The sequence below is a fragment of the Amblyomma mixtum genome, chromosome 4 (genome assembly GCF_055824585.1).
Source record: "Amblyomma mixtum isolate Tamu chromosome 4, ASM5582458v1, whole genome shotgun sequence".
Classification (NCBI taxonomy): domain Eukaryota; kingdom Metazoa; phylum Arthropoda; class Arachnida; order Ixodida; family Ixodidae; genus Amblyomma; species Amblyomma mixtum.
In genome coordinates this window covers 162,662,993-162,734,153 of record NC_143015.1, presented here as the reverse complement: position 1 = coordinate 162,734,153, position 71,161 = coordinate 162,662,993, and the positions used below count along the sequence as shown (strand labels likewise).

Sequence of the window (71,161 nt, the reverse complement as noted above, 5' to 3'; positions counted from 1 at the left end):
GTGTTTGCACGGAGGTCGAAATGAGGCTAGTGCCGGGGCACGCCAGCTCCAGTGGAGGATGTCGCAACAAGCTGCAGACCGCCGCACTATAGCCGGATAAAACTCAAGAACGAAGCGGCTTTTCTCCGTCAAAGGACCCCCCCTTCCAGCCAATGGCGTCGGCCGATTCTCGTGAACCTGCAGTGTGACAATGCACGGAATGGTATAGTTGAAAGGGGATAAGTCTCTCCCCTGCATTAGTCGTGGACAGTCCCCCTCCTGCATTCTCGCGCTACTCATGCTAGCGGATTTATGAAATCGTCCGACGTCATTGGTTGGAAGGAGCTCCTTTGACGGGAGAAGCCGCTTTTTTCTCGACTTGCATCCGACTATAGCGTCGGTATAGATTTCTCCTTACAGGTATGTATACCCGTTCAAGGGAGGCTTTTGGGGTAAAGATAGGAGTGGCGGTAAAAATTGCCTCGAAATTTGCCCGGCGCGCTTCCTTCAGTGGCTGGACAAAGTTCACTTTCTTCGTGAACTGTGTGTGTGTACACACACACACACACACACACACACACACACACACACACACACACACACACACACACACGCACACGCACACGCACACACACACACACACACACACGCACGCACGCAAGCGCGGCTGCGTTTCGAGGCGTAGCGCAAAAGGCGCTGTGCGATGTCTGTTCACATTAAATATCCCCAGGTGATCGATATTATTCCACAGCCCTCCATTTCGGCACCTTTCATTCCCTCCTACCTCCCTTCCCAGACGGCGCGGTTGAGGTGTCCATCGAGTAGCGAGACAGACATGGACGTCCGGAAAGGGGGGCAAGGGGGAGCGGTTGCCCCCCCCCCCCCCCCTGGAATTACGGATATTATTTATGCACTAGTAGAAAACAACTACACAGCTTGATTAGCAGGCTTAGGTGATATTAACTGATCGGATTTTGCTTATTGAGTTCAATTCTTTGTTCATTAATAAATTCCAATGTTTGTTTGCTGCTTCTAATTTTTGTTTCATGTGCACAGTTTAGACCACAAAGAGTTCCTTTCTGGTGCTAACCCACCGCCTCCCCTATACCCAGCCATCGGGTGCCCCCCTGGAAAAAGTTCTGCGGACACCCTTGGAGACAGATATTGCACGTTTCGTCTCCGCAAAACCAGTTTTCCTCACTGGTGAACGGCCATGCGACGTACTCATGATCAAAGTAACCACGATCAGGTGTACCATCCATAAAAGATGAGACCCCTCGCAGATGGAAGTATACACAAGTTCTGCGACACAGCTGCCTCACCTTTGAAGGGGTGCAAAGATGCGGGGAAAGTCACCGTGGCTGTCGTCGTTCTCAACACTGCGGTTTGCCAAGACGCAGGCACTGCCAGCATTGTTGTCTCTGCCGGCGTGCGCAACTGGACTCGCCCGAGCTTGGCGCATGCACGCCTTTCATCAAACCGCCTTCCCCTTGACAAGCGGCGAACGAATAAGCGAGCCAACAACGAACGGTCCTGGAAACAATGGAACTCAAATAAAATTGTGTTTTCATGTTTTCGCCGGGGAAACTCTTTTGCTCGTATAGCCGGATACAATTCAAGAACGAATCAGAGGTTTTTCCCCGCTCAAAGGACCCCCCCTTTCCAGCCAATGGCATCGGCCGATTCTCATGACCCTGCTAGTGTGACAATGCAAGCAGCCGCCCGACAACGCAAGGAAGGGACTATCCCCTGTCGTCTGTCACTCTCTGCTTTGTCACACCCTAGCAGGATCATGAGAATTGGCCGACGCCACTGGCTGGAAGGGGGGTCCTTTGACGGGGAAAAGCCACTTTTTTCTTGACTTGTATCCGACTAAAGTGTGTGTCATAACCAACGCGGGCACTGTAAGATGAGTTGAGAAAAGTGTAGAGGGGGGGAAGAACGGAAGGAACACCGAAGGTGACCGAACTCGCGACCTTCGCAAGCCGTCTGCGGTGTGTGGGCGCGTGACTGCCGGTAAAAAAATTCAGGGGGCACTTTGGCTCTCTAAAGTGCTGCAAGGCGAAAGCGTTTCCTGGCGCACTGTTTGGTTTTATTTACTTATTTATTTTTATAGTTTATCTATTTTTGCTCCTTTTCTTGTTTTTGCTTTTTATTTTTATTTTCATGTCTTATTTTATTTTGTTTTTATTTTTGCATACTTTTTTAAATTTTTCCTTTCCTTCACTTTATTCCTTTTATTTTATTTATGAAACCTACGCATTCACTAGATGTGCCTTTATTCACGCTGGAACCTTGAGCCTTCGTGGCGGAGTGGTAGCGTCTCCTCTTCAAATGCCAAAGGCACTGGTTCGATTCCCACCCTCGGCGCAGTTTCTTTTTAAGCAGTGACGCCGAAAGGCGGACAAATCTGCCGACGCGTCCGTCGACACCCCTGCCGACGCGTCTGTCGACACCCCTGCCGACGCGTCTGTCGACACGGCTGCCGACGCGTCTGCTAACGACAGTATGAGGCATTAAAGGCTTTCGCCTTAAAAGTGCGCAAGTGAGGTGTAACTGAGTTTCCTGCGAGTGGTATTGTAGGGACGTTCATACTACAGGGTGTTTCGCCTAATATTGTTGGCAATTTTTATAAATGGGCTTTTTGAAACAGCCTTTGTATTTTGCTTCTTCTCCCATGATCGGAGATATGGAAGTGAGGTGTTCAGAGTTGACACAAAAACTGCACCGGTTAATTAAAATGGATGACGCTTGACTGAGTACAACTCCGCCCAATTATTTTAATCAGAAAAATTGGTTAGCTATCTGGCTCTCTCTGGCCATGTTGTCTGCCAGAAAAAACAACAAAAAACGCATTTATGGTCGAGAAAAACGGCCAACTAAGCCTGCCACTCGTATCTTTCCTTGCATCGACCAGGATCATAAAGTGGAACCAAGATAAATTTGCGCGAACAAATTCACTACTCTTTGCAGTTCTTCATTTGGCGATTAGTGAATGGGACGATCTTAATAAAGACATTGTTTAGAGCAAAATTTGGAGCTGCCCTTCACCATTAGCTGCAGCCAATACCCAAGAGCGTGGGGCGTGGCGTCTTCGCAGGCAATGAGGAAGCGCGGGAAATTGAAAAATCGCGTGGAATCAGATTAGGAATCGTTATATCATACCATTCTAGAAACATATATTCCAACATTAAAAAGCCGATTTCGTTTGCTGTTGCGATTGGCCAGCGGAGTAATACAGGACGCCGAAGACCATGGCCCGGTGTTATCAACTGCTGATTTTTAAGAGGATCCTGGTGTGGGTTAGTTGGTTCATGCTTAATAAACAGATTCACAGAGCGCTAGGGAACGAGAACAACAAGGAACACGAAAACACAGGACGGGCGCTGTCCTGTGTTTTCGTGTTCCTTGTTGTTCTCGTTCCCTAGCGCTGTGTGAATCTGTTTATTAATGCTGATTTTTGAAGCTGTAAGAGCTCCGTTTTTGGTGAGAGCGGTCTCTCACGCGGTATACACTATCGATACAGGCAAACCTCGATTTATTCCGAGTGTCGCTTTATAAAACGACGAGAAGCTCGCTAAAGCTAGGTTTACTGGCGAAGACGCACCCACGCCGAATCGCCCAATTAGCCACCAGACTGTTCTTGACGTTGCGTGCCCGCGGTGTTTTCTTCAAATCTTGAGTCCCCCGGCTGCAATGCCTCAGTGGCGCCGCTGGCGTTATATTAGTGGTTTCTGAAGAACGGCCCGAAAGTCATGGGTTCGATCCCGGCCGCGGCAGCCGAATTTCGATGGAGGCGAAATTCTAGAGGCCCGTGTGCTGTGCGATGTCAGTGCACGTTAAAGAACCCCAGGTGGTCGAAACTGTCCGGAGCCCTCCACTACGGTGTCCCTCATAGCCCGAGTCGCTTTGGGACGTTAAACCCCCATAAACCTATCTAATTTCTTGGTAGTCACCTCAACTGCATCGTGAGGCTGCTGAGGGAAGGCAAGAAGGTGGGAGTGAAAGAAGAAAGAATGAAAGAAGCTCTGTGGTGGAGGGGGCTCTGGAATAATTTCGACCACCTGGGGATCTTTAACGTGCACTCACATCGCACAGCACACGGGCGTCTTTTGCGTTTCGCCTCCATCGAAACGCGGCCTCCGCGGTCGGGTTCGAAACCGGGTACTCCGGCTCGGTAGCCGAGCGCCCTAATCACCGAGCCACCGCGGCGGGCACGTGGACTGAACCGACGGCCAGTCCGACGCACTCGACACGTGCTTCGCTGCGCGGCCGGAACCCGCCCAGATGGGTCGGGCTTTCCCCTTCACCCCCGCGGAGACCCGCTTCTTTTTCGCTCCTCGGAGGAGAGGAGGAGACACCGCACAGGGGTGCGCCAGATGTCGGGCTAACCAGCCCGACCCCACCGCGTTTACATGAACGGGTTTTCTGTCGGGCAGAGATCGTCCCTACCCCTAGCGTCGAGCAAGCAAACCACACGCATGCTAGAGGAGGAGGAACGCGCGGACGAAAAGTTCCCTTTCCCGACTGCTGCTCTTTCCGGTCGGTTGGTTCGCCCGTTCGCGTGCGCGCTCTCTTCGAAGCCGGCAGCGGCCCGGTTTGATTTACAATGGGTGTCTCCGTTGCTGCGTTGAGCTTCATGTTATGTTTGAATCAGCTCTATTTCATGGAGATTTTAGTTTCATGGATGAATGGGCACAACATGGTACTTGCCGTGGCGATGTACCGTCAAAACGTTCGCTTCCGAAGCCTCACGTCAGAATGGTCTCGTTCAAGACTGAGCGACGACTGGTCCGATCCGAACAGCTCCTAAAATCCGCGAATTACCCGGGAGGTCACACAAGGACGACTTTTTCAATATTTACAAGCGTAAACCTTTTCTTCATGTTCTTCCAGCAGGTGCGCAGCTGTTCCCATGTAAAATTATTACCCATACCGCGCATCTCCCGCTCCAATTCTTTATATACGTCTTGATTTCGCTGTCGCTCGCTGTCGAGTGCTTCGCTCAGGTGCGCGCTCCATCTTTCGACAGCAGCGCCATCTTGCGTCTGGCCGATTTCTCCGCCATGTTGGCTTGGGTGGCCACCGCTGCAGTACAGGCAGCGAGTACTCACCGCTCTGTTCAGCCTTATCCGAGTGCTGATTTTTGCATGATTTTAACCTGCAAAGTGTTGCACTGTATGCACTTTGCAACTGTGAACAAAATGGCCCGTGCTTCGGCGAGCAGCAACGCGGATGTTTCCCTGCAAGTTGTGCCGAAAATCGACAATGGAGGTGCGCTTCTACGCAAGTGTGCGAAATTCATTTAACGGCTTTCTGGTATCTATAAAGGAGACATTTATCAATGCGAGCACGAAACTTGCTGAGCGCTTCTATGTTGTAGTTATAATTGTAAAAGAAAAACCTATCCGTTCCGGGCTAACAGCAGTGTTGCTGTCAAGCGCTCAAGCGGTCTGCCCTGCGTTGCGCCGGTGACACGAACAGATTGAAACTGCGTTCGACCGCGTCTTTCACTGCATTTTCCCTCTGCACTGTCCTAAAAAACGGTACTTTCTGTAGTGCTACATGGAGAAGGCACCGCTGGAGCGCATAAGCGCACAGAATTCTGTTGCGGATTTTGGCTTTGCATAAATTTCTTGATTACTTCGTACTAACGGTAAAATAACTGGTGAAGCTTGCAAATTTAGGGTGGTCCACTCTTAGCGTGAACATGCGAGTGTGTTGTATCAGGCACGTATATGACGGTGCGTCTCTGTCGCTGACATGCGCGGTGCGAGCTGCCTGTTATCACTAGCGGGCTATATAATCGGCACGCTTCAATAAACACACGTTCTTTTTGTTCTGGACATCATGCTGTTGCCACGTTCTTTCCAACTCGGATACATGGTGTCAGAAGTGGCTAAGACGATCTAGCTACACCGACGGCGGACGAAGCATGGAACGGCTGGTCGCACCGGAACCGCTGCGTCTGGCAGGGAGTGTCTCGGCATCATGGAAGCGTTTCAAGCAGAAATTTGAGATTTTCCAGCAAGCGTCGGCAGTCAAGGACCAACCGAGAAGTGAGGCTTCGAAAGCTGCGCTCCTGCTGAGCATCGCCGGTGACGAGGCACTCGATGTGTTCAACAATTTTAAGTTCGAGTCGGGCGAGAACAAGGATGACTACAGCACCTTGATAGGAAAGTTCGACGCCTACTGCGCAGAGGTGAGCAACGAGGTGCATGAGCGGTACCTTTTTCGCACGAGGAACCAAGCGGAAGGAGAGCCATTCGAAAAATTTTTACGTGACCTGAAGAAGCAAGCTTCACAATGTAACTTTGGGACGTTACACGACTCAATGGTAAGAGACCAGATCGTCTTTGGTACCAACAGTCCTAGATTACGGGAGAAGATGCTTCAAGAGAAAGGATTGACGTTAGCAAAAGCGGAGGAGATGTGCAAAATTGCAGAATCAGTAACACAACAAAAAGAGGTGTGGCGTAAAGAAGAGAGTTGTGTGGATTTTGTTTCAAGGCGGCGCACAGACTTGCAGCATGCACAGAGTAAAGAGCCCAAATGCGACGGGGAGCAATGGCAGTGTAGAAAGTGTAATCGCAAGCACAAACCGAAGCAATGCCCAGCATTTGGTAAAAGGTGCTACGTGTGTGGTAGGTTTCACCACTTTGCTGTCTGCTGTAGGAAGTCAAAAGAAGTGAGCGAAGTCGACACACTTCCGGAGAACGACTTTGACGTACTAGACGTAGGAATTAAAAGTGGCACGAATGAGTGGACTGTAAATGCTGAAGTCGGCGGTCAGGAAATTGCCTTCAAAATAGACACAGGGGCGCAAGCGAGCCTCTTACCGTTTTCAGTCTATCGAAAACTGCCATCAGCGGGAGCACTAACTCCGACGAGTACAGTACTACGGGCTTATAACGGCGGCGTTATTACGTGCTTTGGGACAGTGTCGGCAACTGTACGCGTTGGAAATTCCCACGCGGTAGTGAAGCTTTTCATTGTGAAAAACGGTCGACAGCCTATACTCGGACTGGACGCCAGTGAAGCTTTGGGACTGGTTCAGCGTGCCGTGAATGTTATAAATACGCCTCCTAAACATGGTTCTCTCAAGAATTATAGGCATATTTTCGAAGGACTTGGTTGCTTGAAGCAGCCATATCACATGGTCCTGGAACCTGGAGCAGTACCGGTCGTGCAGCCAGCCCGCCGGGTGCCTTTGGCGCTGGAGGAGCCTCTCAAAAAGGAACTCGAAAGAATGGAACGAGCCAACATCATTGTGAAAGTGAATGAGCCTACTGACTGGGTAAGTCCACTGGTTGTCGTCAAGAAAAAAGATGGCGGTTTGCGAGTTTGTTTGGATCCCAGGCAGATCAATCGGCACATTAAGAGGCAGCATTTTCCCCTCCCGAGACGAGAAGACTTGGAAGCTAAGTTGGCGGGCGCGAAGTACTTCAGTTGCTTGGATGCTAACTCGGGGTACCACCAGATACCGCTAGACGAAGAAACATCAAAGATATGTACTTTCTCGTCACCTTTTGGGAGGTACCGATTTTTGCGGTTGCCGTTTGGAATATCATCTGCACCGGAAGTGTTTCACCAAACAATGACGCAAGTTCTAGACAGGCTGCCAGGCGTGCTAGTATATATTGATGACATTCTGGTGTGGGGCTCAACGAGACAAGAGCACGATGACAGACTAGTAGCTGTCCTGAAAGCGGTCGAAGAAGCGGGGTTGACTTTCAATGCGCAGAAGTGCAAGTTCAATGTGACCGAAGTAAAGTTCCTCGGTGACATAATAACCGGAAATGGCATATCTCCTGACGCACAGCTCGTTAAAACAATGATTGACATGCCAGAACCAACAAGCAAAGTGGAGGTTCAACGTATGCTGGGTGTCCTCAACTATTTTGGGAAATTCGTGCCGCGGCTGTCGGAAAGAACGGCGTTATTAAGGGATCTTATCAAATGTCGCTCCGATTTTCGATGGACTGAAAACCACGCTAGAGAGTGGAAAAGCGTAACGCAAGTTTTGACTACCGCTCCCGTGCTCGCAATCTTTGATGCTCGAAGGGACACAAAGATTACATGCGACGCTTCGCGGAACGGCGTAGGGGCGGCCCTTCTGCAACGTCATTCTGATGAATGGCGACCCGTGGCATACGCGTCCCGTGTTTTAACACAAGCAGAGCAGAGGTATGCTCAAATTGAAAAGGAGGCCCTTGGCATTTGCTTTGGTTGCGAAAAGTTCCATCAGTTTGTCTACTGCTAATAGAAACTGACCATAAGCCACTCTTATCAATTGCGGAAAAGGCAATCGATGACATGCCACCTCGACTGCAAAGATTTTTTCTGCGCTTGTTTATGTATGACTTCTGTTTGCAGTACATTCCCGGCAAGAACTTGGTTCTAGCAGATATGTTATCACGATCCTCGGCTGATGGCAACAGCAGCAGCCGCCAAGACACTGGCATGAATGAAGTGGAAATTCACGCAGTCGAATCCCTGGGTTATATGGTGACGCCAACGACGCAGCGCGAACTGCAGAGAGAAACGGCGTGCGACGACTGTCTGCAAGCCGTGGTGCAAAGTCTGTCAAGGGGCCAACCAGTGGAGGGTGAACTCAAGCCTTTTACACAAGACCTTTCTGTGGTTAATGGAATAGTTTTTAAAGGCTCCAAAGTGGTCGTACCAAAGAGCATGCGAAAGAAAATTCTGTCTAGAATTCATGCGGGACACCTTGGCATGCAAAAATGTAAAGAGAGGGCACGTCGTCTTGTTTTCTGGCCGGGCCTTAACAGTGAGATTGTTTCTCTGGCAGCTAGCTGTCCAACCTGCAGGAAATTCGCTTACGCGCACGCAAAAGAACCGCTCCTCATGCGGCCAACTCCCCGATGTGCATGGTACCGGGTGGGAGTGGACATCTTTTTCTTTGCTGCAGACTCGTACCTGGTTGCTTACGATGCATTTTCTAACTTCCCAGAGGTGCAGCAACTTCAGGACACTAGTGCAAGGGCTACAATTGCTGCACTCAGCGCTATCTTCGCAAGATATGGCGTGCCACTAGAAGTGTGCACGGACAATGGTCCTCAATTTTCGAGCCACGAGTTTGCCGTGTTTGCACAGAACTATGACTTTACACATGTGACTTCGAGTCCCCATTACCCTCAGTCAAATGGTTTGGCTGAAAAAGGTGTGCAGGTGGTCAAACGCATCTTGAAGAAAACCCAGGATTCCGGGGACGATTTCTGGCAAGGTCTGCTGGCCTATCGATCAACACCACTCGAAGACGGCCGATCCCCGGGGGAACTTTTGCAAGGGAGACGCCTGCGAGCCAACCTTCCCGACTTTGAAGAAGTGCCGCGCAGCAAGGTAGAGAAGCATCGCCAGAAAACGCAGGGCAAACCGTTGCCGAAGCTTTCTCGAGGCGACGTGGTAAGGCTGCGAGGAACTACAACGTGGGCCCGGAAGGCGAGGGTAGTAAGCGCTCCGGCTCCAAGGTCGTACCAGCTTCTAACGGAAGATGGAAGAATTCTGCGACGTAACCGGCGACATCTCGCAGAGAAGCGAGACCGGTATGCCGAGACGAGCAGTGACGACGGTGGCGACACAAGTGGGCCAATCGATAACCCCCGGGTACCGGCCTCGCCTTCGTCGCCTGGTACCTGCCTCGCATCGCAGGCCTCGGGAGGGCCACAAAGGACTGCTGGGGAAACACCGTGCGCGGCCAATACAGCGGGAAGCTCGCCTCCGGGTGCCGTGCAGCCACCAGCATTAAGGAGATCGTACCGGAACAGGAGGGCCCCGCAACGCCTTTGCTATGACGAGGAATTTAATCAGTGCGCTTAACTAATCCCTGTTGCTGCAACTGTTTTTGTTTGTTACCGCGAAAAGATGTATCAGGCACGTATATGACGGTGCGTCTCTGTCGCTGACATGCGCGGTGCGAGCTGCCTGTTATCACTAGCGGGCTATATAATCGGCACGCTTCAATAAACACACGTTCTTCTTGTTCTGGACATTATGCTGTTGCCACGTTCTTTCCAACTCGGATACAGTGTGTGACAGCGCTCTTCAGAGCGCCAGTGCATCCGTCGGCGCCGCGCGTCGAAGCAAAGTGTCGCAGGAACAGAGGAAACTGGATGTGGAGCTTCGCGTCGTCTGACATTTCGCTAAACTCGGAAAAGGATGTAGTAGAGAGGCACCTGGCCTTCGAACGCGATGTAATGTATACACTCGAAACTGGTGCACATGTTGTGACAGTTCCTGAGGGGTGTATCTGTTTGGTCCGTCTCGGGTGCGGCCTCTGATTAATGCCGAAAGAGCGAAAAAGTGCGTGCGTGTGGTCGGGTGGGCACTGCGTGCCTGTTGATTGCACGTCCCTAATAGGCACATTTTTTTTTAAACAATCGGCACTTTGCATTATGGCGTCAGTTGAAAATAGTATTTGGTCGAAGCATGAGGTGTCACGATGCAAGGCGGACACGTCAAAGCTGCGGCCTTGAGTTTTTTAAGTCCTGCTGGTTTATCGAATATTTACTGCAAGCAAACAGCTGTGGCATTTGCGCAATGCATCATGGCTTTCAAGTACTGTCAAAAAGCTATGTTTACAGTGCCGTTGTCGCTATCAGTCACCAGTGTCGGCAGTTATTTATTTATTCAGAACACCCTAAGGGCCCAGCAGGGCATTACATAGGGGGGGGGGACGGATGAAAAAGAAACAAGCGTGCACAAAAATATTTACAGAAGAGCTATAACAGAAATGTTTCACGCAACCCGCAGTGCTGCTGCATCATTTCCCCGAATTATTACTTATGTTTTGATTTTGCAAGGTTCAGAGACGACACATATCTTAGCGACATCAGCAGTAGGTGCTCGCGTGTAAGGTATGTGTAGCTGAAACAGCCCGCAAACGCACTGCCGCCGTGGCTCTCTGTGTTCTTCACACTGCTCCGCTTCAAGCCGCGTTCGCTTCCTGTAGTTGCTTAAACAGCAGACGACTGCGCGGTGGTTTCCAGAAGACCTCGTTCCAGCTTAAATCGCACATACACCCAAAATACAATAAGCACGGAGAACCGCAGAGAACGCACGGGACGCACGGATACCGCCTTTCCGAACCAGCTAGAAAGGAGGAAAGCAACATGGCGGTGTTCGGCGCACATCTGGAAAAAATATCTCCGAGTTCCTGATCAGCGCCAGCCAGACCAGAGAGAAGGAAAGAGAGGAGGCAGGAGAGGAGGCGCTAAGCCGATGCGGCAGCGTATACATGCTCCTTCCAGCCGGGTCGGGCAGAGTCAACCCACCCCCTGCAGTCGGGCTGGCGCAGCTCGACTCGACGGTCCCTTAGCTCGACCCCCTAGCGTATACATGAGCCCGACAACCGGTTCTCGGCCCGACAGCCCCCTTAACCCGACTTTTGTCGCGCTCATGTAAACGCCCAGAAGGTCGTCGACGCCGTCGCATATCGTGCGATGATGAAGAGCACATGTGCGTCTCACGGCAGCAGAAGCAGCAGCCGCACCCTCGCCCTCCCCGGTGGCGGCTCATTTCGCGCACCCCTCTCCGCTACTTGCGTCCCGCGAGGGGGGGCTCTCCGAGGTCCCCTTGAAACAATGTGCCGCTAGAACAAGGGTGCGAATCGGAAACAACTGTCGCTTACGCTACGGAGCGTACGTGGCGAAACTCTGCGAGAGCTAGCGTAACAGTTTCACCCCTTCCTTCACGGTACGGTCCAATACAGGACTGCTACCGCACCTCTTCTTGAGGTATAGCCCCCTACGCAGACACGCACGGACGGAGCGTCCGGGAGGCGTTTGGCTGGCGGAGTCTTGAAACCGCGCGTCCACCCCGCATGGCAACGAAAGCTGCGGCAGGCGCGGGCTGTGTGCATGGCGTGGTCGCCTGACCTCGGGCAGCGGTACGCGTGGCGGGCGACGTCAGGTGTGCCGCAAACTGGGCTCGCGCTAAAAAAAGGAGGGGGCAGGGGGGTAAAGACACCTGAGTATACCATCTAAGTCGAACCTCGTTACAACGAAACAGCTTATAACGAAATAGTTTGGGTTTGGGGTGGTTTAACGTCCCAAAGCGACTGAACTCAGGCTATGAGAGACGCCGTAGTGAAGGACTCCGGAAATTTCGACACCTTGGGTTTCTTTAACGCGCACTGACATCGCACAGTACACGGGCCTCTAACATTTAGCCTCCATCGAAATTCAGCCGCCGCAGCCGGGATCGAAACCGCGTCTTTCGGGTCAGCAGCCGAGCACCATAACCACTGAGCCACCACGGCGTCTTATAACGAAATAATGGATATAACGAAGGAATGACGACTCCCCTTGGAAGCTCGGTCAACACGGGCTATAACGACGCTACGACTATAACAAAGTAATGATAACCTATAATGATGTTCAACTGTATATCATCTTGAAAAACCAGCGCACACGGACAAACGACACAGGAGAAGGGTAGACATTGCAAGCACTGTAATGTATATCCAACGGATAACTGACAGCTGTTCCATGCATTGGCATGCAACTAATTGGTGCAGCAACTATCAACCGGGAGCACATGAACGTACCTCCCCAACCCTGTAAAAAAATAAAAGATGCGCCAGCAGTTTTTTCCAGTAAGCTCCCGTTACCAGATCCCTGTATAGAGCAAGTTCAGCATTAAAAGAATACCAAAGGGCAAAGGAGTCAAATGCACAGCTGGCTCAAAACAAAGCCAAAGCTGATGAAAATCTGCTCATTTTTCACGTGTACAGCAATGCACATCGATTAGTCCAAGGACATCCCAGCAATCATCTGATAGGGTTCATACTCACAGTCCATTCCTTTTATCGAGGTCACTGACATCTAAGCACTTTCAAGATGCAATGGCCAGTGACAGAGGTAGAACTCCATTCACCACACGTGAACCAAGGAAGAAAGGCGTGTGACATTTATTTGTCATTATCTTACAACCTCAAGACCAGGGCTCCCTGCTCGGAGGCATGACCGCAACGATTCAAACGTGGCGCCTGCAACAGCACGCATCACATGGAGGCTTGCATTCACTCTTCCCTCGCAATCACAGAGGCAAGCCATCCGAGAGAATAAATAAGCGATTTGGCCTTTATTACAGCTGGCTGTCTCTAGGCATAAGCGTCGGAGATGAGCGACACCAAACGCGCTACACAACATGATTGGAAAAGTCCACAAATCCACCGATCATTGCCTGCCTCAACAACGTGCCAAGCGTTGTAAATTTACAAAGAAATGAAAGAAACAAAACAATCACTCGCTCACACTTCTGCTATGCCAGCAATTCGTAGTTGAACTCAACTTGTATCTTGTCCGAAAATGTTGCATTGCATGGTCACAGGCTGTTTGGGCAATACGCATTGAATTTCTTAAAGGACGACCCATAAACGTTCAATTTCGCAGGCCTTACACCTCTTTTAGAGCTCACAGTTTCGGTTCATGGCATGTAGAGAGAGTCTGGATTTGGAATGCTCATATAAGAAAGTACACTCAAAATTTCTATTCATAACCTGCATTTTGCATTGCTAGCAGCTGAAAAAAAAAAATAAAAGGTCATTTCTCGGAAAACGTGTCACCAGAAGAGGTCTACTTCACCTTCAGCCTCTATGTACAAGAGAAGAAGCACATAGCGAGTAAATGCTAAACATTTGAACCAGCAGGCCAATGCGAACTGCTATGCATTGCACAATCTCATCTCTCTGTTAAACCCAAGTATACTCCATTTTACACAGCATGCAAGCTGACCTGTAGCCCCTCAGAACGAAGCGGAAACCATGATCACCACCTACAGAACGGCCGTCAAGTAGCCGTGTACCTGTGGCGGATCCTTCAGGAGAGATCAGTGGCCCACACTGATGACACAACATAGCAGTGCTGTACAGTGCACTTAATTAGTGCTATTCAAAACATGACGGAAAAGATAAAAACAAAAAGACTCGCTCTTCGTACCTCCTAGATTAGCAAATACAGGTCATAAACACTTAGCCAAATGCAGTGCCTGTCAGCTATGGAAATCAAGATGTAATTGAACACTTAAAGAACTGACAAACTATTGCAAGTCTATGTACACCTGCTTTTATGTAAGAAGTTAAATGGGTTCCACACAAGTTAATCTCTCTGTAGGGCAAAACCCTATCCAGTGAGGCGTGATTACATTGTTCGAGTGTAACACGAAAGCAAAATCGCATCCACACTAGGATGTGTTGTTTCCTCACCTAATATTGAGCTCCGACTTGTTGCTGTGCAGACCATCAGGACCGGTGCAATGCTATGACTCCTCTGAATTGATCCATTTCATTCCTATCACTCACTCAGTGCAGTTGCGGGGCAGTCACAGTGATAACAGCAGCACAGCAACGCTGCTCCCAATGACAAAGAATGAGAAAAAAAAAGAACTGAGCTGGAATACACAAGTAGAATAGAACTGTTATACTGCTCTGGCCCTGTTACATTTACTTTTTTTTAATTTATTTATTGCTCAAAGGCTGCACTAATTTTCAGGTATAAATTTACTGACTGGCATGCTTCAGCATAAGCAGATTCTCATGCCACACCTACCCACATTAGTACTGCCAGCCAAATGTCTAAAGTTATCAACGGTGCAGAATAAAAACGATTTAACAGCACCACCCTGGACCACATTGGAAATCTTCAGAAGTTTTCAGAGAACTTTAACTGATTTTTTTCTTTTTCCTCTTCTAAACTGATGAATTTTTCCAAGTGCCGCACGAAAAAAGGACCAGAAAAAGAGATTTCTTGGCCTAAGGGAATTTTTTGTTGTACTGAGAAACATCCCTGGCAAATCTTTCTTTCCACAAGTGCCCCCTGCTTAGCTTCTTCAAAAAAAAAAAAATGGCTGTGGCTTAGCTTGGTTAAGCCCGGTAACTGCGAAAGCAATATCCGTAGCTACGCCATGGTTCAGCTGGTAGTGTAGCTGGTGGTGGTGGTGCTTGTGGTTAGACTTGTGGTGATGCATCGGTTATACAATCCAATCCAATCCATTCATTCCAATCCAATCCAATCCAATCCAATATGCTAATTTGGTAGCTACCGGCCTCGCTACGCGATGGGCTGAAAATTCAACTAGTATTGCTTTCGCAATAAAAAGCGTGACAGTGCACCGCTTACAACAGAGGAAGCGCCACATACATGGCCAAGCACACAAAAGTTTTGGTGGGCCACAGGTCCCAAAGTTTCACAGAACGATCCATGAAACTCGTGCCAATGGGAAGGTCTCGCAAAGAGTTTCTATTTGCCATACATAGATTTCTGATGACATTAACGGTTTGTGTACAACTCATAACATTTCTTGCAAATAACCTCGGAACATCGTTGAGCATAAGGGGGATGTCGTTAACAAGTGTTCAGTCACCAATTACTAATCAGTTGCCTCGACCACACAAATGGTTCAAAATGACGGTAGTGCTCGTATCATAACCATTACTTCTACCTTCACAATAAGAATGCGAATTAACTATGTCCTCAACAAAACTGCGAATCACCTATCAATGCTGGAACCTGCCGTAAATAAAGGTGGCATAAGTGCCTACAGCCATAAGCAAAGAAGGGCATTAATAATCATAACAAACCAAACACTCACACAACCTTTTTTTCTCACTCAATACTGAATGCAAAAGGAATGCGATTAACAATGCCGACAGCCATTCCACACGTCTACCGTGACCTTTTGAGGTGCCCCGTGTTTCACGTCAAAGGGAAACCCTGCCCGAACAAAGTATCCACGCAAGGCATGTCCAATTCGGAATGCTCTAGAGCAAAGCATGTCTGTACAACCATCATTTGCAGTATCTACTAGCACTGCAGGTCAGTTACTGCCGTCTTGTCGAAAATGACACAGTCAGAAGCAGCACTTACACGCTCTTTTTCGTTGAAACATCACTAACAATGCAACAATCAGACCTGAAGGCATTACTCGAAAAACTAATTCGTAAACGAAGCGCACGAGAAAAGCCAACACTTAAATTTCTGCATTTCTCTTCGAAAAAACCAAAATTGTGAGCGGAGTCCACGTGAAACGGGAGTAATGCAATGCGCTTCGCACAGCGTGTCTTATAAATTAACCGGTAGTGAGCATGTGGGGGAAAAAGTAAAAATAAACTTGATTAGTAAGCATTGAAAAGACGTAGTTGTAAAAATACTCGAGGCCAGGGAAAACAAGGTTAAAAGCCAGAAGACTTGCAGACGACAGTCACCAACGAGACAAACGATCTGTCGGGAAGACACCTCCGTCATCAGACATCATCCAGTCCTCGAACTCTAAAGATAGAAGATTTCAACAGCAACAGAGCGCCCTCCCTTGGTGCTGGAGTGTTGGGCAGTAGCAACTGGCCAGTACCGTCGCTTGGCTTGGCTTGATTTGTCTCGTGTCGTCCGCCTGGAGGACACTGCCCGAACATCACGGACCGGTGGAGGAGTCGTCAACCGTCTTCTGCTCTCTCCGAGTCGGTCACGCACACACTTCCTGTCCCTTGCCAACATCGAACCAAGAAGCAAGTGGCCCGCTTCGGCCACGTTCCCGGTCGGCTACGGTGACCGGCGGAGGTCAGACAATGCGCATGCCTGCCATGGAGGACTGCAGCGTCTGCTCGAGGTCAGAAAGAGAAGAGGAAAGGCACAGTTTAGACATAAAAACTGACCAATGGTTCATCATCATCATCAGCCTGACTACACCCACTGAAATGCAAAGGCCTCTCCCATGTCTCTCCAATTAACCCGTCCTTAGCCAGTTGCTGCCACCGTATCCCCGCAAACTTCTTAACGTCATCTGCCCATCTAACTTTCTGCCGGCCCCTGCTATGTTGGCCTTCTCTTGGAATCCACTCCGTTACCCTTCACATTACACACCCTGCCCAAGCTTACTTCTTCCCCTTGATTTCGACTAGGATGTCACTAACCCACGTTCGTTCCTTCACCCACTCTGCCTGCTTCCGATCTTTTAATGTTACACCCTATCATTTTTCTTTCCATAGCTCGCTGCGTTGTCCTCAACTCAAGCGGAACCCTCTTCGTTAGCCTCCACGTTTCTGACCCATAGGTGAGTGCCTGCAAGATACAGCTGTTGTATACTTTTCTCTTGAGGGATATTGGTAAAGTGTCACTCTTGATCCGAGAGAACCTGCCATATGCACTCCACCCCATTCTTATTCTTCTAGTTACTTCCCTCTGATGATCCGGATAAGTACACGTATTCTCTTACTACTTCCAGCACCTCGCTACCAATTGCGAACTGCTGAGAGATCCAGCGACAGCAATTAGTGGTGCTGATTGCACCGTTCGCTCTGCACACCACACCATGTGGCGCCCTCTGTGCGCAGAAGTGCGAAAAGTGCACACATTAGTTTGTGCAAGAGCCCACAGAGGGCGCCACAAATTCGCGGGGCAGCAAACAGCACCACTTCTTATAGCTCTTTGTTTCTCCATATTACGCAAACACCCCCCCCCCCCCCCCCACTCCCCCCCTTCCGGCGCCGGAGAACTGTGAAATGTTCCCTTGAAGGGTCACAGAAAAGGGTGCTCAAGCTTGGCTTTAAAATGCTTGCGCTATGTAGAGTAGCGGCCACTGAGAGTTCAGGCCGCGTACGAAACCTCAAAAGCAAGCGGGAAATTTACAATACAGTTTTAAAAACTCCCGCTTCTGCACCTCACGGCGATGCTCGGTGCCAGGCTTTCGCGCAAAACTGTCACATGACATGTCTTGCAAGCGATGTCAACATCTGGTGCTTAGCATTAGTTCGCCGCGCCAAATTCAGACGTCACACAGCTACCACGGCCGCGGTCACTAAGCGGACGGAGGAGCGCGATATTTTGGCGCGTGAAAACTTACGAGAGGAGAGGGAACGAAAGGCATGAAGATGCGGAAGCTCCCATTTTGACTGCGTATAACTCATCTTCCACACAACGCAACAAAAGAATTCCTGCTAGTTGGATATTTGTGAAGCAGCGTCCTTTAACATCCCAGACATACCACAACTTTATTGAGAGCCCCTTTCTGTGGCCCTTTAGGAGTTGGCAGGTATGCAATACCTATTTCTTGGTCCCTTCTAGCCTATAAATGCTCCGTTTTCAATGAACAAAGCCTATCTATAGCCAAACGGGCGAGTTGGTGGTACATATTGAATGCCAACAGCGCAAACGACGCAGACAAAGTAGAAGAAATCACAGGACAAGCGCTGACTCACAACTGAAATTTTATTCAAGGAAAGTAGTACAGTTTATAGAAAAAGTGGCCAACTTATCAGCTAGTAAACACAACCCATGTTTCTACGTGGCATCAAGGTACGCAACCTCACTGTCATATAATCAAATAGATGGCTTACTGACGCATAACCTTGTTTTTTTCCTCATGTGATATGCTTCCATAATCTCACGTGTTAATCAGGACGGGTGTTTGTAGAGGATATCCGTCCTGATTAATACGTGAGATTATGGAAGCATATCAAATGAGGAAAAAAACAAGGTTATGCGTCAGTAAGCCATCTATTTGATTATATGACAGTGAGGTTGCGTACCTTGATGCCACATAGAAACATGGGTTGTGTTTACTAGCTGATAAGTTGGCCACTTTTTCTATAAACTGTACTACTTTCCTTGAATAAAATTTCAGTTGTGAGTCAGCGCTTGTCCTGTGTTTTCTTCTACTTTGTCTGCGTCGTTTGCGCTGTTGGCAATAAAAAAAGCCTATCTGTCACGTGGGCAATGTGGTGATCGGTCAATGACCTGTGGGCCCACCTTGAGGTCCCAGAGGATGAGCCGTCCGTCCATGCCCTGGGTGCAGACGCGGGAGGCATTGTCTCGTTCTCCCTGCACCAGGCTCACCAGGGTGATGGCGTTCTGGTGGGCTGTGTCCAGCAGCGTGTCACCTCGGCTCTCCACAGCGTGCTTGTCCATGTTGAGGAACTTGCGCATGGCACTACGCAACCGCAACAACAACAACAACAACAAGTGAGACCGAAATTCAAAAGTTACCTTCGAACAAGAGCTTTAAAGGGGCTGCGAAACACTGCCTGGGGGAATACCGGCTATACTTCAGGTGGGTTCTTTATGTCACACAGATGCTGACTTAAAAAGAATTAACAGGAATCGATGCACAGGAACGGGAGTTATTCAGTGAAGAAATTTCAAAATACAAGCAAACAAAACACTGCCCTCAACTCGATTTTGGCGGGGCTTCCCACTCCTATTTCGCTCTCCCAATGACGGCACCTGGCGCAACCAATCAAAACAGCCTGCCAGAGCACGTTGCGGAAGTTTGCACTCCACGGTTGCCTGCTCTCTGTGAGACTGGCAGTGTTGTTTCCATGCCAGAGCGCCCCTGGTGGTGTATTTTTATTTTACTTGCTTTGCAGGGCTTTTATCTAAGACAAACAAATTGTTTTTGTTGATCTAATATAAAACGCAGACAGGTGACAAAGTGTGTCTCTATTTATTCACACAATTTGCAGTATATTTACTGTTTGTCCGGTCATCAAGCTCGCGCCAGGTGATGTCATATCCGCTGCTAAAAACCCGCCACTGTGTGGCGACACCATCAGAGCCATGAAGTTGTTTTTGGGAGGACATTAAAATATTAAAAAACGGAATGTACACGGTATTACCGACGCTAATAGCACCATTATAACTCACTGTATGCAATCAACAGGCAAAACACTTAACTAAGATTGTGTTTCTGGGCCCCTTTAAAGCTGAGTGGGGGCAAGCAGGAGTCACGTGCACATATTGAGTGTTCGTGGGGTGGCAGGGAACAAACCTTCCCTGTCACCCCGCGAACATGCATTGCTCGCACCTGACTCCAACCCGCCCCTATTCAGCCTTTTTCCTGCACCTGTGGCAGCAGAGCACCTCTCTAGTTGTACAGGGAAGCCATAGAAAAATTGTGGGGCAGATTACGTGTAAGACTGATGACACAGCGATGTTGTTTGAGTTTGGTTCGACTAAGTTAACCATGATTATACTCGTTGATCGTCAGCAGTGTGTTGTCCTGCCTTTTGCTTCGCCAACCGTATTTTGTGCTGGGTACTATAATGCCAAGTTCAAACCAACTCGCCCAACTTTATCCTACAAAAGTACACTTGTGCTCAATATGAGCTGTAAAGAGGGAGTAATTACTCATGAGTAATTACTCATGAGTCAATGAGTAATTACTCCCTCTTTACAAATCTACTCCACCTTGGGGGATTCCCCTAAAACATTTGGTCAACACTGTTCCCACTTCGAGTTATTGATCAATTCGCTCTCGCCCTACCATAAGCTTGCCGTCCTGGTTAGCTCAGTTGGTAGAGCGACTGCTCCGGTGAAGCGGTGGTCCCGGGTTCGAACCCCGGACCAGGACGAATTTTTCTTTAACTGCGTAGTTTCTGAGAAAGCTGTATAGCTTTCCTTTGTAGCCGTATGGCTGCGCTTGGGTGGATGTCAATGAGTAATTACTCCCTTATTACAAATCTACTCCACCTTGGGGGATTCCCCTAAAACATTTGGTCATCAATATGAGCTGCATCACATGAGGTGTGGCGGGAGCTCAGTTCTCTGAGCAAAGCGAACCCTGCAATGCTGGAAATGGATACAATTAGCAATCGATGCAAAGAACCTGGAGCGCAATGTTCATGCAGCTTGGGTGCTCTGTGTGAAGCTGCTTTGATTTACTAGACAGAGAAAATCTCAATTGATTCACTTCAGACGTGTTGCAAGTCATATTGAGCGTAATTTATTTATTTATTTATTTCCAAATACTGTTAGCCCTTGCGGGCTGTTACAGGGTGGGAATGGTATAGTCAGTCAGTACAACACAGTTCCAGCTCTTTTACAAAAGTTTCAAGTGAACAAGTTTTGTTGAATACGTGTCGGTCAAGGTTATTCCATTCTATAGTTGTTTTAGGCAGAAACGAAAACTTATACACATCAACTCTCGGCATGTATGACATAACTGCGAAGGGATGGTTAGTATGCGATGACAGTCTTCCGGGTGGTCGCAAGTACAAGGTAGAATCCAGATTAAACATATTGTGATAAAGCTGATAAAAAAACTTTAGCCTAGCAATTTTTCTGCGAATAGCCAATGTTGGTAACTGTGCTCATAATAGAAGCTCTGATACAGACTGCGTTCTTCGGTAAGACGAAAATATAAACCTTGCTGCCAATCTTTGAACACGTTCAACCTTTTCTAAAAGATATTTCTGATTCGGATTCCAAACTATGCTTGCGTATTCCAGAGTTGGTCTTACTATTGATTTATATGCTTGTAGTTTGACATCCGATGGTGCATCTTTTAGTTTCCGCAATAGGAATCCAAGTTTTCGTTGAGCTGCTCCACAAATGTTTTGCACATTTAATAATAGCACCCAGTAATAGCACCCAGACATCTCCGTTTTCTGACAACAGCACTTCCATTACTGCCGTGACCGGGTGAGCACAAAAAGAACAGCACCAGGGACAAAGCAACATGCACACCACAATAAGCGACTGCAATCGGCCACAGTACGATACAGAGTTTTTGTTGCCAACCAGTATTTCAAACATTTCCTTCTTACTGGAGTGGCTTACTACTGTGGTTTGTAGGATGTGCTCAATAAAACAATGGTAAGCACCACACTGCTGTCAGCTGGCAAGCACAACAGTTTGGAAATGTGCATGCAACGGAAGTGCACTCGTTAGTAGGAAGAGGTGCAGAATCTAGGTCGATTTTCGGAATGCGCACATCCTTTTGCAAACCGTCCACACAAACACGCCACACCAAGAGCTCTGCCAGTTGCGCTCACCGACTAGGGAAACGCTAGACTGAGATCACCCACAGCGCTGTACAGATAAAGCTTTAGTCAACGTGAGTCACACAAGGATATGGAGCAATCGTGATTATGGCCGTTTTCTTCCATAGAAAACCATCTCAGCTGAGCCGCTACCTATAGTAATGACAATGTAAAATGACATCCATTAAGAGTTGTCGCAAATGATCAGCATTTGCCCACTTATGGTCGTCAGTGTCTCCTCTCACATGTGACTCATTTTAGCTAGAAATCTTACTGCAGTCTAATACATTTTTCTTCAGCAGTTCAGTGTGCAGCAGCACTTCTACACACTTGCTGCCAATGTTTTCCCCACCTTTACTGCAGATAAGTACTACTACCATGCACTGAATACTACCTAAACAGGAAAACTAAATGACATCCCTTATGCATCATCACTCCATGAGTCCATGATAAGATACTGAGAGGAAACCAAGCTGGCCATTATCAACTAGCCTGACTCCGCATCTGAAAACCAGGAATCATATCAGCTGCCCCTGACTGCAAACAAGAGGGACACAAACGGACGTGCATTCTGGTTCTCCTAATTGTGTGCCCTTCAGTGCAGACCAATAATACATCTACGTGTGACAAACAGCTAGCTCGACCTGCTGGAGGGAAAACGGTACAGGGGAAGGTACAAATAATCGCGAAGCTGCTTGCACGGCATACAAAGAGTGACAACATCTTCGAACTGCTACTCCAGAAGCGCTGCAGACAGGCGGAGATGAGTGAAGCGCAGGTTTTCAGAAGAATAAAATGGGGCCATATCATTCACAACATTACTACAACGCAATGCTGTCAGTTATTTAAGCGTAGGCAATGCTCTGAAGTCCTGCCAAACAATATGAACCAAAAGTCAGGTGCCAGTAATCGGACACCTTAAACAGCTCTCCCAACTGAACTTATGCTTGTCATCAACACCGGCCAGTAACTGTCTCCTCATACCACACAGCCAAGATGACCACTGCAAATGAGTTCGGCTGCTCGCTCTGAGATACCATGCCTGTCAGTTCCACACAACAGCCTCAGCTGGCTACCACAATTTGAGGGAGACTACCACACTGTGCAGGCAACGGGGGAGCAATCGGGTTAGCCTGTACGCTACTCAGGCTGACAAGGTGTTACTGGGGGGGGCGGGGGGAAGTAGTACACAAGCCTCAACTCATTCCCACACACGTGAGGTTGCTCACATACGCAGCTGGGCTGATAACTTCGGGGTCCTCGCCGCCCGCGGAGCCGTGCTGGCTGCTGCTTCCTGCGGCTAGCCAACTATCACCTCTGTGCGCAAGCAGAGGAGGGGGAGACAGGTCCCCAGTCACCGGCGATGCACACAGAAAACACAGGCACGCCACGAGAACATCAAAGCGCAAGTGAACAGACAGAACACTCCAAAGAGACCCTCTGAGAGACCCTTGATAAGCATATTGGTTCCCATTAAGGGGGGACACTGGTCTTGAAAAAAAAAATTTTATTAATGAAGTCATTTTCAGGGCACATGTATTTTTGTGCGCTGATTCTAGATATGTCATTTATATTCATGTAAAGCAATTCCTTGAGCACTTATGCACTTTTTATGTAAGTATTTTGCGGAGAGTTTTGAAGAAAATTTGCTCCGGGAAACTCGCTGAAATGTATGCCATTGGGTTCTCTTGACACCAAGGAATACAATAAGGGTAAAATTATCATCCTGGCTATCATAGAACTTGAGGAATAGGGTACTGAAGCTGCCACTTCAGAAACAGGAATAAACACTTTCCTTCTCATTTCTCAAGCGACAACTTCAAAACTCTGTAACTTAAGTTCTATGATAGGCAGGAAGACAATTTCACCCTTATTGTATTCCTTGGTGTCAAGAGAACCCAATGGCATACATTTCAGCGAGTTTCCCGCAGCAAATTTTCTCCAAAACTCTCCGCAAACTACTAGCATAAAATGTGCATAAGTGCTCAAGGAATTGTTTTACATGAAATGAAATGACATATTTAGAATCAGCACACAAAAATACATATTCCCTGAAGATTTCGTAACTGTGACTTCATTAATAAAAATTTTTTTTTCAAGACCAGTGTCCCCCCTTAAACAGGGGCAGTCATGTGAGTAACTTGTTCGAGGAAGTCGTTCATCATGCACACAATGAGTGAACATGAGTGAATCAAAGCTGGACACTCATAGGCAACGAAGGAATGGGACAGCCGCAGCAACGGTGCACACTGCGAGCACTTGGAAACTGTACCGAGTCTTGCGTCACCGGTGTTCACCGACACCAGATTCCCAATTTCCTTATTCAAAGATTTGGTTTGGTTTATGGGGTTTAACGTGAGAAGGAAATGAGAAGGAAAGTGTGTATTCCTGCTTCTGAAGTGGCAGCTTCAGTACCCTATTACTCAAGTTCTATGAGAGCCAGGAAGACAGTTTTACCCTTATTGTATTCCTTGGTGTCAAGAGAACCCAATGGCATGCATTTCAGCGAGTTTCCCGCAGCCAATTTTCTTCAAAACTCTCCGCAAAATACTTGCATAAAAAGTGCATAAGTGCTCAAGGAATTCTTTTACATGAAATTAAATGACATATCTAGAATCAGCACACAAAAATACATGTGCCCTGAAAATTTCATAACTATGACTAAATTAATAAAAAAAAATTTTCAAGACCAGTGTCCCCCCTTAACAATCCAACAGACTGGCTCCCCAGACAAAGATAAGGTAAAGTTCAGGCCATCCATTTCCCCCACTGTAATGACGCCTATCTTGTCAGCAGCTGTTCAGCCGCACATCAAACCCAATCTGGCTCTTTAGAAAGCCATTACAGTGATAAGTTGGCAGCACGCATTTCACCGACAGCTTATTCATTTTTTAGGACTACCAAAAAATGAACCTAAAGCCCAAAACTTGAATGTCGCAGACTTCTGGGGAACAATCACTGCTGCTACCTGATCCCGCGGACAGGAGACTTGGACACTATACGTGTCAGTCAACCAACAGTGTATTCTTCACCACGTGCTGATGTGAACAGCCTCTCTTCACTAGCCAGATATGTACACATATCACTTATTTCGAACAGGTCCCCACTTCTTGAAACAGTACATCTTCTACCCACCTTTCCACGTACAGCAGCCTCATTCGTGGCATTGCTTTCGTGCGCTCTTGTTTTCTGTCTCACGCTCGCAAAGTCAACCCTGGCGTTACAATCTTGGTCATGTTACATTCGGGTAGATACAGTAGGTCACTCTACCAATGGTACAGAAATGCTTCTACACGTGCACACACACACTACCTGAAAATACTTCACTGGTCGAGAAAATATTAGCCATGTTGCCAAAAAAAAGCATGTCATACCCCTGGGTGAGCCCAGATAACCCACATAACCGCACCCTTGTGCACTGCTGCAAAGCTGCCATCTCAGACACCTTTCGATATCGGGTGCTTGGCACGCTTTCAATGACGATACACTGCACCACAAACGAAACGGGGCCACGTATTTGTGGTCACCTTTGCTGAGTGTGCCTATGGACTGAACACTGAAAGACAGATTATATTAGGACTAGAAAAAGAAGCAAGAAAAATGCATCCCACTCAGTGAAAGACAGCAAACCTCCAGCATGCTCTGTGCTATGTAGAAACTGAGAGCCAGCTCACCTGACGCCGTCCATCTCCTTGCGCTGCGACTTGTCCATCTTGTCCACAAAGCTCAGCTGGCCATTGCTGTACTCGTACACCATCGGGCAGCAGTCGTAGCCCTGGGAACGGCGACAACAGTCAGTGCTCAGGTCGTACACCAACAGCTGACATACTGGTGATATCCGGCACAAGTAAACCGTGGCAGCAAAACTGCCTATCCACAAGACACATCCCCCCCAACCAACAGCAGCTTTATCTGCGAAACGTCCGACTGGTAATGGGCCTCGCGCTTATTATATCATTCGAAAAAAAAATAATGGCTGAGGCTTAACTTGGTTAAGCCTGGAGAATGCGAAGCATCATCGTGTCGCATAATTTGGAGGCGCACAACCACAGCGACGGCGCGAGGTGGGCCCCCGTTTCTGCACTGCCGTGACGTCATCGTGTCACGTGGTGTGACGTCATGTATCACGTGATTTGGAGGCGCACAACCACAGCGACGGCACGAGGTGGGCCCCCGTTTCTGCACTGTCGTGACGTCATCGTGTCACATGGTGTGACGTCATGTATCAAGTGATTTGGAGGCGCACAACCACAGCGACGGCGCGAGGTGGGCCCCCGTTTCTGCACTGTCGTGACGTCATCGTGTCACGTGGTGTGACGTCATGTATCACGTGATTTGGAGGCGCACAACCACGGTGAAGGGCTGAAGTGGTAGCTAAAGTAGTATGCTTCGCATAAAAAGCATAGCTGCTCGAGCGTACCTGCTTCAGGTGTAGTTCGCATGCTTAGCTTCTTCGCGCTACACTGATGATGATGATGATGATGGTGTCCACATGGATCTCCAACACAAGAAGCTGGAATCACTCCATTACCGTTTCTTCTGCTCTGCTTAGCACGATGAAGTTACTTGGGTGCAGTCAACGTTCAGGAGAACCAGAAATACAATTACAGCGCTATAATTATAGAAAACTCATGCAATGTGGTAATTATTCTGCATACATTTCTCTCTCATTTATAGATTCCACTAGCCGTACAGGCGTGTAAACATGATATTTATAGATTCCACTAGACGTACAGGCGTGCAAACATGATATTTTTGGTTGCAAAGTGACAATGAATAATAAAAAATTCACTGACAATCAAACGGAATATTTTCTAATACCAATTCAGGTAGTTTCAGCTAAAAACAAATGCTTTACCACAAGTCACAGCAATGAAAAGAAACAGATGTATTGAAAACTATGTTTTCACCCATTACGAAACAATTTAGTATACCAGTACGGCCCACTGGACATTAATCACAGAAGGGGGAATCATGTAGCAGTAAAAGAAGTCAGCTTGTAGACTACCAAGTAACTTGTTCAAAATTCTTTAAAGACTATGAATTCCACTCAGTGAACAGTCTAATATGACAGTTTGACTTCGTGATAGGGGAGCTTACTGAATGCTGCCTGAAGCACTCTGTAAGGTGGCCAGATACTCCTTCACGGGAGGAGTGATGTCAACAGTCGATTATCAGAGGGGCAAGGCACAGTACAGTGGTGGTGAAATGTGCCAAGACCGCCCACAAAACGAACTTGAATGCGGAAACTTGAACTACGATGAGAGTAGGACCATATCCCCTCCGTGCAATCCCTCGCATGCCTGAATACAGAGCACTGGCTGTTTAATGCCACAAATTTTGAGTGACACTGATATTTCTCGCGACCCTGTGAGCTGTGTATCAACAAGATTTGACTTAGTAAATAAAACTGACCGTTGGTTACTACACCTGTGTAACACGACATTCAGCGGCAGCAATTTACGGCGCTGAATGCGCCGCTCGTCGCACAAGTGCCGCATTAAAGGCTAAGGTCACTGAAAGCTTTTCCAGCGACTCTAAATCGAGGCGCCCAACTTTTCACTAAAGTCACTGAAAAAGCTTGGAAAAAAAATTTCCGATGACTCTACCCCGCACCAGAGTGATGTCATCAAAGCACAGATGCATGAATGACAACTGCTAGGCAGTTCTTGCTGGTGGACACATGGGACGGGGCGTTAAAATCTATGAGATGGCAAACAGCACAGCACCTCTTCCTTAGAGTTAAGGGGGGACACTGGTCTTGAAAAGAAAATTTTATTAATTTCGTCATAGCTATGAAATTTTCAGGGCACATGTATTTCTGTGTGCTGATTCTAGATATGATGTCATTTAATTTCATGTAAAACAATTCCTTGAGCACTTATGCACTTTTTATGCAAGTATTTTGCGGAGAGTTTTGAAGAAAATTTGCAGCAGGAAACTCACTGAAATATATGCCATTGGGTTCTCTTGACACCAAGGAATACAATAAGGGTGAAATTATCATCCTGGCTCTCATAGAACATGAGTTATAGGGTACTGAAGCTGCCACTTCAGAAACAAGAATACACACTTTCCTTCTCATTTCTGAAGCGACAACTTCAAAACTCTATAACTTAAGTTCTATGATAGGCAGGAAGACAATTTCACCCTTATTGTATTCCTTGGTGTCAAGAGAACCCAATGGCATACACTTCAGCGAGTTTCCTGCAGCAAATTTTCTTCAAAACTCTCCGCAAAATACTAGCATAAAAAGTGCATAAGTGCTCAAGGAATTGTTTTACATGAAATTAAATGACATATTTAGAATCAGCACACAAAAATACATATTCCCTCAAGATTTCTTAACTGTGACTTCATTAATAAATTTTTTTTTTTTCAAGACTAGTGTCCCCCCTTAAGCCAAAGACTGAGGAGAGCCGCGAAAGGTGCTCTCAAAAGCTGTCGCCCTAAAATGCAGCAGCAGTGCACACTCACGGCGACCAGCAGCCGGGTGGGGGAGACCCAGAGGCAGGAGAGGAAAGGCAGGTACGGGGTGCGCACGGTGGTGATGGCCTGGCCCCGCTGGGCGTCCGCCACGCAGACGCTCGAGTCGTGGCCCACCCAGGCAAGCCGCGTGCCATCGCCCGAAAAGCACACCGAGTGCACCCAGCCAACTGCACCGAGAGACAGACATCAGCACCCACAGTGACATCATTCCCGCCACCATGACAGGCTGGTGGGACCTTTGAGTTTGTTTGTTTGTTTATTGATACTGTTAACCCTATTGAAGGGTCATTACAGGAGTGGTAGGAAAAAAAAAAGAAAGCAAAAATACCAACAAATCTGTCATCAAGTGCATTGTAAAAAGTCATTAAAGAGGACGAGAGAAGCAACGTTTTTAGATCCCTTTCAGTTTGCAAGCTCCCCCGCGCCGCGCCCGAGAAAGCGGCCCCCGTCCGCTTCCACTCACCACGCGGCGCTGCTGTCGCTGTCGGCCCGGAGGCGCCGGAGCGCTCGCGCTTGGCAGTTGCTGTGACAGCCTGTTCTCAGCCGCGATAACATTGGGAGCGAACACGTCGAACTCAAATTTGCTGTATTTTTGGAGCTGTCACGTTGAAACTTCAGCCTCATGGTTAAAGAAATGTTTCACCTGGCTAGTAAGGGTGAGATAAAGAGCAGGCTGATGCCAGTTCGCAAAAAACCAATAGTTTGCATTGCGCTTGATCGCATCACGTTTGAGACGTTTAGCGCTGATGATATGCGTATGTTGGAGCAGAGCTATCAATATTTCTTCGGGAGAATGCACGAAACATTAATGAAAGGATAAAACTAGCGATGTTCCGCTTCTAGATCAGTCACGAAATTCCGCGCTATATTATCAACGAAGCACCGCACATGCGAGCAGCATTTTGCACGTTCTTTAGAATTCCAATTTCAGAGAACACAAGTATAAATGCAGACACACTTAGCTGGATGCAGGGAGGGAATAACTATAGAAGAGCTTTTTATTTGCAATGATAGCACAGACAGGAGCAGCGTACTACACTTTCATTTTTAGAATGTTAATTTCATTGAACACAGACAAGCATTAAATGCAGACACACTAAGTCGGAAGCACGGAGGGAATGGCTACTTGCAGGCGAGCGTTTTTATTTGCAATGACAATATTTCTCTGTTCTCTAGCCGACGGTTCACGTCTCTCGCCTAGAAGTGGATGCGTGCCACTATGACAAAATGCAGCACTTGGCATGTAAAAGTGGCCATATGCTCTGCACATCCAAGCCGAACAAGGTTTTGCAATTCAAGCTCGTCTAGCAGCTCCCAAAAAACGTCCCTTTCAAAAACGGGACCTTCCTTCAAAGAAATCGGGATTGCTTTGTTTACAATGTTGGTAAACTCTAGCATCTTTTTGGTGGGATGCTTTAAGCACCCTTGCTTGAAGCTTTTGCATACTGTAAGATAAGCGTCACTGCCAACAACTGGCACAGGACAGCTGATATCTTCCATGCTGATATCTGCTGGCTGCTCCAAATCAGGCGGCGGTGACCATGGCGTAGACGCGAAGGGCCACGCTGGTCGGGCAAACAGCGTGGCGAGCGCCACCGCACGGAAGGAAACGGAAAGGCGACAATCCGCACACCGCAGCTTTCAAACTGAAAGGGATCTAAAAACGTTGGAGAGAAGTGTACACAGTGCCGTATTACATTGTAGAAGAGAGCAACAAAAAACATAATCACGCACACTCAAGAGCATTCTACAACTCGAGCTGAAAACAGGCCAGTTAAATAAGGTTCCAGGATGATGCAAAAAGTATCAACAAGGCCCTCAACAAGCCTTCGTTTTGAACAAATCCTCAAGCACTGCGCCCCATTCAAGAGTTGGACGGGCTGCACAAAAAAAAAAAATGCTGTAGAATTTTTCCGTAGTAAAGTCACTTGGACGTGCAAAATATCTACTATATCAGTGTCTTCTCTATATCACTTGTTGATGATGACACGCCTCTGAGGAAGAAGTCTGGCAATTTGGCTGCTTATTGAACATAGTGTTTTAACTCAGAAAAGAAATGCACAGAAATGCACAAAAGAAAGCCCATTATGTAGCAATTTATTTTCAGCTATCAGATTTCAAGTCATCATGTTTTCAATTCCAAGTTTTCAAGCATGGTGTTTGCACAAATATGTATAATGCTTGGAGGGGAGGCATGGGCCTATAAAATGATGAAAGCTTTCTGTGTTAAGAAATTGGTAAATTGGTAAATTTGAGGAAAGGAAATGGCCCAGTATCTGTCACACATATATCGCCGGACACCTGAACTGTGCCCTAAGGGAAGGGAGAAAAAAGAGAGAGAGAAAGAGGTGCCGTAGTGGAGATCTCCAGAATAATTTCGACCGCCTGGGGATCTTTAACATGCACTGACATCACACAGCACACGGGCGCCTCTTGCGTTTCGCCTCCTTTGAAACACAGCCGCTGCGGTCCGGTTCAAACCAGAGTACCCCGGCTCGGTAGACGAGCGCCTTAACACTGAGCCACCGCGGCGGGTCAAGAAATGCACAAAACACAATCGAGAACAGCAAAACCTCCCATGCCGTGCCGTCACTGCTTCGTGCTGCCCTGCTGCCTCCGTTCACCCGTTCATTCTCTTCTCTACTCCTCACTACTCTTTCACACCTTTCCTTTCTTGGCGTCCCACGCTGCCTTCTCATCACGTCCATAGCCACAGTTGTTTTTTCACCGTCCGCGCTGTGCACTTAGCCTCTACATTTTTAGCAATTATAGTCCCCTCGCAAGTGTATCCCAGCTTAAAAACCTTAACGACATACAGATACTTGAAATTCGTCACTCCATTTCACTTCTTTGTTTGTTCCATAAATATGTTCACACCCGTCCTTCGTTGTTACCTCTGGCATCACCTTTCCGCTCTTCACAACGCTTACACAATCAACTCAGCTTCAACCGGATATATGGGAAGACCCTGTCGTTTAATTCATCTGCATTACCTAGAGCAATAAAACTCTGGAATGATCTTCCTGACAACATAATCTCTTTCATTGATCCTGGTGAGTTTAAAAAACATCTATGTATACATTTATTGCCATAGTGATGTTCGAAATGTACGACAGTTTCATTTGTTATTAACGTTGTTTTCCCATTTACCACTTCTGTTGCCCCTGGTTGCTTTTTTTTTTCTCTCATGTTCGTGTTTCGCTTTTTTTCTCTCTCTATTTTCGTGTCTGATGTTATTTTAACTCCGTTTTGTATAAATTTCGTGTTCCTTTCTTGTATTTGACTTGTACCGCGTTCTTGTACCGATATTACGTTTTTTTTCCATCTGTATATACCTTTTTTTCGATTTGCCCCCTCACCCAATGCTCTTCAGGGCCTGTGAGGTACTAATAAATAAATAAATAAATAAATAAATACAGCCCCAAGGTCTTCAAAAGTTGGTCTCAACAACATTGTGCCCCAGCCATCTTGAAGGGTAGACAAAAAAAGAACAATCTGAAGTAGACGATAGCAGAAAATAAGAAAAAACGAAATTTGTAACAGGCGGGCAGTAACTTTCTAGCAACGCTGCAACTTTATGTTTCATGCCACCCATCGATTTTTTTTTCCTTCCCATCACCCTGTGGCATAGTTCTCAACGCTGTGCTCATACTGTGACTAGTCCAGCGTTTACCCCAATTCCACTGACCGCTTCAAAAGTCTACCATGCTGTCACACTACAGTGTACTGGTGTGGAGAAGGGACACCCCTACTCACTGCCGCTGGCAGACAGCTCGGCCACCAGGCTGCCGAAGGAGGACCCCTTGTCTCCCCAGGGTGTTGGCTCAGGGGCACTGTCCACCTCCTTGATGTAGGCGGAGAACACCCTGCGGAAGAAGACAACAGGCACACACCAGGGGGCAGAGCGTCAAAAGCGACAGGGCCACGGCGAACTCTTTGACAAAGTCTGACAACTTTTCTGTACAACACCACCACTGGACTACAGCAGACAAACTTGCACACGGATTTAGAGCTTTTCACCCTAAACGAGATGCATGAACATTGTATTTACCTCCCACTTTTCTTTTCCAACTCAGGAAGAGTACTTTAAAAGTCACCCCCTACAGCAATTTACGTGCTGGACCAACTTGCTCATTAGTTTTACAGTTTATGGGGGCTTAACGTCCCAAGCAACTCAGGCTATGAGGGACGCCGTAGTGGAGGGCTCCGGAAATTTCGAACACCTGGGGTTCTTTAACATGCACTGACATTGCACAGTACACCGGCCTCTAGAATTTCGCCTCCATAGAAAATTGGCCGCCACGGCCGAGATCGAGCCAGCGTCTTTCGGGTCAGTAGCCGAGAGCCACAACCAATGAGCCACCGCGGCAGCGGTTTAACTCGCTCATTAGTGCAGGGTCAGCACTGTCCATTCACTATAATTACCACCCCACCCCAACAAAGGTGGAAGTAAGGCAAAACCAACAGCACCAGGCACACACTAGGAACACAACGACAGTCCGTAAGTGTTCAGTTAGGTCGCTTCCTAGACTGGGGCAAAGACACTGCAAATTGAGGCGACAGCAACGATAAGACAAAGTAAGCTTGTGACGGTATATTATGTGCGTAGCAGGGGGCGGCAGAAAGTTAGGTGGGCGGATGAGATTAAGAAGTTTGCGGGGATACGGTGGCCGCAGCTGGCGAAGGACAGGGTTAATTGGAGAGACATGGGAGAGGCCTTTGGCCCTGCAGTGGGTGTAGTGAGGCTGATGATGATGATTGTGTGCACTAGACTTAACTACACATGGCCTTTTGCACGGACTAACCAGATGATGGATGAGGGACAACCGAATGAGAAGTGCCCCGTACCTGGTGCGGAAGTCGGTGGATCCGCAGGCCAGCAGGCAGTTGTTGGGGTGCCAGTCGACCGAGGTGGCCGTCGACTTGATGGGCTTCTTGATGTGCTTGCTCACCCACCAGTTGTGGTCCTCCTCAAAGTAGCACACCGACACCACCTTGGCCCCAGAGCCCACGGCAAACTTGTTCTCTGGGGAAAGGAAGGGGCCACAACAGTTCAAGCATTTGGAATTGGATGGCTAGACGCGACCAATTCTCGGCACCAAACCTCCTGAAAGTTATTAGATGTGTAAACAGAGTAGCAGGTTCCGTAACTTTTTGTATACCGTGAAAACCTGGGTATAACACAGACCAACATATAATACGAGGAGTAATGCAGGAATAGCAAAAACGAAAAAAAAAAAAAGATTTTATCCACACATAATACAAGTAAGCAAAGCTCGCCGAAAGCATTACTTCCACTGCATTAAAGGGACACTGAGGAGAGCTCTATTAATATTTTTTTTATAGCAAAATCCGATAGTTCGGCATTTCATGGCTTTGTTGCCACTTGGACGGCAGCGAAAGATGCCTTTATTTCTAAGAAATTTGGATTCGAAGTTGAAAAAGTTTTTCCCGCCGCTCTGATTCAAACTTGGGACTCTCCTATGACGACACAGGACTAAGTGACGTGAAACATGACGTGCACATGACGTAACGGAGACTACGTGATTTCTGGCGGCCAGCAGTGCGGCCCAGCAGCACCCGAAAAGAAAGCTACCGCCGGCCGCACGTTGAAGGCATCCATCGGATATTGCGGCCGTCGCTTCGTTTACGTTTGCACCGGCGTTTTGCCGGCGTTACAATGGATCCCGTTCTCGAAGTTGTCAACGAAGTTCTCGCAAATAGACACCATTAGCATACCATGTGCCTTGTTACCGTTAGCGGAATACCGGGAGCCCACATACCGCTGTGAGCATGCAGGCGCTGATTGGTCCCGGCGCAGCAGGAGCGCGCGTAGCTGTCGGGTACGTGGCGCCATCTGGCGACGTCAAGAAGATTTGCGCATGCATTTGCTGCGCCTCAGTGATTCGTGGTTTCTCGTGTCCTAGTGTTGCTAGAACTATTGGTTCTAGCAACACTGTTTTGTCCTATGACGTCATGAAGCTTGTACTTGCGAGTTTGGCCTGCGGCGGTGATACCTGTATTTTGGTTCTCGTTCTTTTCTACGTTACAAGAGCTTTGTTGTCAGTATGAGTGGCGTTTTTGTAATCAGGAGCTGGTATTCTGTCGATGCAAGTCAACTTCAATTTCTCCTCAGTGTCCCTTTAAGCGCCTTAGCGATCGTCATCGTCTGGTGCACTGCTTTCAGTGAGTTCCTATATACTAGATATCTTTCCAAAGATCTCTCTCATAGGAACTGTCCAATGCGTTTGATATCCCACATTTCCTGAAAGAGCGGCCAATGAGCTCCTTAGGAATGCTGGCCCGAGTGTCTGTGATTCAAGTGCTGAGCGTGGCTAGAGAGGCCCACTTCAGCCATCTGGTGGCAGTAACTGCAAGCTTTCCCTACCTTACCCAGTTCATGTAGCAGCACAACAAACTCCACTACAGCGAAATTTCCGCCACAACAAAGTATTTCAGACTCCCCATTAGCAAACTATACAAGGCAATACAATAAATTCTCCCACAGTGAACAATTCTCGGAGCGAGGTTCCACTTCAACGAATTTTTTCCGAGCAGACAGCAGACCCTTTTTTTTTACTCATCCACATATGCCCATATCTCATTAGGCTTCACCAAAAATAAATGCCGAAGTCAGTTTGCACTTCCAATAGTGCAGCGAACACTCACTGCAGAATCAGAATTAATGTGCAGACATGTGCGCGTAAAGATTTGATGCGGCACACGACTGCCTACAACGGTTTTGCCGGTACGACTCGGCCTCCGTGCTTGCAAACCGTGGCCTCCGGTGCGAGGAAACTTTCGGCTTTCTCGTTCGCTTCACAGCCGAAAGCATAATAGGTATAGATTCTACGTTCATTTCAGTGTGAAGTTACTGTAGCTACAAAAACCAGTGAAAACATTACACATTTAATGATAAGCAGTGGCTAGTTCCAAAGCGCTTTTTACGAGGCTTCAGTGCGGAGTTCGTAAGGCGTAGCAACACTGAGTAAGCGCCACACAATGATCCAGTGTCGCTAAGCCAGCAAGCCATTGCAAGGAGACTTACGCCAGCTAGGTTACACACTATACCGTAGCTACGAAAACCAGTGAAAACATTACACATTTAATAATAAGCAGTGGCTAGTTCCACAGCGCTTTTTACGAGGCTTCAGTGCGGAGTTCGTAAGGCGTAGCAACACTGAGTAAGCGCCACACAATGATCCAGTGTCGCTAAGCCAGCAAGCCATTGCAAGGAGCCTTACGCCAGCTAGGTTACACACTATACGTAGCTACGAAAACCAGTGAAAACAATACACATTTAATGATAAGCAGTGGCTAGTTCCACAGCGCTTTTTCCAAGGCTTCAGTGCGGAGTTCGTAAGGCGTAGCAACACTGAGTAAGCGCCACACAATGATCCAGTGTCGCTAAGCCAGCAAGCCATTGCAAGGAGACTTACGCCAGCTAGGTTACACACTATACCGTAGCTACGAAAACCAGTGAAAACATTACACATTTAATAATAAGCAGTGGCTAGTTCCACAGCGCTTTTTACGAGGCTTCAGTGCGGAGTTCGTAAGGCGTAGCAACACTGAGTAAGCGCCACACAATGATCCAGTGTCGCTAAGCCAGCAAGCCATTGCAAGGAGCCTTACGCCAGCTAGGTTACACACTATACGTAGCTACGAAAACCAGTGAAAACAATACACATTTAATGATAAGCAGTGGCTAGTTCCACAGCGCTTTTTCCAAGGCTTCAGTGCGGAGCTCGTTAGGCGTAGCAACACTGAGCAAGCGGCACACAGTGATCCGTTGTCGCCAAGCCGGCAAGCCATTGCAAGGAGCCTGACGCCAGCTAGGTTACACACTAGGCTCGCTTTTGCGCCGGAGGCGAACGTCGTGATAATGATTTATTATTTTTTTTAACTTTCTGGTGAATCTGTGCACTAAACTAGAACGGGCGCTGCTGTGTAAATGGCAGTGTGACAGTGGTTCCAGGCGGAGTCTCAACAGGAGGACACACTGCGAGGAGGAGGAGAGGGTCACTGACCCTGTGGTGACCACCGGACACAGGTGGCGGCCCGGTTGATGCGCAGCAGCACCAGGGTGGGCGTCCACACGGTGGCCTTGGCGCCGGGCTCCTCTGAGCCAAGGGTCCAGACATAGGCGTTGCGGTCCGCGGCACATGTCACAATGCGGTTGCTCCGCGGCGCCCAGTCCACGCTGGTCACCCTCAGGTCGTGCCGGCTCAGTGTCTGCCCCGGGGACCAGCCCCCACCGGGCTCCCGCTTGTACAACTGCACGTCCGTGTTGTTGGGGCTCAGCGCCACCTCTGCAAACGTGTGGGCAAGGAGAAAAAAAAAAAAAGGAGCGATCAGTCCATGGCCCACACAACACATGCTCTGCACGGACCACTCCGCTCAGTACAGTGGCATTTGCAAACACCATCTTTCCAAGTTCAGTACGCTCTCGCACATTGGTGAGACATAGTACAAGGACGGCTTGATAACACGAATGCACAAAGAGAGCCATAAGTTTTGCTGTAAACAAACAGAATCCACATGCTGTAAACATAATTATGCTACAAGACAATATATATCCTCAATCACAATCCTTTCGAAAACAGAACCAAAGTTATCATTTAGTACCCGTGCTGCCATCTGTTGACAAGCCGTAAATACGATTTGGACAAGCCCTACCCATCTTTAAGCCAGAGACAGGCTGCCAGAAAACTTACGGAAAGCTGGACTCGCTGTGATCCAAAAATAACAGCTGGCTTATGATAAGCACGGCTCGTCCAAGTCCGCTAGAGGGTTAAACACTACGCAATGAATATATTCAGTCCATGAACCATTAATCAAGCTAAGATAACATTTCAGAAGCCTAAAAATTATAGCACTAGGTACCAGTGCCGCAGAGAATTAGCACTATAGATACGATGACTGCATTTCACCATTTCGGCTTTAATGCAATGTACAGCCAGGTACAATACGAAAGGGAACAACACTGTAGACTGCACTTAAGACCAGTGGCCACTGTATCCGAGTGTAAAACCCAAAGCTTTAATGCTCAATGCAGCGCTCACAACACACCGGTCATTCAGCCAATGCGGCAGGCTGGGAGTGCAGATTTTCTGTAGTTAAAGGCATACACAGGATAAATTGAAGTTGGCCTGCACTGATCGATTACTGTATTATATAATGACAAAGAGGTGGCTGTCATTACAAATGGACCCTCTACAAGCTATGAAAAGGCAAAAATGAGGTACAGGTGCTGCCACCACTGGCTGTTTTCACAAGCTAGCTAAGGTGAGGTGAATTTTGGCATAGAACCCTTCCAAACAGTGATCGCAGAGTCTCTTTCACCGCTGATGTCATGAGTTTTATTTGACGGACAGGAAAATTAACAAACCCAATTCTCTCGCCAATAAATTTGTCTTTTGCTGCAGGACAAGCATTAACCCTCTGCGGTCCGAAATGTTACCCATTTCGCGACCATTCTGGCCCGAAACTATTTCGAAAGTTTAGGGCACCGCAAAACAAAACGGCAACTGTGCAACTCGTGGGATGTTTATTTTTGGTCTTTTCCCTTACGTGCCCAAATCTTTCCACAATATTTGTGGTGGCGTGTTGCACCGCTCAAAAGAATTCTCTAGTGTACACTCCTAGATCTTGATCGTGTTATCACCACAGCCGTCTCCGGAGCCATCTTCTTCGTCACTCCCGCCACTTGAGTCAGTCCAAGCACTCCGCCCGTTATCTCATAGGCACATAGTTATAGCTAAACACACAGGAATCTTTACAGGAGGTCGGAACGGCTGTTCCGTGTTGTCGGAAAAGGCCCGACTAGGGAATGCGAAGGGTTTACGTGGTCAGAAAGAGCCATACAACAGAGTTTTACTAAGAACAAAAACTGTACGCAGTAGTCATCGGTGTCTTTTATAAGTGCCCTTATTTACAAATGCTTGGAGGGAATGTTTCCATGCAGCACCCACACATGCGACTGTGTAGCTCGGCGCAAGGGACGCAACCTCTGCCAATAAATCCAGCAGCACTGAGCTGAATACACGAATGCAGGTGGACGAACTGAGCAACCATGCCGCACCTACCTGTGCGATCCTTGTTCCAGGCATGACAGGTGATCGGTTGTACACCGAAAGTGTGTATGTCCATGGTGCTGCTACAAGGGCGTCACTGCAAGACAAACACAAATGCAGGGCTTGAAAAGGAGGCACCGGAGAGTGCGAGAAATATGACACATCCCACTGTAGTAACTGTACAAGCTGAAATCCGTTTTTGCATGAACAAAGGGGGTGTCAGGGCAAATGCTCAGGTCTGGGCACACATCTGCTCTTGGTACACCAAGTGCACGCGTAGTTCACAAGCATCTCTTCCACGTGGATGAGATTCAAAATTAGGGTCCAGTTTTAGGCCATGCAAAGACACTATACACAACTTTAGTATGAGCTGATGAAGGTAGCCATCACAGCAAGGAGTTCAGATGCAAGCTTTCAAACATACAAACACTAAAATATCTAATAAGACGGTCATTTTACATGCACAGACGTATTACGTTAGCATGACCAGCACCCACCCAAGATGGTCTTGCCAAATGACAACCTATGTGCTGGTCACGGCGCTGAAAACTGCAATAAGCAAGTTTCGGCTCACGAGAGTCTGCTCACCGCAATGGATCACCTCACACTGTTGCCTGGCAAGCTAGAAACAGGTTAGACAATAACTTCCAAGACATGCAAGATGTGTCGACCGTGCAAAAACCAGCGCTTACGACCAGCGCGAGCAATAGTCATCCGGCGGGAAAGGAGCTTTGTTTGACGTCGCCTGGATCCAGTCGGCCGCAGTAGTGTCGCTGACACCTAGTCAGGTGTGGCCCGCGAAAGCCACGCATCGACGGCTCCGCGCGTGGCTCGACCTTATACTAATGAGTGACGCACCATTTTTTAGCCACGGATGCCCCGCTCAAACAAACAGTGGAGACTTGCGAGACGGCGGACCTGTTTGCGCCCCGATTTCGAAAGATCACACCAGCCGGTGTCAGCGGTCGCACACCGAATCGCTTCAGGGCTCTCGCAAACAAACACGGGAAACGGTGCGGGTTTGTCACGGAAAAAAAAAAAACGAAAAGAACGCATTTAAGCGGCCGTAACCAAAAAAAATGAACGGAACAAACCCTGACCTCCAACACATTTCTGCGCATTCTGACCTTGCGCTACCGCATTCAGGAGTTCGTCTGCTCCATTTCACGCATGCGCACTTTTTCGTAAACGCCTACAATGAAGCGACGCGGAAATCTGCGAATACGTTCACAAGAAAGGATGCTAGTATATCAGATGCGCTGCGGAGTGCGATAAGCTTCAGTTCGACAGCGCCAAACGTTCTTCGGATTTACAGCCGCTCAACAAGTACACGCCCGGTTTTGCAGCTCCGATCAACGACACTCCCGGCAACTCGGACTGGACGAAGCAGACGAAACAAACATGTGGAGTTCATAAACGACCGCCTTCCAACGTCGCCGCCGGGCGAAATCCCCGGCGTTCGCACGCCCACTCGCGTCGCCCTTTTCCGGCCTGCGCCGCACGGCTCGTTAAACTCGCAATTGGAGCACAAAGCAAATGCCTAACGGGAAGCAAGAGACTACACACGACAAAATGCGGAGGGCCTCGTTGACGTCGTTTAGCATCGTTTACTTTTTTTTTCCTTCCTCGCTGCGGCGCAATCCGAAACAATCTAAACATTCTGGCCCCGGAGTTACGTCATGGACAGACCGTAAACTACACGCCCGCGTTGAATCATCGCCAGAAGTACCGCAGAACTTGAAACGGCGAAGTCGCAATGACACATCCTTCGTAGATTACAAAACAAATAGAACAATAACTTGGCAGATGATCAGGGCCTTACAGGATAAGAAAAGTTCAGGCGTTTATAGCGCTTCTAAAGGGACGTAGCGCTTCAAGCGAAGGAAGCCCCGAGCCAGAACTTTTTGCTCTGGCACCGACAACGGTTAGCCTTTCCCAAGAACACGAAACAGACTCGAGAACGACTTAAACAACTCGAGTCAGCCTGCCGGGCCCAACTGTCATGTAATCACGGCGGTTTTTATCAGTGTAGCATAATTCTCGCCGAGAGCTACGGTGAACGGTACTACGTCAAATTAGTGCCAGCGACTCACCGGTGCCGAGAACCTGTTGCGTACGCGACACGACGAAGAAACGACACCGCCCGGGCGATAACAGGAGCTAACGGAAGAAGGAACGAGAGAAGTACGCAGTAACGCTCGATGCATAAGTGAAGCCGCGCCCAGTACAAAGATTGCGCTCCGTATCGCCGGAACAGTAGCACATCCTTCGTCGGCATACTCCTAGGCCTAGCGGCTTTGCGGGGGAGTAACCCGTCATAGGTGCCGACAAGTGGGGGTGAAACGACGCTTTCCTAGACACGCCACACTTGTTCGAAAGCAGAAGATTACAGGCACATCTTACCTTGCTGTTAGGCAGTCAATGCATGAAAACCGACGCCGAAATTACAGAATATCCAGCGATTTCGCCGACCGAGAAGCACGTCCTCTCGGCCACCGCGATAAAGCGACTCGCTTTGTATTTTGGCTCGTGTTGGCTGTGCCGGCGGATGCCGGAGCGGCTGAAGTCAAGCCGGACACAATGACATGACAATGACATCCCGTATCACCGTTTCCTCAATACAATATTATAAGCTGACGAAACACTTTTATTTCTTAAAAAAACTAAAAAAGGAAAACATGATAAGGAAATGAAAGGAAGCTTGATAACAAGATCTTCAGTTACTTAAATAGCCGCTGCGGTGTGCTGCCGTCGCCAGCGTGCTCAGCTGGTGTGTGGGGGGTTGTGGTTTGAGATGCTAGCAACGCGTAGTCGCCTTAGTTCTCGCTGTTTTTATTAATACTCGCGTCAGTAATTACTCTTAAACTTCAAGCACGCAGTTAACACCTCTAAGCAAAGCAAAATGGCAGGCGACGCGTTGGATACAAAGGACAGCATTTCGCCATTGGTAAGTCGCTCTTCTTGATCATTCAGTGTCCCGACTTGAAACCATCTTTTTTGCGGGTTTTTTGCTTTCTTATTTTCGCCAGCGTGCTTGCTGCCCTTCAGTCTTTGTGTGCCAGTGCCAGTTTGAAGAACACTTCCCGAGTAGGACTCTCATTTCGGCTTCTGTGTCGCGCAGAGGTTCCTTTGCAGAAGCGGTTTGAGTGAACATGACGTGTTACATGCGAGCCTTTACAGCTTGTGTTGAATGCTTGCGGTGGCATTTCCTTCGTTTACGTGTTTTTTTTTTTTTGTTCACTACTGCTGAGCTTGAATCGGCTAAACAGCTGGCGACCGCAGCAGCTGTATGCTGTTGTGCTGAGTACCATGCGACCCTGCAAATGGGCCTTCCTTCCGCTATTTTATGTCAGCCGGTTTCTGAAAGGAGCTGCAGCGCGCATACACATATATGCCGCCCACATTGCGTCGTGCATCAGTTAAAACGCGGTTAGTGAAGCGCATCTCGTTATCAAGGCTATCTTTTTTTTTCGCTCTGCTTTTGGAGGCCTGAGTGGACGTTGAGCGTCACGCATAGTATACATGTTTAGTGCCTGGTTATCTGTACCCTTGGCTCTAATTGGCACTTTGATACCTGAGATTGGATTTGCGACGAATGCAGCAGAATTATACGGCAGCCCATTCTTCTTAGCAGTAGCCTTTTTATTAAGCACTTTGAATACTTCGGTTAGGATTTCCTTTCTGTCGTGAAAGTATTTGGGAAAATATTGTATCTGGCGTCGTTCTCAACGTTATTGTGCTGCGGTAAATTTCTTCTCGGTATTGTTACTTGCAGTTAATCATTGGTGCACCATTTCCCAACACTAGCGCATGTATCTGCCCTGGTAAACTTAGTCTAGACTTGCACCATTACTTGTGATGGGGCATAAGCCTGCAGTTAGGATGACCGTCCATCATCATCATCAGCCTGACTACACCCACTGCAGGGCAAAGGCCTCTCCCATGTCTCTCCAATTAACCCTGTCCTTTGCTAGTTGCCGCCACTGTATCCCCGCAAACTTCTTAATCTCATCCGCCCACCTAACTTTCTGCCATCCCTTGCTACGTTTGCTTTCTCTTGGAATCCACTCCGTTACCCTTAAGGACCAGCGGTTATCTTACCTTCGCATTACATGCCCTGCCCAAGCCCACTTCTTCCTCTTGATTTCAACTAGGATGTCATTAACCCGTGTTTGTTCCCTCACCCACTCCGCCCTCTTCCGATCTCTTAACGTTACACCTATCATTTTCCTTTCCATAGCTCGCTGCGTTGTTCTTAACTTAAGCTGAACCCTCTTTGTTACCGTCCATAGCCATGTACTTATGTAAGGGGATCCTCAGGTGGTCGAAAGTTAAAGAAGCCCTTCACTGTGGCGTCTCTCATAGCCTGAGTCGTTTTGGCACGTTAAACTCCACAAACCAAACCTTTTCTACACTGCCTATGGTGTTGACCTATTTGTCCATTTCATTTGAAAATACAGGTGGTCCAGCCCTTTGTCTATCGTAGGTGGCAGAGCAAACCACTAAGAATTTTTTTTTTCTCTCGCTCTCTTGGCAGGTATTTGATTGTTGACGTTAATCTTGTCTTTGGGCGGGACGTTGTCCATTGTCTTTTGGCTGTGGGATTTCGGCATGCCTGATAAGTTGCAGATATAGTCCTCTGCCTGTTTACTATGTTAGCTTGATTTATCTACTCTTGCAGCAGCGACAAATGAAATTTCTCCAGATTGCTTGAGATGTGCTCCCTCGTCTTGCAACATGTACTTTTCTAATTGTGTGACTGTTCAGCCTGCGTGACACTGCTTTCTTGCCAGCTTTGTCCTTTAGTGCTGAGAAACAAGTGGTTGGCTGCCACCAGAACCTAAACCTTCCAAAGATTTGTCAATTTCTCTGTCAGGGAAATGCATACATTTCTATAACTTGACTCATGTGTACAAAAGCATAGCACACACAGCAAAGCAAAAAGACATGCACACCAACACTACAAATTATTGGTGCTACTAGCCAAATGAAGAGTTAATCACACATGTGCACGTCTTGTTTATTTCTTCTAGGTTTATAACTTTTATTTACTTTATGTGACTTCATGCCATATTGCTTAACAGCTACTTCTTCTGAGGTGCACCTCTTCATCATTCCATGTTTATTGACTTTCTGCATCATGTTCTGTGCTGGTGTCCATCACAGTGCACAAAGTACACTTGGTATTGCAAAGTTTTGTGGTATCGGATAAGTTTACGATGCATGGTTCAGGCATACGAGGGGGTACCCAAAAGAAACCGGACTAAATTTTTTGGTCGGCAAAGCTTCTGTGGTACCGCGTTTTGCCACTAGGAGCGCATAGAACGAACATTCCAGAGTCAGTAAGCCGAGTGCCGTCGTTGAAGGAGGTCAGACTAGTTTAGGCAGAGTTTTAGAGTGACGACTGTTTTGTGTGAATGTCGTTTTTGCAATGGCTGATTTTCGTGAACAGCGTGCGCAGGTGAAATTCTGATTTTTGCTCAGAAAAAGTTCAATGAAAACTCTTGAAATATTAAGAAAGACGTACAAGGACGATGCTACGGGGACAACTCAAGTGTTCTTGAATCGAATCCTGAATCAAAGCAACAATCATGCCAATGGAAAACTTCAAATTCACCTCGCCTCAAGAAAACTCGTCAGGTGAAACCAAACCTTAAAACAATGCTGATTTGTTTTTTCGACGTGAGAGGAGTCGTCCATTGAGAATTTGTTCCGCAGGGTCAGAGAGCCAGGCTTTCTACTTGGATGTTTTGAAAAGATTGGGCAACAGTGTGCGGTGGAAGCGGCCAGATTTGTGGCGGTCGGTTGACTGGTTTTTCCATCATGGCAATGCCCCTGCTCACACAGCCCTATCTCTACGACAATTTTGGACCAAAAATGGCATGACCCCTATTCCTCAACCCTCATACTCTCCCGACCTTGCCCCGTGCTACTTTCTTTGTTTCCTAGAATGAAAATCTAGGTGAATGGAAAGCGTTTCGCTGATTTTGCTGAGGTGAAGAAAAAAACGACGGAGGCACTGTCAAGCATCACAAAAGATGAATTTAAACAATGTTTTGAAAAATGTAATGAAAAATTCGACAAGCGTATCATTGCAAGTGGGGAATACTTTGAAGGAGTTTGAAGGTCTGTGCTTAAAATGTGAACAAATAAGTTCAAACAAAAATAAGTCCGGTTTCTTTTGGGTACCCCCTCGTACATGGTGTCTACGCCATTGATGGAGGTGTAAGAATGGGCTGCATTTCATGTTTGGATGTTTGGTACAGCTTGTGAATTTAAACAGCTGGGCTGTTTTGTTTCAAGGACAGCCAAGAAAACATCGGTGGTTACCTAGTAACCAATGGTTTATTCCGCAAGCAGATGGATGAGTTATATTGTGGCCTGGACTAGTCGTTTCATTCTTGGTTGCGCATATCTTGTGCGCTATCAAGAATGAAACAGCTTATCTTGAATGAAGCAAGCATTTCTTTTTAAGAAGAAACAAGGACAGATAAAGGAACATAAATGCTATGTCGTTATGCACCGTACTTGTCATTTGTGTTCCTCTGTTCATCCCCATCCTCCTCGTGCAAAATGCATACATCTAACAAGGGATCGTTGCTCCTAGAAGCTTGGATCGCACAGATCATGGCTGCTGTTCGGGGTGAATGTCCTCTCATTCCATCTTTGTATGTGCCATGGTGGCACATTTGCAGTATGGTTATGTTCCTGAGCTGGATTTTGTGGATACAAACCTGGCGGTGGTAGAGCTCCATTTTCAGGAGAGGAAAAATGAAAATGTTCACATACTGACATTTCTGTGCTCGTTAAAAAAAACTCCGCGTGGCTCAAACTAAGCCAAGCTATCATTTCTCTTAGCTTCACTGGTGTAGCACGTGGAAGTTTTTTTTTTGCTCCCCTTTTCTTTTAATGTAGGTCAGCATGTGCAACAAAGCATCTGTTGCTAGTCAGCCACATCTTTTGTACTCCTCTTGGCTGGATCACAAGCACCTGCTGCGGTAGTAATGTAGAGCTATTGCTCCTTGTTGAGCAAAAGGGTGCCTGGCTGCCTGGCTTCAGCATTCCTGTGCGACCCATGGCTTGCCAAATGTAATCTCTGTTGTCGAGTGAGGGACTTCGTATCGTGCAAGCACCACTGTCTGTGGCCCCCTTATCTCTTGCAAGCTCTCCGCACTACCTGGGATCTCATTGTTCAAATGGGCTAGTGAACTGTGGTCCGGAACTCTTTTCAGAGGGAATAGCTTTCAAAAGGAGTAAGACTAAGCCATAGCCGCAGCCATGGCAGTACTGTTGCACCACGAATCACTCAAATGGTCATCACTGTGCCCTGCAGTGGCCTTCCACATGTCAACATTCTGCAGTTGACAAGTGTTTTGCTAGCACAGATAATTCTTGATTTGTGCCGTACTGCCTTGGTTCGTTGCGACAGGCTGAGCTCATTGCATGCAATCGTCGTCCACTTTGTGATAAGACAAGCTTGCAAGATATAGCCTTTCGGGCGTTATTGTTTAAAGTGAAAACTAATATGTAACCTGTGCTGTTTTAGAAGTTACGCTTGTTGCCGCTTCATAGCATGCAAAGCTTGTGGTGGATTAGCACGGCAGTTGTGCCTGGCTGGGCCAAATGCACAAACCTAAACCAGAGATGGACCGTAACACAGAAATGCCTGAACTGTACTTTTTGTGGAAGGCTCTGATCATCCATCATGACGTTGTTTGGTTAGTTCTTAATATACAAGGCATGAGTCGCTACAATCGATTTAAGCTGTTTCAAGTTTTGCACTATATCTGGCAGCAATTCAGTGTAGCCAGGCAGTCGACAATCTAGCCGTGGCATAATTGAGTGGAAGGTTGACATCCTCGCCACATTAGTTGAATTTCTATACAGGAGATTAAGAAAAAAAGGCTCCTGTACTGATAGTTTTGTGCGCATTGAAATGCGCCAGTTGGGGGTCAAATTTAGTCTGAGCACTTTACTTTGGCATCCCACCAAAGCATGCACATCATGCCGCTGCTAACAAGTGGTTTTCTGCACTCAGGAAAGGTAGAACAGATTCCGCTCAATATCTTGGGAAGTGTCGGGCCCAAGCAGTGCAGAGCCCATTCCAACACTTCAAACCAAAGCTGGACAGCTGATCTAGACCAAACTTGGAGGCTTCTTTCTTTAAAGGTTGATTGGGGACGTGGACCCCAATCCTACTGAAATGACTGACCTCCACCACGTTAACTGTGTTCTGTAAATGAGATGGAGTGTGTTTTGTTATATTTCAAACCGAGCGCATGGTGCTAGCTGACATAACAACCCATTGATTTCTTCTTGCCGCCGTGGTGGCTCAGTGGCTATGGTGCTCGGCTGCTGGCCCGAAAGACGCGGGTTCGATCCCGGCCGCGGCGGCTGAATTTCTTTGGAGGAGAAATTCGAGGCCCGTGTACTGTGCGATGTCAGTGCACGTTAAAGAACCCCAGGTGGTCGAAATTTCCGGAGCCCTCCACTACGGCGTCTCTCATAGCCTTAGTCGCTTTAGGACGTTAAACCCCATAAACCAACCAAACCAAACCATTGATTTCTTTTTTTTTTCAGAGTTTATTCTTAAATATGTGTAAAACTTGCAAGTACAAAAGGAATGCAGGAAAAGAATGATATAGAAAGAGGTCCTTAAGTTGGGCATTGTAGTGGGAACCTCCTACAATAAAACACAAAAAGAACAATAAAATTAGGAAGTTTGTACATCGATACAGACATGTTGAGCAATGTATAAGACAAACATAATAGAATTACATTAAAAAATAACTACACTAAATACTGAAGATCGCAAGGACAAACTAGATATAATGGGATTAAAACAATATCATGGTAAACCAAGAATAAAAACATGATTGAGTCAGGTTTACACTTAAACATGGGCACAGGTCAGTTTTCAAACATACTATGGGGTAATGAATTCCATAATTTGATCACAGAACCCACCAAAGCTAGTTCTAAATTTTGGCAGTGCAAAAAAAAAAGGGGGGAGTGGCATGGTGGCCAACTGCATCCATTTTTTTTTTTTTGGTGCTTCGCAAAAGTAAATCCAGTTGTTCATTCTTGGTATATTGATGTTCACCCTGCTCTGAAAGACTCATTTATTGTTGAGAAAATTGTATGTAGAAATTTTCCCGCCACTTCATTCAAGCTCGTTATTGTCATCGTTGTTTGTTCTCAGGTGGGGTTGGTGTACATATTCAACCTGATAGTGGGCACAGGGGCGCTCACGATGCCCGCAGCATTCAAGGACGCTGGCTGGCTTCTCAGTCTCATCATTGTCATCGTGCTCGCCTTCATGAGGTGGGTCTCTCTCTTGCCGTCTTCTCCTCCCAACGGGGCGCGAAAATATTCCTGCTTTGTGTTGACTATGTTAGTCTTCCGTAGCCCCCCCCCCCCCCCCCCCCTTTTCCCCTTGGGCTCTTTGCCAGTGTTCGTGTCATTTTACATTAGGATGTCGGATAAACTGTCCAAGCACTCAGTTTCACATTCAGTAAATAAAGTAATTTTTTTTTTTGTTAGCTCGCATGTATCAAACAGAAGTGCTTTAACTTGTTTTGGGTTGAGTTGTTGAAACTATTTTTTTCTTTGTATATCCAAGAGAAAGCAGTTACAGTAAAAGGATTTGCCGGGCTAGTTGGTTGATTTCTGAATTAAAAAGTTAACTGCTCCAAAGGGTTAGAACACCAAGAAGACATATTCACTACACTTAGAAGCAGTTCTAAGTGTCGTGAATGTGTCTCCCTGGTGTCCTAGCCCTTTTGCGCAGTTACCTCTTTAATTCAATTACAGTAAGGTTATTTTTCCTGTTATGTTATGTAAAGGGGGGGGGGGGGGGGAGTACTATCATCAGCCATTTAAACGAGTTTATTATTAAGCCAGTGCTAAGTGGAGTGCATGACAACTAGCCACTTGCATAGCTGAGAGGCTTGCTGGTCTCAGAGGAAATGGCAAGATGGAACGGAAACAAGTCAATAAGCTGTTCACTCGCTGTGTCCTGGTTGAAGCATCCTGCTGGAGAGCATGGTCAAGCTTTGAGGAGGACATTTGTGGCTGAATTATTGCATGATTGCTTTGTTATACGGCATTTGCAACAATATCAGTTCTTGCAACATTAAGAGCAGATGTTGACATTTTTTTCGCGTTTCCGCCGCATAGCGTCTCTTCGCGCACTTGTGCATGTGCGTGGAATTCTCCACGCATGTGAGCGGAGAATTCCAGCTGAAGTGCTGACAAGTGATGTTTGCAGTAAATAAGACCTTTCTTGTTTTGGAGCCGCCGCGGTGGCTCAGCGGCTATGGTGCTCGGCTGCTGTCCCAAAAGACGCGGGTTCGATCCCGGCCGCGGCGGTTGGAATTTCTTTGGAGGAGAAATTCTAGAGGCCCGTGTACTGTGCGATGTCATTGCACGTTAAAGAACCCCAGGTGGTCGAAATTTCCGGAGCCCTTCACTACGGCGTCTCTCATAGCCTCAGTCGCTTTGGGACGTTAAACCGCATAAACCATAACCATAAACCTTTCTTGTTTTGTCAAATTGTTAATAAATATCTCGTAAACTCTCGCTTAAAGGGTAGTAGCCAAGCTGCATGTATAATACAGCACTGGTGTTTAGTGAAAACATGGATACGTTTTGTAGCATATATAAGAGAACATGTGGGGGAAGGCTTTTTGTGTTGCATGATTTGTTGTTGTTTTGCATTCTGTTTTTATCAGCTACCTGACAACGACGTTTGTCATCGAGGCCATGGCTTCGGCCAACGCGCTCGTCCACTGGAAGACCTTGCAGCACTACAAGCGAGTGGTCGACGAGGAAGAGAGCACCATCACTCAGGCCAAGCAGGAGGACATGGTGGTGAGCATCCTCCTCATCTTACCCGGATTGCGACTCTTCGAGGCTTCCGTGTGACAGCATGTCCCGTACTACATGGCCAGAATTCGTATGCAAGCAGGTGAACTGTTGGGAGATAATTGAATGCAGCCATTGTTACCATTAAAGGGGTGGTTTGTCTGTCATATCTGCATGGCTCTCGGACTAGCCTGAATAGCTGCTGCATAGCTTCTTATTAAAAGCCAGCCTTCTCAGTTGGGAGACATTCCAGCGGCTAAAAAAGACAGGGACGAAGGTAGACGAGACAGGACGAACGCCGGACAGGACGGATAGACAGGACGAGGCCGGCGTTCATCCTGTCTCGTCTACCTTCGTCCCTGTCTTTTTAGCCGCTGGAATGTCTCACAATAGTACTACCAACCAACTAGCCCAACTTTCTACGCTTAAAGCCCTCTCAGTGACTCAACTAACTAATGGTGACTTATATTGTGGTGATGTTCATGGCTGAACCATTTTGCAATAGGTGGATACAAACCCCTTAGCTTCCCTATGAAATAGAACTACGATTGTCTGTGCACTTTGCACACGGGAAAACATCTGCCTCGTGCGGCATGATTTCATTTATTGAGTTTGTGGGAAAGGTGTCCAGTTTTCTTTCTCTTTGGAGCGGCCATATATTGATGGAGGTGAAACGCAAATATGTTTGTGCACGGATACTTCGGTGCATATATAAGAACCTGTATGGAATCCGAGTTAATCGGAGCCCTCCACTACGGCACACCTCACGACACCCAGTGGTCGTGCGGTGCATGGAAAAGTGATGCTCTGAGATTGACTGAAATTTCAAGGCTACGATTCAATTTTTTTTTTCCTTCAGTGGTATGTACAGTATGTATCCTGCCTATGAAAAGCTACATTGCAGCTTGGGCCATTGGTACCAGACAGATCTGGTGCATTACTTATCTGGTTATGGAGCAGCACTGAAGGGAATTCTGGTGTTGGTTCTGTGTTGTGGAACAAACCCCGTTGGACACCATTTAGATTTTTTTTTTCGGGCATTCTTGAGATTTTTATTTCTTTGCATGTGAAAAAATAGAAGGCTCCCTGATTACTGTGAGCTCTTGTATGAGCTCCTGTGCTTGTCCTACATGCTGTTGTAGTCAGTGGCACCCAATGCCATTAGCTAAGACCGCGTGGGTAAGCCAAGTGAAGTAGATGGCTTCTGTTACAGCAGTCACTATCCAGAATTTTTTATTTATTTATTCATACTGTCAGCTGCTGCCAAGACAGGAGTTGAGATCCTTGAAATAATCAAGAACTAGATGCAGTACATCAGCAGATCACCGCCTTAGGAGAAATACAAAACAATACAACAATACAAATTTATAGGAAAGACAAAATGGCATGTGATATGGGTCAAAAACATACCAGTCAAACCAGTCACAAATACTTCATGAGGGCGTTTTCAAAAGCCTTTAAATCCGAACATTGAATCACTTCTTTTGGTAATTTGTTCCATTCGTCAATAGTGCGAACCAGAAAAGAGTGTTTGAAGGAATCTTCTAAAATCCAGAGGTGTGATATGTTTGGAGTGTTTTGTTCTGCTGCCAGAAGCATTCAGTGGTTTGATGTATCGGTCTAGATTGACCTTACAGCTACCTGTCAGCACATGAAAAAAGAATATCAGTCTGTTAAACTGCATTTTCTGCTTCACAGTTGTCAGCCCGGCCCTGTTTCTAAGTTCAGACACTGATTGGGTTCTAGAGTACGAGTTGAAAATAAATCTTAGAGCTTTGTTTTGTACCTGTTCACATTTCAATATGTTTTGTTTAGTATACGGCTCCCAAACATGACTAGCGTAAGTCAGCACTGGAAGCACAGCCATCTTGTAAGCAAGTTGTTTTACCTCTACAGTGGCATCATGAAGTTTTCTTCGCAATAACCAGAGCTTCCGCGTGGCCTTATTGCAAACATTGTCAATGTGCGTTGTCCAGTTTAGGTCAGTTTAGGTCAGTTTAGGCCTACTAGGTCGTTGTTGGCTCCACAAGTTGCGTCAATGCAGGGAACAAAGTGGCCACATTAAAGGCACTTTTGACTAGTGAGCTCAATACTAGTGAGCTTTAATACTAAAGTAAGTAAATACTTTAGTACTTACTTTACTATTTAGTATTTTTTTACTGTTCAGCTTAATCAAGTGAACCAGCTGAGCTTTTCGTTGAATCAATGCACCTCCACACAGAGCATAAAGCTTGCAAAGAACAGAGCACCCTGAATGTTGGTGCATCAATTTCTAGCAGCACTGGTCTTCTTGCACTGCTTCGAGAACTCTCCTCCCGCCACGCATTTTGTGTTGCAGTTCGTATTCAGCACAACAGTACAGTTTTATGCGAAGCATATTGCTAGAGCTACCACTCACGCCGTCGCCGTGGGACCCCCACGTGACACCGTGACGTCGCACCACGTGACACCGTGACGTCGCACCACGTGACACCGTGACGTCGCACCACGTGACACCGTGACGTCACACCACGTGACATCGGATGAGAGAGCCGGCCTCCACCTCGCGCCGTCGCCATGGGACCCCTAGCCGTCACACTCCCGCGCGTTTCGAACGCGCGTTCACACTCGGTGTAGGTGAAACGCTCGCTCCACCGGGCAGGCGGACGCGGCTTCCGTGGCAATCCAGGCGCTCACCCAACGCGCGTCTCGGGGTTAGTCGGCGTTCCGCTGTAGCCATGCCGTTGTCTTCCCCCACGACGAAGGCTTCTAGTGGTTGTATTAAAATGACCAAGTGTGCAACCAAGGAAAGCCATGTATTACCAAGCCTAGCCACTAATATGCTTCGCATTCCCCAGGCTTAGCCAATCTGAGCCTCAGCAATTTTTGACCTTGTTCTTACTACTATCCCCTTCAGTGCAACATATTTCATCAGAGAGATTATGTGTATGTATATATGTATATAATATATCTATGTATATGTTGGCACTGACTGCCATGGTGGCGCAGGGTCAAGCTGGCATGCCTTTGACATGATGGCTGCTAGCAGAGATGGTCATTGTGTTAGGATTATCACTGCTGCAATCATTCCCTAGTTATGTCATTCCTCGCACGTGTGTACGTGCATCTGTGCGACATTGGGGGGGGAAGGGTTATCTGTTCTGCTGCACACATGCAAAATGCGCACTCGTACTTTCATGCCTTTTTTTCACTTGAGAACATCTTGATAGTGGACATTTTGCTGGTCAGGATATCTTAGTCATTTTTCCCTCAGTCTTGCTTGCCTGAAGTGATCTTTGTAACCTCGTCAGACTAGTGCTGCACAGGTCCTGCAACTGTCATTAGTTTCGGGGGGACACTTGTTCAGGTTGAAATTGTTGGATTGTTTTAGGTTGTTTAGGTTGAAGATGGTACAGTTGGAGTGCTGATTCTGGATGCAGCTGCAGAGAAGCACCTTTGGAATAGAAACATTATTTAGCATGAATTTGGCATTGGACCTCATTGCTGAGGCATTCTTGCTTAGCAGGTACAACTATAGACCTTTTTGGTATGGCCACTCGCAGTAGTGCAAGTTGCAACATGTGGACATGTCTGTGCGCATCACTGATTAAAAGCAAACGGCTCTTGTATGAGGCTGTAGATAGATGAGAGGATGAACACTTACTTTTTTTTTTGTTGACAAAGGCCAATCCACTAAGCGTGAGCAAATGTCGTTCAAGAAAGAGGAGGAATTAACTTCATTGCATTGGGAGAGCTTGATGCCGAGTGGGGTTAAGCGAAAGAGGGAAAGGGGACAGACTGCTGCCCCATATACTGTACCTCAAAGGACACTCTGCCAAAGAAGAAGATAGTAGAGGTCTTCCAGATAAGACTCTAAGGGCTTTGTTGTGTTTGCTTGCCTCCCCTTATCACTTGGCTGAAAGAAGCTGGGGAAGTCACCATAGCCAAGTTTGTTTTTATTTGCTGCATAAAGAGGCGTACGTGCATTATACATTGATGTATGTTTTGTTTTGTTAAAATGCAGGCCAGTTGGTAGTCAATGCCAGTGCAGTTAACTTCTCGTCTTGTCACTGAAAGCAGATGGATCTTTTTTGTCTGCTGTTGCTGGAGAATGAGCTCTCAAAACAAGTTTTAAAAGTTTTAAATTTGCTAAGAATGTAAAGAGGGTGCATAAAACGAAGCTTTGGGTCTGCTGATTCATAAATTTCAAGAGAGACTAATTTTATCTAGATAAATGAAGTGGTTACCTAATGGCAGTTTTTTTTTTTATTATTATTCTGCAGTTCACCTGAGCTAGACCTTCCTGTCAGCGTAGCAATTGTCCCCCGATACTCTTTCATTGGCAGGAGGTGTAAACGCAGACACTGCATTTCTCTTGACATAAAGTGGTGCCTTTCGTTTGTAGCTTTCCTGTGTAGCCGTATGGCTGCGCTTGGGTGGATGCCAATGAGTAATTACTCCCTTATTACAAATTTACTCCACCTTGGGGGATTCCCCTAAAACATTTGACCAACACTGTTCCCACTTTGAGTTATAGATCAATTCGCTCTCGCCCTACCATAAGCATGCCGTCCCGGTTAGCTCAGTTGGTAGAGCGACTGCTCCGGTGAAGCGGTGGTCCTGGTTTCGTACCCCGGACCAGGATGAATTTTTCTTTAACTACGAAGTTTCTGAGAAAGCTGTATAGCTTTCGTTTGTAGCCGTATGGCTGCGCTTGGGTGGATGCCAATGAGTAATTACTCTCTTATTACAAAGTGGTGCCTGTCGCCAGGACACTGCTAATGCCTCGCCTTGCACTGCGAATTGTGTGCCCTCTTTTCAGTACTGTGCGACGGGCTGTGATAAGTGCCTCAAGTGCAGCACGTGGCCACCCACTGTGCAGCTTGTAGGTCGCTCTGCGGCCCTCAAGGGCAAACTGTCAAAGCGAAACTATCTGGCCATTCAGATCGAGCGGGTAACTGTGTGAGTAGCGGGCGCATGTTGACCTTCCACTCGGGGAAAACACCCGGTGGCGGACCGGCCTCTCTCTTCGGGAGCCTGCTGATGCGGTGGCAGCGGCCACAACGCCATTGCGTCCTCTGTGCTGTTGCCAAATCTTCCTCCTTAAAGGTGCACTGAAGAGGATTCTGAACATGTCTTTTTGCCGCGGGAACTCGATCAACACGTTCCGAGCATTCTTAGCCAGCTCCGTGGAGGCTTTGCTTTCGCTTTATTTTGTTTTTTAGGTTTCCATGAATAAATAGTTTCATTCACAGATAATATAGGCGCAAAATAAGCCCGAAGAAATAAAAATACGCACGGACTATTTGCTACTACGGACTACTACGTATTACTCCGCCGATGGCAGAGCGGCAAGCCGCCACGGGACTGGGTGAAATGCGCTCCACGCGTTGGTCGACTCCGCCCACCGCACGGGGAGAATTAAAAAAAAAGGCGGGAGCAGGACGTTAATTTGATTTAATTTGGGAAATCGGCCACACAGGGCAGTAAGTCGAAGTTTCTAAGAAAGCTCGGAACGTGTAGATTGAGTTCCCGTGGCAAAAAGACAAGTTCAGATTCCTCTTCAGTGCACCTTTAAGACCCATGTCCTGTGGACAGGTTCAATGTCTCCTTTCTGTCTCTGCCTGGGCTGTTTGGTTCTGGTGGTCAAGACCGTACTTGTTTTTCCCTGCTACGTGTTGTCTCTTTGTCTATAGGGCCGTAAGGACACATTTAGTGTCATTTTTCTAAAATTTAGTTTCAGAGCTAATAGTTAATATTATCTCGGAGACTAAAGCAACGTTTTCATAGCAATGTAAAGAACTGTTTAAGTAATGGTCTGACTGAGTGAATGGGTAGAGTATTGGGAGCAAATGAAGGGTTAGGTGAAGGGGGGAGCTTAGTATATTTGGAGGCTTAATAAGGTGATCCGGTTAATGTAGGATAGGGGTAGCTGCTTAGCATTGAGAGGGGCCTTCTTGCCCTGCAGTGGTCAAGAATGGGCTTATGATCACTTTTAACCCGTCATTGAGATACATCCAGAGAATATAGCAATACAGTTCGGCACAGTTAATAAGGGCAGATCTCTCTCCTGGGTAGCATAACGCCTTTTGTGCATAACTGTGTAGGACCTGACTAGGCAAAGAGAAGGAAGCCCAGTATATAGCATCCAAACGGATGATCTCAACTTTTAACTGAACGCGGGTTAGCTTGGCATGTTCAGAACAGGTCAGATAAGCTAGCTAAGCGTGCTCAGCTAAGCGTGCTCGCTTGAAACTGTGCTTCAGTTCTCTCTTTCTCTCCTTGTTCTACCCCCAGAATGAGCTCAAGACGGATGACATCATATCCAAGTGCGTGGATGAAGATGAACGGGTGCCCCTTCTTTTGAGCAGTTGAGTCGTTATTGCCTGTTTCATTTCCCCAGGGGGCGACTTGTTACTGTTGAGTGACACAAAGCCCATTGTGCCTCCTGGTTTTGTGGGCCGGCACTTCATTTTTAATTTTTCTGCCCACACTGATCTCTGTTGAATGGCACAACCAGTTACGTATGGAGGACTGATATTGCATGGCTGCCCAAAGAGAAAGCCCTGGTATTGCAGTGCAGCACTGGTTATTCATTGCACCATTGTTTGCATAAGAAAAGCGGGATTTATTTGTACTTGCGCAGTTACTTAGTAGTGGGGTGGCGCCATGTTTTAGGTGCATGCAAATTTAACATATTACTCGCATGCATCTAATGCTTCAGCCAGAGTAACTCTGAGCTAACTGGATGATGTCTGCAGCACACTGACTAAGTACACATTGCTCTTGAGATCTATCTCCATTTGCGGCGATATTTGGTCTAGTCAGTCAAGTAGCTGGATTTACGTCATTGTTGGCTTTGCAGTAGAGTGTCACCTGTTGTTCGTGTGAATGCGCCATTTTTGTACAGTTCCCTGCCAATTCTCTCTCTCCCCAACTGTTTTCCTTGCCTTCCAGGTGCGGCAGAGAGGATGGCAGAGTCATCGCATGTCAACTACTTTGCCATCACGGAACGCTTCGAGCTGGTAGTCTTCTTTCCTCTCGCATTGTTTCTACTGCATCTTTGGGGTGTGGGGTTGCAGACTAATTTGTTCCTTTTTTCTTACTTTATTCAGGGCAAAATGGCCTCCCTCTTCTTCAGCAAATGTAAGCATTGCCAACAGAGTTACAATGACAACCTTCACAGCATCGGTTTAGCATGTGTATTGGAATGTAACTAAACTATTTGGAACTGTTAATAAAAGGGGGAAACGTCACCCCTTACATATAAGTGAATCAGTATCGTTGACTGATTTGATTTTTTTTTATTTTGTGCTCTGAGCAACCCTACATTCGGGTAAAACGCTACATTCGGCTAAAATTTGGTGTCTCTTGTCTGCATTGTCTCGTGATTTAGCTCTTCTGTGAATCGTAAGCGAACACACTGAGTGTTTCAGCAAGTTTGTTGCCACTGCATTCTAGATAGCCAGGAATACCATTCTTGCTTGTCTCATTGAAACCTCAACAGCATAGTTTTTTGTTTTCTTTCTACATTTGTCTCCCTCCCTTTCTTTCTTCCGGCAGTGGGAGTGAATCTCTTCTACATCTGCATAGCTGTGTACCTCTATGGGGATCTGGCCATATACGGTGCAGCCGTTGCAAAGTCTATTCGTGACGTGGCATGGTGAGGCCGTAGCACATTTTTTGTAGTGTCGCATGAACCCTAGGTGTAGCTTTATCCGATCAGTTCAACATGAAGGGAGCCGCCGCGGTGACTCAGTGGTTATGGCACTCGGCTGCTGGCCCGAAAGACGCGGGTTTGATCCCGGCCGTGGCAGTCGAATTTCGATGGAGGCGAAATTCTAGAGGCCCGTGTACTGTGTGATGTCAGTGCACGTTAAAGAACCCCAGGTGGTCGAAATTTCCGGAGCCCTCCACTACGGCGTCTCTCATAGCCTGTGTCACTTTGGGGCGTTAAACCCCATAAACCAGTGCAACATGAATGCGCACAAGGCTGACAACCCAGCCAAAGTTTTCACGCAATGTGCGAAATCTGCTGTCTTCAGTAGGTCATTGCAATACCTCATCTTTATGGTGTAGAATGATGCGCGTTGTGAAAAATAAAATTTATTAATGTTGCTCAGCAGGAGCACATGGAAGGGGATTCATATTATTGCATTGTTGCAACTTTCTCTATTGAAGTGCACTTCGAAACTGGTCACAAGTACTGCAAAAATGCTGCAGGGCCATTCCATTTAGGACAGTGTATAGTGCGTGCTGACTGAGTATTGTTCTCTTCGCATGGTGTAATTTCATGCGTTATTCTTGGCTGTGGATGTGTCAATGATCAAATTTTTGCAAAGGCCTGATTTTCGTGTTATTTCTACGAATTGCCTGCAGCTCAGGGAAGGATAGGCCCCATGGATGGTTTTGACAAACTGTCTGTCTTCTTTTAACCCTTTGAAGGTTTTTGCCGTATATGTACGGCGGCGGTTTTCTGTCCCGCAAGGTCTTTGCCATACGGGTACGGTTTCGATCTTCCGTTTGAAATTTTGCACCAAAAGAACAATGCGTGCTCACTGGGGGGTGCTGCCACCTCTTAGGACTTACAAGAAGTGTTTGAATTTTATGCTGCCTTCTTACGGAGATAAGCAGAACTTATGTCTAGCTTTAGCGCGGCGGCACAGACTGCGGCGACACCCCTTTTGTAGTTTTGGTTTCTCCGCGTGATCGCAACGGAGTCGCGCGAAATTTGAGTTTTCTTTTTGTCAGCACTATCTTGCAGGGGCTGCCGAAGTTGATTTCTATCTTTATTGGCGCTGCTCTTAGCTTGCTTATCACCGTTGCTATTCTATTCTATTGAACATTTTCCAGTTGTGAGTGATGCTGTCACCAAAGTACTGTTCCTAATTTTTTTTTACTATTTATTCTCGATTATATACATTTTGCAGATTCAAGATCCGCAATAAAGTAATTTGACCACCTGGGAAAGTTTTCTTCAAAATAATTCGACCCTCAAAGGGTTAATTCGCCAAAAAAAAAAAAGATTCCTCTGAGATCAGCATGTTGTTTCCTATCTTCTTCTAGAAGTGGAACGTATGATGGAAACTCCTCGCTGACGGATTATTTTTGGGAAGAGAAAACACAGTTCTTACTAGAAATGGCTCTTTTGTTGTTCATGGCTGGGACCCAAAATGGAAGATGAAATGAGCTTCCCAACCTGCCATCAGAGTTTCTATAAGTTTGTTTCTTTGTTTCTCTGTGTCAAGCCCTTCTCATCCGAGTAAAGTGTCTAGAACCAAGCGACAAGCTAAAAAAAAAGCAGCCATAATTTTTGACGTCTTTTGTGAGTCATATGCTGGGAGGTGTAAGATTCGCAAACATGCATGAGGTTAGTTTACGAAGAAACGGGATCTTCTAAAATATCCTGGCTTAGGCTACGGATTTCTCTAGGAGTTCTAATTGCTTTCAAAAATATGCTCGAGGAGCAACGCCATCAGTGTTTTCTTTACCTACTGCTGAATGAATTCCTCTAAGATGAGTTCTTTATGATTGGGACATCACGCAACATATCACCACCTATCTTTGCAGCATTGGGAATCTTGCAGAGCATGGGCAAGAAGAGGGAAGTGAGAGGCTGGGCACATCTGCTTTGCAAAGTCTCGCGCTTGCAAAATATTTGAAAACTGCCACTTGAGCCAATTTCCTGATATGTTGAACTTTCGAAAAATAAGTCTTCTATAGTACCTGTTAGTAGCTGTTTTTCAAAACAGGGTATAGTAAGCACTCTGAACAAGTGCGGAGAGGTGTATTTCAATTGCATATACGTTCGCAAAGGGAAAAACTTTCTGAAGGTGTTTGAGGCTGAAATCTGCACTTGTGTGCAAAGCTCGGTTCTGACTGCCAGAAAAATTATCTCTGCATACTATACTTCTTTGTCGCTCACATTTGGTAGTACTGACAGTACTGGGTTAGTTTACTGGGTTAGTTGGTACCTGTGGAGGAGGACCAGTGGTAACGAAAAGTACCACTAAATTGCTTTCCTTCGTGCCCGCCCTTGCAGCCAGGTGCCGGTGACACCGATCGACAATTCCACTGTCGGTATCAACAGCTCCAACGCCACCCTCCCCAGCGACATGCCGTGCTGGCAGAATTCAACCGTCAGTCGTGGCAGTGCCTACCGATTATTTCTGGTACCTCGCCCATTTTTTTTTCTTGCTTCCATTCATTCTCTCTGTCTGAAGCCGAGGCATTCTTTTTCTGCTGTCTAGTTTGACGCAAGCCTTGCAGGGGTCGGGTGAACAGTGTTGGCCTGAAAAGCCACTAACAGAGTACATCGGTTAATCAGTCTGCACAGATCTGGCATTCATTGAGTTTGACAGTAGTTTCGAGTTGGGAAAGTTGGTGCTAGGCCATTTTGTGGAAAAACTGCCCAGGTACAAGACAGTGCTTTGTTTTCCTGTTGCGTCCTGTCCTTGCACTGGGTTTGTTTTTTTTTACTTTGTTTGGATGGGTCAACAGCCTTTACTTTGGTTGGATGGAACAACTAAGCATGACATTTCTAATTGGCGAATACCATTGCCTAAAGTGCCATTTACTTTTGCACCTGGCCACATTGTGACCCACTTTGTACAGTAGTGCTCAAGGTACGCTTGCTATGCCTGTCACCTTCTATGACCACTGCTACCCTCTTGCAATTTTTTAGTGTTTTCTTTTTCTCTATATAGTTGGGATTCCTTTGCCTCGTTGGCCCGTTCACCTTCTTCAACGTGCAGAAGACAAAGTACCTGCAGATATTCACAACCCTGATGAGGTGGATTGGTGAGTCCTTGCTGTCACCTTCTTTAGTCAGTTATCAAGCACCAATTTCGTCCTACTCATGGGCAACTAAATGATGGACCGCTTTGTGAGCTTTTGCTCTAACTGTCGAAGCACTGTAACTAAGGCTGAGCACATTGCATGAGTGAAGCGTTCAGGTAGGATGAAGAGCTTGTTGAGTTAGAGTGCCACTAGAAGTTCCCGTGCAAACTGGCACCAACTAGCTCAATGGGCACTTCGCCTTGCCCATCTCGCGGGGGGGGGGGGGGGGGGGGGGTGGGAAGATGAGTATGGTCTGCATTGGGAGCTGCTTGCTTTAGTTACTTATTCTTAGTGCAGCATCTTCTGTTCTGTGTGATGTGTGTCCCTGGCATCAAGAACTGCAATGTACTAAAGTGCATGGCTGACTGTTGTGCAATTGTTAATCCTTTTCCTTCTCACTCTTATTGACAGCTGTATTTTTTGTAAGTATGCACATACGATGCTCCACTCAAGAGGATACCGTACTCAAGTTCCCTTCACTGTCCGTCAGACATAAGAAGCTCAGTGTGTTGCCGCTTTCTTGGCCGTCTGAATCCTCTGAGACTTTCTCTTTTTAGTTTTTGATTTCCGTTACACCTGGGAAGCGCGCTAGTGTTCAGCTATGAGTTCACCAGTCATAGTAGCACGTCATTCGGCACTTTATTCGGTGTCAAGTTATTCGGCTTATTTCTGCTCTATCTACATCTGCTTTTTTCCCCAGTTGACATCATCCTCATGGGAGTCTTCATAGTGAAGGCGCCACTTTCTCGGGTGCAAGGCATCATGTAGTTGTAAATGTTATTTTTAAACACTTTGAAAAATCTCTCTCCCCTTTGTCTGACTTGCTATGTTTCAAACTGCTAAGGAGTGCCACTGTGACTTTCTTTTTTTGTTTTGGTTTCCGTTACACCTGGAAAAACGCTAGTGTTCGGCTATGAATTCACCAGTCACAGTAGCGCTGTACTTTTTTCTTTTGTATATGTCAAGTTATTTGGCTTATTTCTGCTCTATCTACATCTTTTTCCTTAGTTGAACGCCATCCTCATGGTAGTCTTTGTAGTGAAGGAGCCATTTTCTTGGGCAGAAGGCATCATGTAGTTGTAAATGTTATTTTTAAACACTTTGCAAGATCTCTCTCCCCTTTGCCTGACTTGCGGTGTTTCAAAGTGCTAAGGAATGCCATTGTCTCTCTGCTTTCCTAACCGCAACAGCGTTCCTGTCGATGATCCTGCTGTGTGCCCTGGCTCTGGGCCAGGGCAAGGGCCAGGGCCACCCCGCCATGGCCGTGCCCACGGGGCTGCCCAGCCTGTTCGGGGTGTGCGTCTACTCCTTCATGTGCCACCACTCGCTGCCCTCCCTGGTGACCCCCTGGCGGGAGAAGCGACACCTGTTTCCCCTGCTGGCCGCAGACTACCTCATCATCCTGGGCTTCTACACCCTGCTCAGCTTCACGGGCATCTTCACCTTCCCCGAGCTGCACGACATGTACACCCTCAACTTCCAGGTCCGCCCTCCCTCCACTCACTGACTAGACTCGCATGGTCCCACTTATGGGCTTGCATACCTACTGACTGACTGACTGACTTGTTCGCTAGGGTAGCAGCTCGGGCCAATCAATGGCACATATTCCCGCCGCGGTGGCTCAGTGGTTACGGCGCTCTGCTGCTGACCCGAAAGACGCGGGTTCGATCCCGGCCGCGGCGGTTGAATTTCTTTGGAGGGGAAATTCTAGAGGCCTGTGCACTGTGCGATGTCAGTGCACGTTAAAGAACCCCAGGTGGTCGAAATTTCCGGAGCCCTCCACTACGGCGTCTCTCATAGCCTTAGTCACTTTGGGACGTTAAACCCCATAAACCAAACCATATTCCCACCACGGATGGCTCAGTGGTTACGACGTTTGGCTGCTGGCCTGAAAGAAGCAGGTTCGATCCCAGCCGCGGCGGCTGAATTTCGGTGGAGGCAATATTCTAGAGGCCTGTATACTATGTGATGTCAGTGCATGTTAAAGAACCGCAGGTGGTTGAAATTTCTGGAGCCCTTCACTACGGCGTCCCTCATAGCCTGAGTCGCTTTGAGATGTTAAACCCTAATAAACCAAACCAATGGCACTTATTGCAGTATGAAAAGTGCACTGTACAGGCAGTGGACAAGATTTTGGTGCTTTCCCTCGTTCTTTCTAGTTTTCTTCTGTCAACTCTGTTGTGTTGTTCACTACAGAATATCACTCATGGTGTTTCGTTGACTCCTTTGCCCACATTTACTTGGCATTTATAATCGTGCAGCGTAGCCCTTGCAAATTGCGAGAGTCAAGCGTAATAGCTGTAGATGAATTCACGGTGAAAGGAGATAGTGGTAAAAGATGAGAGAAGTGCTATAAGGGGAACTTGTAAAGCGTGAAGTAATGAGAGGCGAAGAAATGGGGGTCATTGCAGACACTGCATTTTGGAAAAACTCTCGCTGAAATCAGTGTTGTCTTCATGTATATGATAAGTAACCAAAAATACTTTAAACTTGTTTCAGTGACAAGCTTTGGTCATGACAATCCAGAATGCCATCTTACAGCTGTTACTACAGAAAGATGGTTTCTTGGACCACAGCTGTGGCCTAATGGTTTGAGCATCCACCTCACATGCGGGAGGTGAGGGGTTCGATCCCCAGTGTCCTGCCGGGTACCCACCAGTTATACAATGGGTACAAGCTTTCCCCTGACCTGGTGCTCAGCTTCGTTAGGGTGAAATACTTGGGGAAATGTGTCTCTGACCCCACCTTGTGTAGTCGAAAATACCTTGTGCCATGGCGCTCTTTGGCCCCAGATGCCCCTGCCCCATAAAAATTCAGTCAAAGATGGTTTCTTCAAGGACAGCAACATTGTCATCATCAGTGCTTGTGTCAGTCATATTATGTCCCTCTCTATCTGTCATGAGCTCTCATGAGCAGCATGGCTAGCCTAAGGCTAGGCATTGGTACTACTGCTTTGAGAAACCGGGGTAGCGAGTTGGGCTGGTTGGCGAATTTCTGTGGCGGTAGCCATATGAAAAGGCATGGGAGCTACGTGATGGCACAGTTAATCAGTCCCGTCCCGTCTCGTATAGTCGGATACAACTTGAGTCCGCAGTGAAGCTCCGCCCACAGTCAAGGCTACCAAGCAGAATTTCTCTGACAAAAAGTGGACAGTTGTTAAAGCTTTTCTTGTTACCCAAACAAGAAGCTAGAATTTTGGTGCCTCTGGCCTTTTTTGATACGTCTGGTTGATACATCATACCCATAGTGACAGCAATGGAAAGAGTGTTGGGTCACTTCAATTCCAGGCCAGAAAGACGGGACATGTACCGTATTTTCCGGTGTATAAGACACGGGTTTTTTTTTTTAAATCTTGCTGGTGCGTCTTATATGCGAATTTTCCGGTTTTTCTTTTTTGCAAGTTCAGAAATTACTCAGGTTCATGTTCAAGCTTTTTTCAGCGGAAAAATATTACTACCAATAACGCGGTTGTAACATGGTCAATACTTCAATACGGGGACCGCCGTGCGCAACTTTTTTAGGTGAACTTTATCATGAAACGGCGGGGTTGACCACTTCCGGGATCTTAAACATGCGACCGTTTCGGAGGCCCCAAGCCAAGGTGATGTGAAATGCCAAAAGATGGCGACAGTCGCGCTTCTCGCCATTGTCAAGACAAGCCAAAAGAAGCCGGTTTTTTTTTTAGCCACCCTTTGCAAGTACGTAGTGCGAAAAGAATGCTTCAGCCGCGTTGCCTTTTCGATAGCGCGTCCGAAGATGAAAACTTTGAAGGTTTTATGTAAAAATAAATTGTTATGGACATAAGAGTTCTTTCGCTTTTTTTTTTCTTTTGTGCTAAAACGTGGGCGCGTATGGCGTGATTGTCGCCTTTTTCGATCACATAGCATTGCTTAATAACTTCTCACACGTACGGTGCATTTTGCGATGGTCGCATAAGCATGCTTAATTAAGCCTCACTAGCCTAACTGGGTAAATTGGGGTGCGTCTTATACACGGGTGCGTCTTATATACCAATTTTTTCAATGACAGCCTGCATATATGGCGGGTGCGTCTTATACAAGGGTGCGTCTTGTACACCGGAAAATACGGTAAATCTTCACCTTGTTCGCCTTAGAAATGGAAAGGAAATGGATTGTTGCAGAATATGGTCCAAGGTATTCGTTTATTTGGGCAAGGAGCTTTTGATTGTCACGCAAAAAAAAAAGTTGGTATACTGTCCCTTTAACGTGGAGCTACAGCAGTCCCTGTAGCCTCTGCACCAGCTCACTGTGCTTCCTTTCGGTTCTCCTGCAGCCCAACAGTGGCTCTGGCAGCTCCATCATCCCACACATCCCGGTGCTGCAGTACTTCCTGTCGCTCTTCCCGGTGTTCACGCTGAGCACAAACTTCCCCATCATTGCCATCACGCTTCGCAACAACCTCCGCTCCCTGTTCCTCCGCGAGGAGTCGGCAGCATCCTCGAGCCAACCGGGGTCGCGACCCCGCAGCCTCACATCGTCGAGCAACAGCTCCATCCAGAATGGTGCTCCTTCACAGAGTTGCCACCAGGTGGGCCCATAGTCAGTGTCTTGACAACGGGCATTCCGTAGTCTGTTCCTCTTCTTTCTCTTGTTTTGCACTTTACAAAAGCGCACTGTTGTTGCATTTCTTTTGTGCCAATCGCACAAGGGGCCTTACTTCATCCCACCTTGGGGGGGGCTGCATTCGGCCAACAGGCCAGTAGCCAGAAAGGGGAGGACGGCAGTCCGTCTTGGAGTGTGCACACAGCTAGGGTTGGTGTGAGCACAAGAGGTCACTGCCCCTCCATTTCTTCTTGAGGAGGGCTTTGAGACTTTCCACCCCTTCTGTCCGTCTGCTCGCATGCAAAAGTGTAATTCTGTCGATACTAGACTATGCATGTGTAATTTGGGACCCTTTCACCAAGACTAACATCACCAAGATGGAAATGGTGCAAAGAAAAGCAGTTCGCTTCATATATAATAGCTTTGGACGTACATCAGTAACCGAACTACTAATGAAAGCAAACCTGCCACCATTAACGCAAAGAAACCGTGTATCACGACTAAAATTCCTCTTTCAGCCTATTAACGGTCATTATAAAACCGACCTCACGGGAATAATTAGTTTTTCATCTGGGTATTCTACAAGGCAGAGACACAGTCGCACAATAACCGCCTTTAGCACCCATAATAACTGTTTTAAGTATTCCTTCTTTCCCCAAACAGTAACTGAATGGAATCTTCTAACTAGTGATCAAATTTCAAAATCATCACTATCGGCATTTGTTTTAGGTATTCTTTAGAAACGTGTTGTCTTTAACTGTTTATACGCTCCATGGATCTAATTTGTATTATATGCTTTGTCTGTGTTATTGTTTTCATCATGTATTCATTGTATCCCACCCTGCTAAAATCCCCAGAGGGGATTGCAGTATTGATAAATAAATAAAATAAATAAATAAGCATGAAGAGCACCTACCTGCTGACTTGGATGTAGGGAGCCAGCTAGAGTCAAACCATGAACAGTGGTAATAAGACTAGACAGCAGTGGAAAAAGCAGGTAGCTTCTGGGACAAAGATTGACATCTCAAGGGGCAGTGGACCGCTTGAAAAGGCGATGCGAATAGTATATCAAACACTTGTGGTGCTGCATTTACTCTCGATTCTCTCGGACCACCAGAGTAGCTGTAAAGAGGCTGCCTATGTGGTGATCACTTGAATGATTTAACTATACAACCACTGGCGGTGCTTATCGCTTGCTGCACCATAAAATTTCTTGCCTGTGCCAGAAGCATGAGTAAATAAGTACATGCTCCCTTAGGGGACACTGAGAGCAAGTTGGAGTTGGCCTGTACAAGATAGCTTCTTTGTCATGAGACCGTGATAATCTGACTCTGTGGCATATATTTAATCCCCGCGATATTTAGCATATGAACCAAAAACATATCTGAAGGGCTACTGCTCATCAAAAGTAACCTGTTGCAGCTATCCTTTACCAGTGAGAAGAAATTTTACTAAGTAGCAACATCCTTTTCCTGTGTCCTCCTCTCCGTTTGTGTGCAGGTCCTTGTCGAGCGCTTCTTCTTCCCGCTGCTGGCGCTGCTACCACCCATCGCTGTTGCTCTGGCCACGGAGAGCGTGGAGTTCCTGGTGGGCTTCACGGGCTCCTACGCCGGTGCCTTCATCCAGTACATCATACCGGTTGCGCTCGTGCACCGCGCTCGCAAGCAGGTGCTCGAGGCACTGGGACTCGGCGTCAAGAACCAGCACGCCTCTCCGTTCCGCCACGGGGCCTGGCTGGTCTTTGTGCTGGTGTGGGCAGTGGCATGCGTGACGCTGGTCACTGTGAACCACATCGTTATGCAGGCATAGTGCAAGGGAGCTCCCAGCCAATGCAACCGATGTCTCGGCGCTACACAGGTGTCTGTTTACCCACCACCAGCTCGATGTAGGGATGGTTGAAGTACAGCTGCTGGTGATGTGTGTGTTCAGTGTATTGTGCTACTGTGTGCTGAAGTGCAGGAACGTTTCAACCCGGGCTTCACATTCCTTCAGCTCAGTTCACCAATACTCTGTTCAACTTCGACAGATGCGCCAGTGATACCACAGTTTCCTGCCTTGTGCCAGCACTGCCAAGCTTCCACGGGGGTGGTACGGCACAGCCAATGAAAGAGCAGCAATGACCCACTTCTACTAGTTCTTTGAGCCCGTGCCATGCTCTGGCTTATACTTTCGACATCGTGGTGTGTGTTACGAAGACACAGGCAGTGCAAAGTTTGTTGTTGCAAAATGTCCGGAGAGAGAGCTCACGTGGCCAGTTGTTCAGCTAAACAACCGGCTGCTTTACTTCAGCAGTGCCGGTGAATCTTGTTCCTCCTGACTCATCACATTTCCAGCTCAGCATCGCCCGTGACTGCAACAGGCCTGCAGCACTTCCATACAAGTCTCCTTTTCTAGCATTCTCAGCTCTGCATCAGTTACTGTCTCTGTGCTTGGACTCGTTGATCCTTATTGATCTAAATGCTTTGCACATGTGGACATACTTTAGCAGTTCTGCTACCTCTGGCTTGTTGAATTGCCATGCATGCTCAGATCCTGATGGGGCTCGTTTATGCTTGAATGTGTGCTGAAACGTTGCGGTAACATGTCAAACGTGGGCACATTCCTAGGCCGGGCCATTGTCGGGCCAAGGCCGGGCCATTGTCGGGCCAAGGCCGGGCCATTGTCGGGCCAAGGTCGGGCCAAGGCCGGGCCATTGTCGGGCCAAGGCTGGGCCAAGGCTGGGCCATTGTCGGGCCAAGGCTGGGCCATTGTCGGGCCAAGGCTGGGCCATTAAAGGAGCCAGATGCTACTGTCTGTGAACCACAGCCAGCCATTGAGAATTGAGAAGCCCCAGTTTTTAAACTGAAGAGTTCAAAGTAGGCAGCTTGGATGTGGTTGGTGGAAGTTCTTAAGTGGTGTTGTGAAGAGTGTCTTTTTTTTGTGTGTGCTTGCGCTTTTAAATTGTCAATCTCTGCACTACAGTTGTGCGTAGTGTAATTTTCACATAATGTAAAGAACTTGGCAGAATTGGGTGTCGGACCAGACCGGCAAATCTTAAGGAACATACCAAAGCGTACCTGTGCTACTTGCATAGCAGTTGGTACATGTACCACATGCGTGGCTTTGTTCGCATAGACATGTGCATCAGTATCGCCCCAGCATTTTTCGTTGTACCTGTATTCTTGCCTACTGTTGTAGGCTAAAACATTCCTTTCTGTAAGCATTCTACAGGCCTCCTATACTAATAATTTCCTATAGTGGGACGTGGCTAGATGCAATGTGCCAGTACAGACTCGGTGCCTATGTCTTCCATAAACTGGGACAAGTACTGCTTCATGTGTGTGCGTGCTGGTTCACTGAAAAAAAAACAAAAATCTTTCCGTGCATGAGCTTTATGTTATTGCTTGTCGCGCACATTTAGAACAGTATTACCATTACTAAAGTATGCGGTTGTGCTATAGAAGCTAGTTGATTGCATTAAACTGGGAAAAAGAGGACAAACTCCGAAGATAAATGAACGCAGCACAAGAAGATACAACTCTTATCTCTGCTGTATAAGACGTGTCAGCTGAGGGAACCAGCAGTGGTTGCTCAGTATCCTGAGAGAGTTGCATTTACTCTTGTACGTCATTGTACCTGAATTTGGCCCACCTAGTTTTTAGCAAACAGTCTAAACTTTTTAGGGTAAGTAATGGTGATTTGTGCAAAATTACCACAGAATTATAAATCACTCTATACATCGTTAAGTGCACTCCAGACGCCGGTTTCATATCTTGAGGTGTCCTGAAATGTTCACATTTAAGTTTTGTATGTGAATACTACTGTTCACCTGCAGGGTGCTGCCACGTTTCAGGAATGCTGGAGCTTAGAGGTGATTGACGTGTTTAAGAATGTATTTTATCATCTGATTAGTTCAACTTTTGATGCATATTTAGTATCGAGCTGTGGAATGTAAAAATGTTCTTGTTCAGGCCCTCTATCTGTGGTGCTGCTGGTACCAGCACAACTGAGCAAAGTAATGTACACGGGATGGATATAATGTTTATATAGCTAGCTTGCCTAAGCTCGCTTGCTTTTTTGTTTTACTTTTATTCTTTGCTTCGTTCTTGTGATGTTTGTTGTTTGCTTCGTTCTTGCGATGTTTGTTGTTAGGTGCTTGATCTTACCGCTGGTGTGTTGGAAATTCCCTCGTTTGCAAACTTCATTAATTTTATTAAGGGGGGACACTGGTCTTGAAAAATAAATTATTAATGCAGTCACAGTTACGAAATCTTAAGGACGTATGTATTTTTGTGTGCTGATTCTAAATATGTCATTTAATTTCATGTAAAACAGTTCCTTGAGCACTTATGCAATTTTTATGCTAGTATTTTGCGGAGAGTTTTGAAGAAAATTTGCTGTGGGAAACTTGCTGATATGTATCCCATTGGGTTCTCTTGACACCAAGGAATGCAATAAGTCTAAAATTATCATCCTGGCTATCATAGAACTTGAGTTATAGAGTTTTGAAGTTGTCGCTTCGGAAATGTGAAGGAAAGTGTGTATTCCTGTTCCTGAAGTGGCAGCTTCAGTACCCTATTACTCAAGTTCTATGAGAGCCAGGATGGTAATTTTACCCTTATTGTATTCCTTGGTGTCAAGAGAACCCAATGGCATACATTTCAGCTAGTTTCCCACAGCAAATTTTCTTCAAAATTCTCCGCTAAATACTTGCATAAAAATTGCATAAGTGCTCACGGAATTGTTTTACATGAAATTAAATGACATATCTAGAATCAGTGCACAAAAATACATGTGCCCTGAAAATTTCATAACTATGACTAGATTAATAAAATTTTCTTTTCAAGACCGGTGTCCCCCATTAAGTATATTAAGCTTTTCTTTGAGGTTTTAGTATTCCACAGCTAACCGTGTACTCCGCAGATGTTATTTTTATGGATGTATTTTTGGATGAGTTCTCTTTACTTTATTAGCCCAACAGTTTTGGCAACATAGCTTTCACTTTACTAAATTGGCTTGGAGAAGTGGGAATCAAAGTGTCTCCTCTGCATTGTCATTGTACAGGGTATGGTACAGAATAGACTTCTCCTTTATGTGATAGCGCATAAGGAAGGCAAGTTGTGTGCTTTGACATCAAGGCAGAAATGAAGGGACCACTCAATGCAGTCTCTGAACCTGCAGTATTTATTCTTTTTCGACGTCTTCGAGGAATGTAACCTTTCTTTTTTTTGTTGTTGTATGCAACGTGAAATTTCATCCATGATAGTTGATGCAAGTCTGGGTAGTATGTCCACCCTTTGACAGCAGGGAGACTTAAAGGTGCACTGAAGAGGATTCTGAACTTGTCTTTTTGCCGCGGGAACTCAATCTACACGTTCCGAGCATTCTTAGAAACTGCGATTTATTGCCCTGTATGGCCGATTTCCCTAATTAAATCGAATTAACGTCCGGCTCCCGCCCTTTTTTTTAATTCTGCCTCGTACGATGGGCGGAGTCGACCAACGCGTGAAGTTCCTTTCAGCCAGCTCCGTGGAGGCTTTGCTTTCGCTTTATTTTGTTTTTTAGGTTTCCATGAATAAAGTTTTATTCGCAGATAATATAGCCGCAAAATAAGCCCGCAGAAATAAAAATACGCGCGGACTATTTGCTACTACGGACTACTACGTATTACTCAGCTGATGGCAGAGCGGCAAGCCGCCACGGGACTGGGTGAAAGGCACTCCATGCGTTGGTCGACTCCGCCCACCGTACGAGGCAGAATTTAAAAAAAAGGGCGGGAGCCGGCCGTTAATTCGATTTAATGTGGGAAATCGGCCACACAGGGCAATAAGTCGCAGTTTCTAAGAATGCTGGGAACGTGCAGATCGAGTTCCCGCGGCAAAAAGACAAGTTCAGATTCCTCTTCAGTGCACCTTTAAGTCTGCGCCCACACAATCGGTGGCATGGCTGAATTGCGCAAACCTAGCATTACTTTTGCGCATTCAACATTACCTGCCCAAGTTTTCAGATTCATTCATGACCAACGTGCATTGTCATTTCTTCCTGCACGTGCGAATGGTGTTTGTAATGTGAATACCATTTAGTGAACTGTAATTAGTGAAATGTTTGGAACATGCCCCTAGTGTACAAAGGACTGTTACTTACCGAGCATGTGTATGCGAGTGGTCATCGCTCTGAATAATACTCCATCACTTGCTCAGTGTATTTTTGTACAAGCATTGGCACGTTTGAATTCTCATAGTTTGGTGCAAGATTTCACAGCTGCTCTTGCTGTCGACTCAGTATGCTATGGTTTTTCTTTATTGTTGAAACCTTATTTAACCCTTTGAGGGTCGAATTATTTTGAAGAAAACTTTCCCAGGTGGTCGAATTACTTTATTGCGGATCTTGAATCTACAAAATGTATATAATCGAGAATAAATAGTAAAAAAAAATTAGGAGCAGTACTTTGGTCACAGAATCACTCACAACTTGAAAATGTTCAATAGAATAGAATAGCAACGGTGATAAGCAAGCTAAGAGCAGCACCAATAAAGATACAAATCAACTTTCGCCGCCTCTGCAAAACAGTGCCCACAAAGAGAAAACACGTTTAGCGCGACTCCGTTGCGATCCCGCGG

The 71,161-nt window shown here is 46.9% G+C and overlaps 2 protein-coding genes and 1 non-coding gene across 6 annotated transcripts; 2 read left to right on the top strand and 1 right to left on the bottom strand.

Moving 5' to 3' along the window:
• Window positions 1–12,894: 12,894 nt before the first annotated feature.
• Arpc1 (Actin-related protein 2/3 complex, subunit 1A) lies at window positions 12,895–40,856 on the bottom strand. 3 transcript variants are annotated; one of them, XM_089541145.1, is made up of 10 exons: window positions 40,720–40,856; window positions 38,329–38,413; window positions 36,271–36,552; window positions 33,089–33,266; window positions 31,997–32,106; window positions 28,229–28,407; window positions 25,426–25,526; window positions 22,985–23,068; window positions 18,741–18,921; window positions 12,895–16,593 (listed from the first exon to the last, which is right to left on the bottom strand). In XM_089541145.1, exons 2-10 carry the CDS (start codon window positions 38,390–38,392, stop codon window positions 16,555–16,557), a joined length of 1,218 nt encoding a protein of 405 aa, XP_089397271.1. In that variant the 5' UTR covers window positions 38,393–38,413; window positions 40,720–40,856; the 3' UTR covers window positions 12,895–16,554. The 3 variants fall into 3 exon arrangements, with proteins under 3 accessions (XP_089397271.1, XP_089397272.1, XP_089397273.1); XM_089541146.1 differs by lacking the exon at window positions 40,720–40,856 and adding an exon at window positions 40,410–40,489; XM_089541147.1 differs by lacking the exon at window positions 22,985–23,068.
• Window positions 20,267–20,340, top strand: TRNAT-GGU (transfer RNA threonine (anticodon GGU)). Its single transcript has one exon. It is a non-coding gene; the product is annotated as a tRNA-Thr (tRNA).
• Window positions 40,857–41,069: 213 nt separating the features above from the next.
• On the top strand, window positions 41,070–68,864 carry LOC149349068 (putative sodium-coupled neutral amino acid transporter 12). 2 transcript variants are annotated; one of them, XM_089541144.1, is made up of 13 exons: window positions 41,070–41,263; window positions 47,519–47,640; window positions 49,050–49,188; window positions 53,984–54,121; window positions 55,459–55,531; window positions 56,119–56,186; window positions 56,277–56,307; window positions 56,725–56,824; window positions 59,204–59,333; window positions 59,868–59,961; window positions 61,191–61,483; window positions 64,294–64,548; window positions 66,063–68,864. In XM_089541144.1, exons 1-13 carry the CDS (start codon window positions 41,219–41,221, stop codon window positions 66,369–66,371), a joined length of 1,797 nt encoding a protein of 598 aa, XP_089397270.1. In that variant the 5' UTR covers window positions 41,070–41,218; the 3' UTR covers window positions 66,372–68,864. The 2 variants fall into 2 exon arrangements, with proteins under 2 accessions (XP_089397270.1, XP_089397269.1); XM_089541143.1 differs by lacking the exon at window positions 53,984–54,121.
• The last annotated feature ends 2,297 nt before the right edge of the window (window positions 68,865–71,161 follow it).

Bases quoted from the DNA above. Each gene is read 5' to 3' on its own strand.
- LOC149349068 (XM_089541144.1), top strand. From the start codon at position 41,219: ATGGCAGGCGACGCGTTGGATACAAAGGACAGCATTTCGCCATTG. The intron at 54,122-55,458 runs GTGTGAGTAGCG...TTCTACCCCCAG, and splicing joins TTCAGATCGAGCGGGTAACT to AATGAGCTCAAGACGGATGA. The intron at 64,549-66,062 runs GTGGGCCCATAG...GTTTGTGTGCAG, and splicing joins CTTCACAGAGTTGCCACCAG to GTCCTTGTCGAGCGCTTCTT.
- Arpc1 (XM_089541145.1), bottom strand. From the start codon at position 38,392: ATGGACATACACACTTTCGGTGTACAACCGATCACCTGTCATGCCTGG. The intron at 28,408-31,996 runs GTGAGTAGGGGT...CTCTCGGTGCAG, and splicing joins CGAGCTGTCTGCCAGCGGCA to TTGGCTGGGTGCACTCGGTG. The intron at 18,922-22,984 runs GTATGTGAGCAA...GCGGTTGCGTAG, and splicing joins GAAGTTATCAGCCCAGCTGC to TGCCATGCGCAAGTTCCTCA.